The following is a 67,845-nucleotide window of genomic DNA, read 5'->3' as shown; positions in this document are numbered from 1 at the left end:
TGAGCACCTATCAGCGGCTTCCTCCGAGCCGGTCCATAGCAATGCAAACACAATACACCCACCAACCCCCCTCCTCCTCTCTCTTTCCTTCCCTTCACTCTTGACTCCTGGATTTAAATTTTTTTAAATGTTCCCTCCAAAAATCGACTATGCTGGGCTCGGCACAGTCTCTCACTCCACCCAATAGGTGGTTACATCATCGCCACCACCTGAGGCATAGAAAAATAGAGACCCCCCTCCCCCTCTCTTTAATGAAATGCGAGCAGCGTGCCAAACTAGTTTTGTAGTGGATAGGCTGGTTGTGCTTGAATTGGCTCTCTCCACGCCACTCTTGTTCTGGGTTGAACAATAAGGCAATTTCTCACTCACTCACTGTCGGCCTTCCTTTTCCCAGATTCAATTACCCCCAGCAGGGGTCTGTTCCCTTCTTTTGTCCATTCAGACTGGCTCTTTTGGGAATAACCCCCCAAGCTCACACCTGCACCCTATTAACTGTGTTCCTGTGGTGCTTATATGAGCTCTGTTGAATTTAAATAGCAACTGAAAGTGTCGCAGAGACTTTTGTGTTTTTGGCCCCTGTGATTCAGGCGAGTTTTGACCTCCGAACATTTCATCACCTGTTATAAGAGTTGTTATCTAATGTTGCTTTCTTCTCTTTGCCCTTCAGACTCGGTGAGGAATAAAGGAGGTCGTGTGTTTTGTGCACTGTCAGGCAGGCATCTCCCGCCTCCGCCCACAATTTGCTCGCGTACCTCATCGCGGACCAACCGCTTGTGAATACTGGACGATGCCTTTGAGTTTGTCAAGCAGCGTCGCAGCATCATCTCCCCAACTTCAGCTTCATGGTCAGCTCTCTCCAGTCGAGTCAGGTCCTGGGCCTCGTCTACCTGCTCCCTCGGAGGCGGGCAGTCAAGCCATCGGCAACAGCCAGCACGGTCTTCAATTTCCCAGGTCTCCATCCCCGTGCACACGTTTCGGCTGGTCAGCTCTCGTTCCTCCACAGTCCCATCACCACCTCTCCCAGCTGCTGAGGAGACGTCGGGGGGGAGCACAGACTTTGTTTGGACTTGAAATGCCAACTCACAAGTGACTCTGCAAAGAGCACAAACACGGTCCTGACTATGATTCATTTTGGGTGATGCTGGTATCACTGGACAGGATGGGAGCTAGTGTTTGGGGTCAGTTCGTTTGGCTCCGCGTTGTGCTGGCCGGATCTGTGTAGATCGGCCTCATCGTTACAAAGGGAGATTAAACTACCATCAGGCAGTATTCATGTTTAACCTCCAAAATGTGAAAGTCATCCACAGTTTTAATCCTAGATGACTTGGGGAAATGGCTGAAATGGTAGTTGAGATTATTCCTGTAGAAGAAGTTAGAAGTATTTTTTTTTCATGAAGGCAACTGCTTTTGATAATCATAATCATTTTGTAAGCAAACAACATAGAGAGGGCTAACAGTTGTCTCAGGAATGTTGACTTGGTCCTCTCAAATGTCCATTTTGCTTTCTGTACTGGTGAAAGAAAGCAGTATATTGCCCAACATGGCAAGGATGTTACTCCTTCATTTGAAGAACAATGAATGTATCCCCCCTTCCCTCTTTTCAGTGTAGATGTGGCAGAAATCTTCATGTTCAGTTTGAGAGTTGAATGGGGTTGCCAATTCAAATGCAAATACCTGCCTTTCAAGACATCATGAAACCTTGACGATCCTGACACATTGGGGAAACGGACCATTAAATACCTCATGTTTATGTACTGTGTACTGCAGCGCTGAGACGGACACAACCCAGATACTACTAAAATGGGGACACGTAGTCCTCAGTGACTGCATTCTGACATATTTATTGAACTAAAGTAATATATTTCTTTATCGTATCTATTTTTGCATATGTTTGTTTAAATGTTGTTTTTATACCGTTTAATAAATCTCATTTGACTTTTGTACTAACTTTTATCCTGATTTTCTCTTTCTCTGCTTTTATCTTATATCAGGCAATAAGATTTATTCACTAGTGGCCAATATTGCACAATGAACTTCAAGCAAATCATACATTTAGAACACACTGATTTCAAAGTCAAAGTCAGCTTTAATGTCAATTCTTCACATGCACCAGACATACAAGGAATCGAGAGGACGTTTCTCATTCACCCACAGTGAAACAGATAAAGTGCACAGGCACAACAGATAAGAACAACTATTCCTTATACTAATAAATAAAATTAATACATTCAATTTACAATCAATACAATAAAATATAAAACTATACAATAATATCAAATATACAATACTTAGGGTTAGTGCAAAAAGGCAGATGGAAATAGCAGTAGAAAATTAAAAAATTAAAAACTAAAATTTGCAGCAGTAACAGTGCAGTGCAGTGCTACAACCACATATATACTAATAATGCCTTGTAACAACAACAACAGATTTATCTTTCTCTAAAGTGACATCTTCAGCTTATAAATCGACCTACTAGTGGAAAATATAAGCTTCATAAGCTTACTGTCTCCCTAAATATAATTAAATTATGTTGTTTAAGATCAGTTCTGGGTTTTCATACATGCAAATATTCTCATTTTGAATTCAAGGTGTGAAATCTTTAGGATTTTTTTCTTTAAATTAATTAATTAATTATCACAATTGTGTTTTGTTGCTAATGGAGACTAAAAAGAGGAGAATAGAAGAAAAAAAACATTTGCAATGCACCTCAACAAAGCTGAAGTGAAACTGGCATGTCAGAAATATATCTGTGCACATCCTTCCGTGTTTTTTTTCCCATGCAACGGAATCCGATCATATATCTGCATAAGGATTTTACCGACATAAGAAGCATGATGTCATGGTGTTTGCCATTGTTTGGGCCACACTCCCTCTCTATGAACCCATCTGAGACCAGGGCAACAGCAGGAGGCCTAAAGAATCAGCTAAGGAGCCCTCCCTCTGCGGCCACAATAGGAGCAGCTGCAAGGCGTTTGGGAAAAGTGTGACAACTAAAGAGCATTCAGGGCTCAGTCAAGCACCGGCCTTGTGTCCCCCCCTGCCTCACACACGAATGGGGAGGTGGAGACGGAGACGGCCGTGAAAAGGGAAAGGAATATGTTTGGGTTGCAAATTACTCAAAACATTGGCTATGACCCGAGGTGGGGTGTGAGAAAAAAAGAGGAAAAAACTTTCTCCAGAGGTGATAATGATGATACCCACAAGGTCTTCACCAGAAAACAACTGTCTGCATATAATAAAGCTAAACTTTAATGACATATATTCTGACAAATGACGGAAATTATTGTATTCTTCAGACCACATCCACTTCTCATCTAAATGCAACGCAAATGTTTGTCTTGTGAAAGAAAACATCACCAGTGACGATGCCTCTGCGATGAAAGGCTCATTCATTACTTCACCAGCTCCTCGCACAAGCTGTGGTTTTGGTGACATATGTGCGACTCCCCCCCCTAACCAGCCCACCCGTCTTTGTGTCCTTAGATTTCCTGTTGTCAGAAGGGGAGGCTTGCCGGAGTGTGTGTTTGTCTGTATGTGTGTGAAAGTCGTTTTATGATCTGATGAGGGTGCTTTGAAAAAAAAAGCCCTCAGTCAATTGCCAGGTCAGGGACATTAAAGCATTGGGATTTTAAGTGTGTGTGTGAGACAATTTGAATGTGGTGTGAGACAATGTCAAGGTGCTATCAAAATGAGGCTGGATCCTGAAACAAGATTGTTATTTTTGACTGGTTCGTGTAAAAAAACACACAAAAAACGGAAAGGACATACTTGCTCAAGTTTACTTCTCTTATATTGAATCCTGCATTTCTCATCACATCCTCAAATTTTCAGTCGGACAGAATTGACCACAACGTAATATGCCAGTTTCACTATGTTGTCAATTGGCTGTTTCATGTAGCAACTGAGCTGTGACTCGACTTCAAAGTGATTTTAATTAACACAATCCTAAGAAAACAATGGTTTTATCATGTGTCAGACCCGGCTGCCATCACAGGAAGAGACATAATCCCACTCATCTCTTTTTTAACATCATCCAGCTTGGATCAAGTATGCTAAATTTCATGACTTTTTCAGATATGTGACACTTTGTCACTTCTTTAATTTGACATATTTGATTTGAATTCTGTCACATATACCCAAAATGTTCCATTTAAACATTTGACATTCACGTAGGATCAAATGACTCTCTGTAATGTGAAAGGTAAAAGCTTGCTCACAGTCTCGCAATGAAAGAATCATAAAAGATCATTATCATCATTATAAAACAATATCACACCCTTATCTCCAGGTCTATGCATCTGTCATATTCATTTCTACTTCCTGGTTGAGGCATTAAGATTGCATTGTGTAAACCTGTGATAAGAATTTATTTATATTTATGGTAGAATACTACATGTTAACTGCCATAGCAATGTCACTACAGTTTATAAATGAGTCCAGTGTGTGCTGGATCATGGAGTAATGTAAGTTAATTTGCAAAGAAATGATTTGTTATTTTGTCTCGTTCACTTTGTGGCCAGAAGGTTTACAGTTTGAACCACAGATGGCTGTGCTTGATCACAAAGCACACATTTGCCTAGCATTACTGAAAAGGAAAACAATCCCCCCTGCTCCATGCTGTTTTAATATCATCAAACAAAAAATGTGTCATAGAAACACAAGATAACTAAATAGTTCAGGCAGTCCAATAACAGGTTATGTGGTTTCCGTGCAGCCCAGTTATCTGGTGGTGAATGCATGCCAAATGTTACATGACACATTTTGAAGAGACGGTGACCGCACTATAATATAAAAATATATTTTTATTTTTATCACCAATGTGAGTGTGACTTTTTCAAGGCAGGTTTAACACCTAAGATCATCTTCTCCTCAAAATGTGTAGCCCCGACAGTTAGGTTGAGGAACTTAAGCATACAGATATCAGTCTGTTTTTATAACTGCATGTCCCTCTGGCTCTCACTCACCCAAAAAAATAGGCCATGTTACATATTAAGGTGTCACAGTAGGTAAAATGAATCATAGCTTAACTACATTTAGGAGTTTTACTTTCAGGCTCCTGATATCGTGCATGCTTCCACTTCTTTCACACGTCAAGATGTCTGCTGAAAAAAAGGCCTGTAGCCAGAGTACACACCAGCAGATTGTGCAGATTGTGCATCAGTGAGAGAGCTGAAGTAAACAAGTGGTTGGTGAAAGTTCAACAGCTAACAAGCAAAACAGATACAGAGTTGAATTGGTACGTTACACTGACTGGTCACAAGAAAGAGGTCTCGATTTGTTGTTTATGTTTCAACTGAATGTGTAACTATCATTGGGAAAGAGCTTGCTACTACGTTAGCCATAAAAACTGTTGATACAGCTTATCAAGACTCTTTTTATGGAGTTAACTTTCTGCCCTGTAGATACTGTAGCTTCTGCACTTAATCCGCTACGAACACGTCTGAGAAGGGAAGTTGTTTTTCTAATTGAAAGTAGAGAAATGGTTCTGATCGATTACGTAGTTCAGGAATGCACCACACCAGCTGACGGTTCAGGTCAAGTAACTCTGACGAAAAATAAAACCAATCCAAATTATAAATGTCTATGCTTACCGACTGACATGGGAACCTGACGCACAGACACTGACATAAATTGTTTCAGCACGACAGACAAAACAACAAAGACCACAACCTTGTTCACAAAATTTACCACGACTTCCTGTGTGAGAGGGGCTAAAGTGTGAATGTGATTGCCAGACTGATTACTGGAGAATGCTGGGTAATTACACATCTAACACTTCACCGTGCCTTGAAAATAGATTAAGTCTCTCTCTCACACACACACCCATTCTCACAAACACACACAATATCCTGAGTGAGAAGATTTAGTCCACACATTGATGTCATGGCAGAATGCTCACCTGCAGTAAGGCTGGTAAGAGGATTATGACTGTGACGGGGAGACCTCTGTAATGCCCCGTGGCTGAAGTGCTCTACTGGCTTAAGTGAGTGCAGACACACACAGTCTGCTGTGCCAAATATCAAACGTCATGTGGGCATTGTCATATGGTCAACATGTAAAAGAGGTCAGTGTGTTGCAGCCAAAAGCTTTCAAAGGATCAATTAACCCAGCATCATCTGTACCATGTTCAAAAAGGGATAAAGCGAGAAAGAATGGCAGAGATGGAGAATTGCGTGATAAGCTCCTAAGTATTTTAAAACTTTTTTTCCGGCTATGCTGATAAAAGAAAAAACCCACGCCTCTACCAAACCTTCTGTATTCCTGACATTCCAGAGCAAAGCTCTATCAGAAACCCTTCAAAAGAAGCCAGACAAGACGCAGTTGCGTGACAGGGGCCGAGATAAAACCAGATGACTGACATGATAGCCAAAGAGTTGTATAGTTCAAGGAATGTCAGGACATTACGTATGGCTGCAAGTGAAGTGGCTTTTCCTTGCCAGCAGGGCTCCCCTTCCTTTAACAACCCTGTCTGGAATGTCCGAAGATGGTGGGAGAGAAACTATGTCGGGCCTAAATGCAAGCAGTGTTGTATCATTCAGGCCATCTCTACAGAAGTTGTATAACATTAATCTCACATTGTGTTCTCTTTCCAGATAAGAGAGGTTCTGCTGCGCCTTGAAGGGGGAACTTAAATTCTCTAACAATATGTTGTAAAGTTAAAAAAACAACAACAAAAAAAACATGCCGATGTGCAGAAGTAACAACTTTTAATTGCTCATAATCATAAAAACGCATCAGATATTTCAATGATAGTAAGATATAAGACACATATCAATCCCCCCAGGGCCTCATTCACCACTGAAGTCTGAACAGAGCCTGTATTTTTCCACTCACTGGAGGTACGGGGTTGTGTTCACAAGCAGAAGTGAGATCCTGTGTGGAGTATTCGAGGAATGTCTGGCATCCTGTCTTCCACACTGACTGCACTCTGTATAGATGATGTCACACCCAAAAGAACATACATATGAGCGGACATAAATCACAAAATGCCGGAGCAGATGTGCAGCTAAAATGATTAAAATTTCTATTCATATTTTGGCTCTGCGTCAACATATTTTAATAGAAAAAAAAACTGGCACACGTCAAGGAAGGCCAGTTTGTCTGGGTTTTATCAGTGACCTGTGACTTGAAGACATCATCGAACTCTATCACAAAACCAAAATGCCATCATGCCTTGGTCAAAGCCGATTAGTGATGGGTGACGACAACAAAAAAAATTGAAGAAAGGATCAGTAATCTTCTCCTATTCAGTAGTAAAGTAATATAGTATACCAAATATAGTATACGCAAACCCTGCTTCAGAGATTTGATGGCCCAAGGCAAAAGCAAGCATGGGACATCCTGAATCCAAACCCTGGCCTTTTTTAGTTCACATGGATACAAAAGCTTTCTTACAAGCTGCAGCAGATCTCACATGACTGAGAAATGATCACCACTCATGTGGTGTTACTGGTAGATTACTGTGGCCATTCCTTCAATGAAAACATCTAAACCTGTTATTAATTAGATGTATTTAATTTTGATATGGGTTTGTGTGGAACATTGGAAAAAATAGGTCAAATGAAGATACTGCATTAAAAGTCAAGACTAAAGTTGTGAATGGGGATTGCATTTTTCATTTTCATCTTGACCATGGTAAGTGATCTTAATCTTGAAGCACCAATCTCCAGGGTAAGCCACATGTGACAGCTGCTTCGACAGACAACATGCATGTGATGTGTGTGCTTTTCCTTAAAATCAAAACATCTGTATTTCGCATGTTCTTTTTATATTGATGCCTTGCATTTGTATTTTTAAGATTTAAATTCCACATTCACACCTGGAAGCTGCCCAGTACAGACACAATTTGATCTGCTGGCCACTAAGCAGCTCCACTAGAGCAGTTGGGGTAACAGGCTTTGCTCAAGGGCACCTCAGTGGTGGTAATCAGGGAAGGGCTGGCACTGCTTTTCACTTTTTTTTCCAACCAAGATTTATCCTTGCCGACCTTGCCTTGAACCTTAAGCTTACTTCTCTGACATCTGACGTGTGAAAATGTAGACCTTTATGTTTATCTTTCTAATATTCAGTTTTTACCTTTGTATGCTATTATAATGCAATGTGCTATCACCACAGAATTGTTAAAGATTTAACTCCAGTTTAAGAGTATCCAGCCAATCATTCATCTGGTGAAGGTTTGCTGTAGTGAAATGCAAAATACACAAAAAAGAAGGTGTAATTTAGCAGGGATTTCAAGGCAGACAGTTGCAGACTGGAGGCACACTGTGAGAGCACTCTCGGGTGAAGGATCAAATGTGTGTTGAATACATGTTCAGTAGAGCGATGGGTCCCTAGAGAGGATACTTGATACTGAGCAATGCCTACTTTCAAGTTCATTGGGTGTCAGCGCCATCTTATGGAAGACATTGTGTGTTACCTATAGAAAATATAACCTGTAACAGGGATGAATATGTACAGCCTGGAGACAAAACAGTTTCCTTTAGCGTTTAGAAGCATTTAGGCTGTTTCATTTAGGCAGCAACACGGCAGTGAAGTTTGACACAATCAGTTCTTCGTATTGACTTTATCATTGTCCAATTGTCAAAGTCTCTGTTGACAAGGAAGAGGTTGTGAAATGATCAGCGTGGGTGTAGAAAAATCAACAGCCCGTGGTTCAAACAAGGACATGAGTGGGACCAGAGGATGTTAGATTACCCTGACCTCATGCCCCATCTGCTAATAGTGCGTTTTCAGATCAGCTATTCAAATTTAAACTAAAGTCCAGCCAACACCCGGGGTCCAACAGATGAAAACTGCTGACCTGAGCTGAATTAGTCAAGGGACAGGCTGGACTGCTATTGGTCAAATTCGAGGGATTCTGATTCAAACTATTGACTTTTGACCAGTATTGTTAATGAGTAACACTGCTGATGGAGCTGCAACCAGCATTTTAGAGGGAAATGTCACCACTTGAGTAATCTATTTTCATTGACATAATAGTTAATGATAAACTTTTACTTTTAACTGAAGTACTGATATGTTAAGTTTAAAGAGGAAGAGGAAATAATCAAGCAACAATTCAGCTTAAACTGTTGTTGGATGTTACAATCCAATTACATTAAAGGACCAGTGTGTAGGATTTAGTAGCATCTAGTGGTGAAGTTATAGATTGCAACTATTTGAATACAGCTCAGCATTCTGAGAATGTAGGAGAAACTATGGTGGTCACGAAACATGCAAAAAACACAAAAGGCCAATCAGTTTTTGGTTTGTCCATCTAGAGATATTGTAGAAATATGGTAGTCTCCACAGAAAAAAAAAACCCCACTCCCTCTGTAGATAAAAACATTTCATTCTAAGGTAACAAAAACACAACAATGTCTTAAATTCAGGTGAATATACACTATGAAACATACAGAATATACTTCATTCTACAATAATCTCCAAATGATAAACATGACCCTTTAACCTGCCTATCAAAAGTAAAAGTACTCATTGTGATAGTCACAATTATATTATATTGTATTGGAGTCCATTTTAACAACCAAATGAGGTGTTTGGTGGTTTAATCATTAATATGGTGCACAGAGAACAACCTACTGATTCAACGTCAGCATCATGAGAACCTGTCATGGGTTTGTTTATTCTTTATACTTATTGTTTGGTTCACTTATAATTTTTGTATATGTTTGTTTTGTGAGTAGCATCAAGGGAACTTATAACTTCATTTTGTTTATACATTCCTGTGATTCATAACAGAAATGTTCAAGGCAGTTTCCCAACCTAGTGGTCGGGGCCCCCACTAGGGTTCGCCAAAGCTTCACAGGGGGGTTGTGAAAGGATTTTTTAAGGATGTAAGAAAACTTAAAAAATATACATAGTAGACCTATATTTCAGCATTTCCAACACTGAAATTGTCCCCCAAAAAAGCCTATTAATAATGCATGATCATTAAAAAATAAAAAAATACACAATTAAAAAGTGTGACAGGATTGTGTAAAACATTAAAAGTAAAACTATGAGGAAAACTCATCTCTGATCACTATTCACAGGGAATAATGTATCCAAAATGCATTTTACACAAACTTCCTGCAGTTATTGTGTTGTTTGGGTTCATTATACAGTTTATCATGTTTCTCTACTGTTACTGTTATGATACAATGAAATAACCATAAAATTGTCCTTAGCCAGGGTCACAGTTTACACAATGATAGAAAAGGGGTCCCTTAAGGAAAATGTTGGGAACCACTGGTTCTAGGTAAACATGCATCATTTTTTTATATTAAGATAAGTGGCAGAAAATGGAGATACTCAACTAAGTACAGGTAATTAAGTACAATAACACACTTCCACCACTGTTGTGCACGCTGACCATCTGTCACACTGTCATGGCTTACTTTTACTTCATCATTCACTTAATGTCTTTTTTTGTAATACTGTAGGCCTATATCATGGTTGGTTGACAAAACAAACCCAAAAGGTTAGGAATAAACTATTTTAATATTTAGATTTTACTTTATTTTTTACTTTTTGTGGCTGAGCCGAATATACTCTGAGCAAATAAAAGCAACATGCCACACCAAACAGCAGTGCTGGTTCGCGCTCACCGCTCAAGGACAGGAATATTACCATGCACGCCCACTTCACCTTTTTTAGACACTGCAGTGTGTGTGTGTGTAACAAACGTCTCCACTCTTCTCTTGTGTATATTTAACGGTCCGCGGGGTATACACACACACACACACACACATTCCCCACGTGCCAACGCCCTTCCCCTCTCAGGTTGGATTTTATTGGACGGAATAAAGAGATTACAATAGCCACGTGCTCATGTTTACACGTCTTCAAATTTCAGGCGGGATTTGCTCTTGATATTAAAATGACACAATTTCAGAACAACCCGAGTCACACCAACCCGAGGACCACCAGCAGGAAGAGACTAGACCACCAGGACACCTTCTTAGAGTTTAACTTTTTATTAAGTAGACAGTGTTTTGTCTGTGGGGGAACAACATGGGGAATAACCAGTCAAACCTGTGCATTCCCTTTGGTTTGCACAATGTGTCTCTTCCCAACAAAGAAAGGAAACCTAACAGCAGCACAGAGGGTAAGACTGACTCTTCATTTGTTTCACAGCTCTTGTTTTCTTTGTGACTTGACTGTCTATTGTGTCACAGTTAAATATTATAGGCTGTTAAATGTTTAAAACAAGAAAATAAAATAAAAAATAGTTAGCAGGTCCATGAGTGCATTTACTTGGTGTACACTAGCACCTAGCTATTGGGATACTGGAAACATAACAGTGAAACCTCATTTATTCCATGAAATGAGATTTGAGAACACTTATTTACTAAGGTTACACTAAACCTCATTAAAATCATAAATGCCATTATTATAATAATTTTCTGACCTTTCCCAGACTTACTGTAGGCTATATTTAAATACTTTAATGGCTAAAATAATTATTTAACCTATTAACCTACAGTTATATCTTTATTGTGGGTTTATTGCTGAGCTCCATCTGTTAAAAAAAAGGCAAGAAAATGATATGTTTTAATTTCTGACATGTTACACATCTTATCACCGCTACTATCACGTCATACACTTGGTACCGTCGTGGAGGGCCAATTTTTATTGCTCAACTTTCTGACCCAAGACCAGTGTCTGAGCTGTCTTACCACATCTGATGTTAATTAAACTTTGTTATTTGTTGTTTTAAACAGACAGGAAATGCCTGTCGCTCATTCATTGCCGTATTGAGCCCCGTGAGAGGTTCACAGAGGCCTCTGGTGATGTCATAGCTTTCCCATACCCTTGTGGGGCGATGGGAAAAAGACGAGACGGTTGTGAGAATAGAAAATGAAGTCACTGGACAAGAACCAGGGTAATGTAGAAGAAAAGAAAGCAAATAGTTTCAGTATGTTTTCAAACCTTTGGACAATCCCTTACTATCTGCGACTTCCTTTTTACCCTATTTATGTATGCCTCTGTTTATCCACATTGTTGTTCTTGTTCATAAATAAATCCAGTAACTTAGAAATTCATATAAAAAGTTGTAGTGTGGTAAAAAAAAAAAAAAAAAAAAATCAGACAGTAGTTAGTCAATTACTTTCTGATCCATGGAGCTCAGGGGAGTTGACGTCTCTGTCCTGACTGCAATGGAGCTCTTCTTTTTCTTGAATGCTGCCTTGTTCTTACTGTAAGCCAAATATATTGTTGACAGCTGTTTATCATGTTTAACACCAAACAAAAACAACACATTTAGTGTGATACAGTGTCGCTCCTCAAGGGAAAATCACTTTTCAGACCCTGGATCTGTTAATTGTCAATGTGTTGCTTAAGGGAACTTCAGCGACACATATTGAAAATGAGTCTCACACATTCCCTATTTGTAATGATCACTCTGGTGTTACATTTTCCTTCACTCTCTAAATGTGTAAATGTGTGAAGGAAGTCGTTCTTCACACATCCCAGTATGCATCACTAGGGGGCGCCACTATATTACATTGATATCACAAAGTCGGGGCAGCCAGAGAGCTCAGGACTTCATGATCTGACTCTGAGGATGAGTTCACTGGGTTATTGTAGGCAAGCTAATCTACATCTTTCTTCATTGTCCCCCCTGTATTGGATCAACGTTTCTATTCAAACATCTATTGTCCAAATGTAAACTCACATTCTGTGAAGCTACAGTGTTATTAACACATGTTTACTCAGTGGTTCAGAGGAAGTGGTTGCTTATGTCTTGCCGCCTCAAGCAACAGGTGTGGTTGTGTAATGTCCGCCATGGTCTGCTCCTATATTTGAAGCTACAGCAGGGCCTGCCTTTGAAGAGTCGACCACAGCTCCGTATCGGTGTAGTCTGGCACTCACTCCTTCAACCGTGATGTCAGTAGAGGAAGACCTGATACCATCAGACAGGATGAGTGTTTTTTTTCGAAGGAGGATGAGAGTGTTAGTCGCAGAGAAAGCAGAGTATAGAATTTCAGGTCAGATTTGATCAGTTACACAAGGATCCATCATCATGACTGCCTCTCAGGTTGCATGCTGTGTAAGGTATCTAGCAATGCACATCTGTATGCGTGTGAAGCAAAATAAGGGTGTGTGTGCGAGTGTGAGGACGACCTAGGCTGTTTCTCTCACATGTGATAAAGCCCTCGGGTGGCATAAGGGGAGGCAGTTAAACATTCAGCACCGTCTTAATTATTTAAGACAGTGTGCGTGTGTGTAAGTGTGCCTGTGAAAGAGAGCGAGAGAGACAAAAGAGGAAGAAAATGAGACATCATTTTGTCAGCAATATTCACTGGATATATATTACCTATTACCACAATTATATTTACTCGTGGGGAGTTTATTTAAATTTTATGAACTGATAATGGAAGTCTTTCAGCCTTTCTTCTCATTGCAGCTGAGGATAATTTTGACTATTGAGCAATTTCATTCTTAGTGATCTTGTGTAATCCTATAATTATTATAATTTTTATTATGGGTAAATCTTTAAAGATCCTCTCCGTACATATATTAAGACGTGTACAAACAGTCTGCGTGGAAAAATCATGTGTGTCTTGTGTGTTTCTTTGCAAAAGCATAATTTCCACATTAAAATCTATGAATATGTAACATTTGTTAATTTCTAAAGTTTTCCTGCTGGACTCAAGATGTTTCCTACTACACTGTAAAGCCCATTCTCAGTGTCTGTGCACTGCTGGCCTCCAGTTTCTACATCACACTGGTATGAGTTGCAAACTGGTCCAGGATGAACTTCCAAACTATTTATAATTATCACAAATCATGCTCGTAGGCACGGCTCCTTAAAATCAGATTTTCAGTGAGCACAAAGAAACTTTCCACTTTCACCAGATGAATGTGAAAATATCCTTCCTGTGTCAAACTCTGCACATACATCATTCTGCACAGAGAAGCTCAAACATCCAGCTGTAGGAACAAGAAGAAAAACATATTCATGAGGGAGTGAGACTTTAAATAACTCAAGATTAAGTTAATATTTTCAAGTTACATTTATATAAAGCTGAAATCAACAAATGTTTAGCATTTTTGCATAATACATTACTAATAAAAATTCATTGATTATCCAAATAGTTGCTAATTCATTTTGCTGACTAATAGTTTCAGTACTTATTTTACTGAGGTCATTTAGTTTAGCTAAACCCAGCTCTATATTCAGTACAGCTTACAATGCAGTGCAGTTAAATCACTCTCTATCTTCCATTAACTGTGGAGAAAAGCCGTTCAGTCACTCATCTGATCCAACCTGATCTGTTTGCAGCTTAAAGGCTGGCACCCCAGATTTCCTTATCGCAATCTCAGCTTCCCCCTCTGAAGTTCCAGTTCAATAACGTTTCCTCTCTGTTGTGCTCCTTGTCTTGTCTCCCCACTTCCAAACAGGGGAGAGAGTTTGGGCGTCCCTAGAACTGTGAGCCGGATGCCCCCCCCAATAAAACTCGGCCTAATGTGTGGAAGCACCTGAAAATGCTATTATAGAGATTGAAAAACATTTGCTGACAAAGTGAGAGCCACGTTCACTGTTTCTTTAACCTTTAGATTTGGTAGCGGCCGCTATTCAGGAGCTCAGTCTTATCGTATCCCCTTGATTCAAACACAGAGAGAAAGAGCAGGAGAAGCTGTGCTAGAAGTGATAATGGACGTGCTGCATTTTTGCCTCTGTATTACTTCTTGTTGTTAATAATCCTTTGGGATATAGATACACTTTAGGAAAGGAAGTTCTCATATTTAAGTTCCCAAAATAGCCCCGTCACCCAGCACTCTCAGTATATCGGTGTCCTGTCCGAAGCTGGGGCCCCGCAGAAGTTTCCCACACGTGTCACAGGCCAATGTCATGACAAGAGAGCAAGGGAGAGAGGAAGAGGGGCCAGGGAATGGGAAGGAGGCAAGATTAGCTTTAAGGAGAGGGAAAGAAAATAATGAGTAAGATAAATAAAGGCTTACAGACTCATGTTCGAAGGGGAGACAGGGGTTAACACAAAGGGCTTGGATGGTGGTTGTTGACTTAATGGCAGCAGAGGGACATGGAGAACGGGAAAAGGGGCACAGATGGGCGGAAGCACTCAGCAGCGTAGACGTGTTAAAGGTGAACCGAGTGTCTGTGAAATTGACCCCGATGTTTCCCCCCCCCCTTCAAATCAAACGCGAGGGTTATGCAGCGGGGTGTTTATGGCGCCCACAGCTTTGTCTTTCATCTCATCGATGAATTATTTCAGAGCTGTAATCCCTACCTGTTGCTGGGCCTAGTTGTTTACCTGTTTGAACATATTCGCTGCATACTGTACATTGTAACATATCAGAGTGTCCCGAACATGAGATCAGCTTACAGAGTTCCCATTGGCTCATGCCCTTCCATGTCTCCCAGTTGTCTTTGATGTCTGGTATGCGGGCCCTCTATGGAGTGAGCCTCCAGATAGCGGATAGTGTCCAATCCAACACATTCCAAGTTTGCTAGAATCTGACAGCACAGAAATTATCAGTTACATTTGATGTCACTTACCGGCAAACTACTCATCTAAGGCCTTAGATTAAAGTGTCTCTCAGCTCAAAAAAGTGCGTTGCTCATTGTTACTTTACTTGGGTGTTTGGCCTTCAGTGTGACGAATGATGGACGTGCAGTTTGACACTAGACGGCTGGTTTAACATTCACCTGCTGAAGAAGGAAAGTTTCTGTGTTCTCACCTAAAACATTTTGTTTAAGGCGTGTACTTACATGTATGATTGTGGGACATCATAATATTTTTTGAAGCCAACCATGGTCCAGGTATGAAACTTGCATTATTCATAGACTAGATGGAGAAGGAGGAAATGTGATTGTAATAATTCTTAACATGGTAATTGACCTTTTTTCTTGGAGCAACCATATCAAAAACACATGTATTATTCCAGGCAGATCATTTTTTTAATTTAATTTAACTGTCTTTATAAAAGTATACAGCCATTGCACACAAACATTCATGCAAAAGTAGTGTTGGGCTGTATGATCAAACATTTGCATCACAGTATTTTTTAAGATTGTTTTGGTTTCACAGTATATCACTGTATTTTATTGTAGTTTGCAGTTACTTTTTCTACTGTCAGTAATACATTACAACTTAAATATATATATATATATGAAGGCACATAAAGATATGTCAGCAACTTTGTTTTCTCAGTTGATTAAACACTATAAAATATTCAAAGTATTTAAGTATTCAAAGAGATATTTCCTAAATGTCACTAGAAACAAATGAGTTAAAGCAGTTGTTTCAGCTCATACAGGAAATTAAAACTGGTATTCCGGTATTGCCTAGCACTATAACATAGAAGTGACTGAGTTACAAGTTTTGGGTGGATATGGTGTTGAATATGTTGAGTATGTTTATTCTTTGAATGATTTCACATTTACTTTTAAGGAATCAGACTAGCACTGTGGGATTTGTCATTGAAGTTCATCAACCTCATTAATCCTCTTGGTGATTCTCAAAAATTATGAATGTCCCATTCCTTCCTTTGATAAAATATACAGTTATGTTTATTCTGGTGTTGGACTCCAGTTGAACTGGGTCAGCCAAACAAGCTGATCTCAATCATAAGAAAACAGAGGGAGCCTGGTCCTTTGCTGCCGAACTGTCTCTGCTTCCAGGCCCCTTTGCAGCCACAGGGCTGAAAGTCCGTCGTGAAGAAGAGTTGTTTCTCCATGTACATCATTTATTTTTTTCAGATTCATAGTCTGGAAATCTAATAATTAGACGGGAACACAGCTCATTTTCTCCCTCTGTCAGGGACATCAATCTTTATCAATGGCAGTAATAATATCAGGAAGTAAAGAAGGGAAGCCTTTTTACTGAAGACTTATATTTGAGCTGAATCCTTAAAAAGAGAGAAGAAATGCACGCGATTTGGTTTCATTTGAAAATGAATGATGATTGGCTCTTCCTTTACGCCTCACTCTCACACTGCCAGAATTGTGACGGTGATCAGTGATCCTGAAGAGATACCTCAGGTAGCAGGAAAGAAGGAAGCTTCTATGAGCTCAGTGAAGGGCATCCGTCCAGAACAGAGTGGTAGGAGTCGGTACACACCTCAGCTTCAAGCTGCACCATGGGAACTGGGGATGGATGGCAGCTGTTTCCCTGGAGACCTAGAATAACAGGACCTGCTCTCTAATTACCTACGCCCACCTGAGCCAGCAGCGAGGCAGGGAGCATGCCTCAGCTCCAGACCATTAGTGCAGAAACAACTAATATCGCTTTGATTTCATGTTATTACTTTATTTTCTGAAATAGTTGTGGGAAAAGGATGCTTAAGGGCAAAAGGACAGAAGCTAAGGACATGGAAGTTGGAAAGGAAACAACACAGGCATTTTGGATACAATGCTGGCAAGACTGTAGACATAAGCTGACAGGTAAATTTGAAAGTTTTTTTTTAAAGTGGTGAAAACTTGTCCAAAGACAACAAAAGACAACAAAACTAGCAAACATGTGAGTGAGATCTTGTCAGCTAATTAAACCCCAGTGTGGCTTCCCTGCTCAAGTCCAAGGACATGATTGTTGGCATGCTACATGAAGTCAGCCAATGTCGCCATTAAAGCCTAAGCAAAGAGAGCTGCAGGCCTTGAAATTGCCCTTGACACCCAAAGCACAGCACATTATTACCGGACGTACTGGTACACTGCTGCTAGTGGTTTAAATGTCTTTTATGACAGTTGACATGAGTGACTCATGCATCCAGAGCTCTGGAGGGAGAGGCTTGAATTTTGTCCCACCAAGTGTCAATTATATGTCCTTCATAGTGATGCATGGTCCAGTGGAGAACAGAAACTGCTTTGTGTTACTGCCTCTGTTTTAGCTTGTGTACAAGTAAATTTGTTTTTGATCTGGGGATCTGTTTTGGGATGTGAGCCATGGTTAGAGTACAGAGACTGTAAAAAAATAAGCATCTATCGTCAGCCATAAGGGGAAACAAAAGAGAGTTACATTATTTTGATAATGATGAAGGGTGAAGATGCAATGAATTCTGGAAGAGCAACAAAGTAACTTCCATGTGCAGACCTGTACTGTTTGTGTAGTAAGATTTTTTTCCGCTTTCTATGGAGAATTTGGAGCTGGACAGCCTGTGTGTCGTTCAGAGAGGGGCAGAAAAGTGGCAACTGGTAGAAAAACATTAGACAGGATAGTCAGAGTAGCAGTAGGCTACAATACATTCAGCTCAAGTCTGTCTTAGTGGCTCTGGCTACTCTTGAATGGAAAGAGATTTGGAAGGAAATATGCTATTATGTAACATAGTACCTGCAACTCTCTGCTATCCCGACATGCCCTTTCCTTTGGGACTGTGAGACAAAACGAGCACGCACTAATGGTCAGTATATAATATGACAGCTGCTGGCTGTTGTTGTTGAACTTTCACTTCAAGGAAACATTGGAATGTATTCTCAAACCGAGATTTTGTCTAAGCTTGCTGTTGAAAGTGGGCTTAGATGTCTTTTTTAGCTTACTGAGTGACTGCACAGGGTAATAATAGCAAAAGTATTTCGTGTCACAACCCCAGGGCCTTCATTGGGTCGCTAAGCCCCTCGCGGTCAAGGTTTACATCACCATGGGCGCCGGCTGTGTGTAAACATTGTTACCTCTAGCAACATGTAGGAAATATTCAGATCTGTTAATACTTGATTTTGGAAAAGCACCAAATTAAGTTGTATATCTTGTTTATATTGTGTGTCTTTTTATTGTTAGAATAGTTAATCCATATTGTAATATGAGGTTTACAGTGGAAATACTTCACAAAAAAATGATGTGTATGTTGGTTGACTGTTTACTGCTCCTTAATTGCTTCTGTGTGTCTAGCAGTGTACATATTAAAAAAAAGAAAGCACACACTTCTCGCCCTTACACTATAATACAGTTCGCAGTACAGTAAGGACTGAAAACTCATTTCCACTTCTCAGGAACATTAACTTTAAGAAACCCCAGCCTTAGCTCAAGTGAGAAATTATATTACATGATGACACATGAAAGGGGAGCAACATAAAGAAATTGATTAAAATGTTTAAATGGTTTTAGCTGAAAATCCCCAAACTGGGCTGCTCAGCACTTCCCAAAAACCACTTGTGTTTCTCTAATGAGATCTTGGATTCTTTTCTCCCGAATATTTGAGAGTGAAGCAATTTAGAGGTTTTGGGAGCCTGAAGGCAAATTCTGACTAGCCTTAAATTGCTTGGGAAGCGATTTCCTTTTGAACTTTGTCATAAATTCTAATGATGTTAACAGGTTTAATTGGGATCTTCTTAACTATAGGTTTGTTGTTTAATATATACCACAAGAATTCACTGCTTTTCCCCCTGTACGCCTGACAGAATTAATGTGAATATGGCACAAGACTTTTTTACAACTGTGGTGCAGCAGTGAAACGCTGTGGGTCAACAACATCCATCCCTTTTTATAATATTATCCCACAAAAGCACACATTTATACTGTTATACACACACCAACATAAAACTCCTTCCATATTTACACACACCTCTCCTTATTTAGCATTATATACCCCTACCTCCTTTACAAGACTCACTTTTATTTTTATCCGTTCGTGAAGAATGATTAAAAATATATAGCTTTACCTTGTAAATTTTAATGCTCGACCAGAATGTCTATTTCTGGAGTGCGTCTGACAGGCCGTCTTGAGCAGGGCTGCTGCTGTTTGTGTGGAGTCATGTTAAAGACGACAAAGACCTTGACATCGACACCCGTAAGACCTTTCTGTTCCTGATGGGCCTTGTATAACTCTGCAAATGTTCCACCACATCGAGCACACTACCGTGTAGTCGCTGTTAAAATGAAAGATGATGAAAGAGAAAGGAACAAATGAAGATTGAATTCTTGTGTGGAACAATGTTTGTCCTTTTGGATGACAAATATGAAGATTGATTTCTCCATCTTATAAAACAATAGGAAAATGATGGACTACACGTCAGGCGATACCTTCATTTTCATTTACCATAATCTTAAGCTGCATTTGTGTCTGAAGCCACTATGTAACAGCCTAGAAGAAGTTGTTGGCTGTGTTGTTATGGGCCAAGAGTATTTCCTGCATCTCCTTTGGTGGTGCATCCGCTCCTCATCTCAGAGAACACTGAGACAATAGAACAGATGGAGGAAGAACACTGTCCGTGCATCTGGTTAAATGCATTGAAAGGCCATTTTTAGCATGTCTCCCACTGACAGAGAGGCCTAAAACAACATTTTGGTGGAGCCATGCCACTGTTTCATGTTCCACTACTACAAACTAAAAAAATTAGGCCTTCATAGCAAAGTGCAACATTGATTTACGGACTGTTAAGTATACTTTAAAATGCTCAAAAACAGCTGTAATGACGTTCGCATAAAACGTTATTTCAATGCCACCCCCTGACTGTTTCCATTGTATTAGAGTAGCAGGGGTCATTTAATGTCAGGGGCTGACATGTTACGTAATGTCATGATTTAGACTCCTTCAATGGAAAATGAACCAGGAAATTCCTCATATCACAGTCAATATGTCTGTCCATTATCATTACCATTATAACATCACTATGGACGTGTGCCACATGGACACAAAACCCCCTCTTCAATTCTTGCTGGGAATTTTGTCCCATGTTTCCTGTCACTATTTGCTTTTGACAATCTAAAAAAAAGATGAGAAATGTTGCGTAACTACGGTATGCTGCCAACATCTAACTATAGGGTTTATACTCAATAAACAAATAAAACAGGAATGAAACTAATTAGACAGCTGCGTGACCTGGAAATCAAACCATAATAAAACTTACATGGCTTGCTTTAAAGCAGCCCTATATTGTGTAACCTAACATTTTGAACAATAACTCATAAAGCATGAGGCCTAAAATCAACTCAGCAAGGAATCTAAAGTACTGCTTGCCTGTAACAGCCAGTCGTGCAACCAGTCATGGTATGGCTTTTAGATGAATACTGACAGCCTGCCTACCAACAGGAAAAAGTGATTCATCTTTGCGCTGTGGTGAATCAGTCACAGACAAGTTGTTAATGTTTTAAAAGATTAGAATGAATTCTTGAAGGATGATTAAACGCAGGCAATCTTCACTTTGCTTATGCTTTTTAGGTGTAAATGAGTTACAGAAAGAATTGATTATTGACCTTATTGACAAAATGTTGCATAAAAAATTCAAACTCATCCACTTACTAGCTTTTTCAAGACCTTTCCACCACATGTCATGTGTCGGTGGCTCAGTTACCTCAATTCTACGGAGCAACTGAGTTCCAGCTCCATCCACTGAGGATCACCATGGGATGTGGTTGAAAGTTGAAGAAAAATCTAGTAAACCTTGACCTTGAGTTTTTTGTTTTTGAAAACAGGAAGTTGGTTCTTCCTCATGTATAGTATTACAGCATTATAACATATTGTGAAATGTTCTGCGACTGAAAGAGGTACTGACTACACCGGTTGAGGAGTGGTGGGATGGTCTGAAAGGCTGTTTGCAACGAGAGCATTTCTTCATATTTTTAGCAGTTCTCTGCTTGCTGTTCTTAATGAGTAATTAAGTATTTAAATAGTTTTCTGCAAACAACCCAAAGCACTAAAAAAAAGGTAAATTAATTATAGAGTGAACATGAGTAGAAAGTTATACACCAATTGTCAATTTACTGAATTACTGTGCAGTCTTCATACCAGCTGCAGTGCTTTGTTTTCCCACTTGCCAGTGATTCACTTCGTAGTGGTGTTTCTAATTTACTCAAATCTGAAATTGCAGAAGTGAAACCAAGCATGCATGCACATTGTCTGCTCAAGACTGCCACAGCATTCAGTCTCATGATCTGAGGATTTGGGAAATTAGAACAATCTGTGAGGGTACCGAACACATGGCAAGAACTCCCTCTAAAATGGCTCCAATTAAAGACCAATGCTGCACCATTGCTTTGATTAAAAAAGAAAAAGAAAAGTTTTCTACTCAGTATGGGTCATCATCTACATGAGGGACTTTATACTGATACAATGGCTTTGGTAATACTTCTGTGTTTTTAAAAAGCAGGTGCTTGACTCCAATGGCCTGTTAAGCATTGACCTAATGAAAAGACAGAAGCACACATTGAAAACAGATGTGATGCACTGTAGTAGAAAACTGCTTGAACAGAAAGTGGTGACCAGAAAAACATTGTTGTATGAATGTGGCTCATTGTGCTGGCCCATGTGTGTTTGATGGAGATGGTTGTGTTCACATTGAAGGTGGGTATGACTCACTTCATCCATTAGATCAGTGGTTGGGGTTTGGACAGCAGCCCTCCCCTGATACTGAGACCACCACATACAAACCTTCCCAAACAGCCATCTGCTCAGCATTTCTACACTGCTTTTGAGTCTTTACAGAGAATTAAAATACTGCAAATGTAACACTTTGCTGTCCAAAGACCAGTCACTGCGCTGCTCTGCATGGCAGCAGTCACATTGCTGTGGGCCAAGTTTCCTTGAGCAAACGAGGCATGTCTGCCCTCCTTCTCTGGAAATAACTTTATTCGTAAGGGCCCTCGTGAGATTGCTGCATCACAGATGCTTGATACCCAAAAGGGGGACAGTATGCATTAAGGTTCATTTTAGAGCAGAGCATTCCCGTTTGCATCCAATTAAATTAAAATAGATGCAGCTTTCTTACAGTGGGCTGTACTGTATGTCCTTCACCTACTTTTCTTGGTGTAAATCACAACTCTGGACCAATCGTTTTCACACATCACACTAACTATTCACACCAAATTCTTGCCAGAATGTATGGCTCTGCACTGCAGTAGAAAAGTGAAGAGACATGACTTGAAATAAAGTTTCTGTTTCTACATGGGTGGTCAAACCAAAAATGTAGGCTCTTTCTCTGTTGGTTCCCACATCAACTTCCAAAAGCGTCTTTGCTTCTATCAGAGCAATCAGACTGACATATCTGTGTTAACAGTGTCCAGGGGTCAGGGCTGAGGGTGATGCCGGGTTGTAATTTAGGCTTTTGACTGAGTATGAGGGCACTGCCGACACGCTCTCTCAACTAATGCATTTTATTTAACATTCACTGTCCGCACACTTTCTGAATGTACTGAGTTCTCACTGCATGTCAGAGAAGTAGGCCTATATAAAGTCTATCAAGGGTGCATGCTCATAGTCCATCTCTGAGTGCTGTAGTACATTTTAGATTTTACTATTGTTTAAGCACTAAATTATCTATTATTCATTCACATTTATATCTATTCATTTGGGGTGATAGGCTTAGTCACTTTCTTGCAAAGAGAGGATCAATACCACTCTCATGTCTCTATGGTATGAAGCTACAGTCAGCTAGCAGTTAGTTTAGCTTAACAGAATGACTGGAAATAAGGGGAAACAGCTAGGCTGGCTCTGTCCAAAGGTAACAATATGCCCATATATCTTAGACAGTCAATTCCAAAGTCTCATTATCACCACAAGGTTGCCATTTGTCTGTGCCTTTCAAATCTGTTACAAATTAATGAAAATAAATGTCTTTTATTTTAAAAACAACTCTGCGGTTGAGGTTTGGTTAGGTGTAGGCACAAAAGTAACCTGGTTAGGTTGAGGGAAGATCGTGGTTTGGGTTAAAATGAGTTAAGCAGGCCCTCCAGGATTCTGCTGGCTTTTTGTGGGATTGTTGCAGCCTAAAATGGCTGAGTTCATGGCAGCTTTTCTAAAACAAAATAGATGCATGCTACAGTGTTTTTAGGCATTTTATCTGTAATGAAATTGTGGAAGAAAGTGAAAATTACCAAAAATAGGTACAAATTGATTGGGTGGTCTTTAATTAAAAATTGAAGGCAACTTGTTCCAATGCATAAAACTGCATTGTTTGAAACTTTCCAAGTAACGTTACCAAAAAGGCTCAGGATTCTGAGGGTAAATGTGAGACGTTCACGTGTGTAGGGTCTGCATCTTCCTGACTAGAAACAAGGGAGGGAGTTTGATGATGATGAACACTCCGCGTTTTGCATGGAAAACTACAATGATTGATCAAATTTGTAGAAGAAGCTGTTTGGACAAAAGTCCCACAGAATTCACGGGGATTGGTTTAATTTGCGTTAATTATTGTGATGGCATCTTCCTGGTGGGACTGGTTAAGGTTAGAGGAGCTTCACTGTCACGGTTACAATAGTGAACATGTTAATGTATGGAATGATCGTCATGCTTTTAAGCCCAGATAGCTCACCTGGTAGAGATGGCGCCCCATGTACCAAGGTTGAGTATTTGATGCAGTAGCCATGGGTTCAACAGTCTCCTGTTATACTGTGTAGGACTTAGTACAGATTGCAATTAACTGAAGACCACTCACATCGGTATGTGGTGACCTGGGAATGAGAACAAGCTGTGAAGTGTGTAGGAGAAACTACTGTGGCCATTAAACTCGCGAAAAACGTGACAGTCCCTACCTACTACCAGTTTTTGACTGGTCCATTCTGGGCTACTGTATAAACATGGCGGTTCAACATGGCGGCATCTATTAAAGGTGATCCACAGCGTTTATAGATAAACACGAAAACAACAATTCCTATATTCAGTTGATTATACTCTAATGAAAACATATCTATTAATATTATATTCCATTTCTGCCAATAGATCCTCCTGAATGCTACACACTGGACCTTTAAGGTCTGATGTTCTGTTGACACACCACTCCGCCCTGTACTCCTCCCTACAAGGACTTAATCACGCTACAATACCGTCACCTGACTTCCTCCTTTGCTCCTGATATAATTACTACAACCACTCGAGGGCTTTGTCACTTAAACCTAAACAGATGTCGTTTTCAGACATTTACTGAAACAATTCATGCTGTCGTTCTCCTTGGGGGACCGTCTCAAAGTAGCATATTTCCCAAAATATCAAACTATTCATTTAAGATGTCTTTGTACTGTTTTTGTCTTTGTATATTTCTGCAGGCATCCTACGGTGTCTTAAATGATTCTGCTGAAAATGATCCTGAAAGTACTGTTCCCCGCCTTTGGAATCAATTCAGCCCAGCAATCATTATGCTTTCATTAACACCCCATAGTTTGCACTCAGGCAGTAAAGCAAGCATCAGGGGGAAGCAGCACTTGTTACTGCAGCTCTGTTGTGTTTACGGGGAAAGCTTGATTGCAGACTCCATTGCAGCCTCTTATTCACTTCCTGTGTTAATCCCCTTTGCCATAGCTGATCTTTCTTTCTAAGGGTGTGGGGGGAATTTCACTTCTGCTTTGCTTCACCCCAAACACCATTCACCCACGGCAAATAAGGAGCCACCATATCCTGCTAAAACAAACAGCATTGAGGAGAAACAAATGCTTTTGTCTTTGAGTTATATTTAGTTCCAGTCTGCCTTCACCCAATCGCCATCTCTCACGAGGCTTGTTTGTCCTCATACTGAATAATATGTATATGCCCGAAAGCACTTTTCTTCTGTGAAATGGATGCGATATGGATTATGTCAGTGTGGTCAACCTGCATACACAAAGCAGTAAAAAACCTTAGTTCTGCCTTCCAATTAGTCACAATTCCAATCATGCATTGACATCAAAGAATAATAATTTGCACACATCTACATTTTCATGCATTTTTGTTTCTTAACCGGCATGCTTTGTTGAGAATATTTGACACACAGCTGCTGTGTAGTGCCTCAGGCCTCTCTTCTCCACTATGGGAGATATGCTGGCCCGGCACTCCCTTCACTCACGGTCTACAAACCCTACAGGCCATGGCTCCTCAGAGAGCGCTGTGGTCCAGAAGACAGGAAACAGCTTGAGAGAAGCCCAGCAGTCAAGGCTGTGGGAGGGCAGAGGATAGGGTGGGGAAAAAAGGGGATTTCCTCATATGGGTTTGGACTTTTATCAAAAGTGTCTGTTTGTCCAGCATATTAATACGTGATTAATTAAGTGTTAATTACCTCCTCATGATGGATCTGTGTCCTTTTAAAAAAAATCTGACACCAAGGATCAATAATCTTGTCAATGTCTTTATTCAGTTTAACTCCTACAGGATGACACAGGATGATTTTTTGAAACAACCATGATCAATGATCCTGTAATAATTTTAATTGCTATCAGAGTTTGCAGCACGCTGTCTGCCTGACCCCTCTATATGCAAATGTGCTGAATAACTGCCTTCCTTTTAGATTACACATCCACTTCAAGCATGATGTTTGTCCTATAGGCTACACACTCATTAGCCTTCATCACAGGCTTTGAGTGAATAATTAAATGAATTATTCAGATGCTCTTTGATGCTCTTGAGGGGGGGGGGGATCNNGGGGGGGGGGGGGGGGGGGATCTCTGCTTACTGTATCTTTAAAGTCGTGCAGAGGGGAGCCTATACTAAAGAAAGGAGGGGGCTGCTGTGCGCCAGTTGGAGGTGTCTGCCTGTCGCAGCGGCTTGGGGTTGACATTAAGAAGAGCGTGTTCATGCTTCAGCGGGGAGATACAGCACATTTTGAAGGCGCTGATACTCAGATTGAACTGGTTCCAAGCAGATACTCATCAGACCGAGGATACACGGATGGACAGAGAAACACTGCAATCGGAATTAACTTGTCAGCCGGTGCGAGGGATTTCTGGATATAATGGGGAATACGACACCTAAACCTTTAATAGGTGAGGCTTGATATTAAATGTGTCATTCACCGGGCTTGTAATGCACTCACGCAAAGCGGTGTCTGTGTGGAAACAGCCTGATAGCCAAAGATACACATGGCTAGTCCTGATTCTTCTATACTTGCGTTGAGACGCGCTTCCCATCACGGGGGGAGCTGAGCGTGATTCCCAGGGAGCGATTCCAAACAAGCGCTCCTGCAGCCGCCTTGCTCTGAGAATGCACTTTTTGCACATTATAATCAGTGATGTAGCCTTATTTAAGGCACAGATAGTAGGCAGATGAAGGGCGAGAATTTGACTAGTTGATGATCATCACAACGTAAGGAGGACCATCATCAACAACAGTCCTTCAGGAAAGCTCCGTTGTAACTATTGCCAGAGATCCTATCCTAATAAACGCACTAGTTAGATTTTTTAGCTTTTATATTAAGTATTGTTCTAGTTTCTCAGTTTCTGCTTTTTGAGTGGCACCATACTGTGGTAAATAACAATTACGTACTGCTTTCTTTTAGCCCATTTTGTGTCACTTGCTATATATATAATGCTTGAGTCTTTTATTTCAGACAGGAATGATTATATCATACATGATAGATAGATAGATAGATAGTTATTTAGTGGGATATTGCAGCAGCCAAGACTCACAAAACAAAACAAACAACATGAGCACACATAAGAGGTCCATAAGAAAATAGGATAGGAAAATCATAAATAACTACAGTCTTCACTTTCTAAGTAGAAACTTAACAAACACTTAAGAATGGGACCATACTTTAAACGTACAATGATGCTGCCGGGTAAAATTCTGCCATTATCCCAAATATCTAAGCTGTCTTATATAAAGTACAATCTCAAGTGATTGCCAGGGAATTATGCCTGTATGAGACTTGATTGTCAGCCCCAGTTTTTTTTGCATAAAGCTGTCATTATGAGCTCTCAGACTATCACTTTCTGAGGCCACTTTGTCATGACACCTAAAGCGCATTACTTGATAATCAGTTCCCCATATCACTTTGATTTAATGTCTGTCACAGTCCCACGCCCCCAACAGACCCACTCGGCGGCTAAATGATGTGGTTACTGCCACCAGAGCCAGCTGACGTAGGCTTTGGACTGAGAACAGTTAGTCACAGAGGAGCAGGAGCAGCTTGGGTCCTATTGCTTGCACTGTATGGTTTTGATTAACATGGAATTCATAGAATATCTGCACTTACACTTAGGGTCTATATTAGAGATGTGCAGACTATATTAGCAAGTAGGTTTAATTATGCATTATAATAAAACAGGCCATAATGCTAGCTGTGAACAGAGGATCAAGTGGCATCATTGAAAAGATGTAACAAAACAGACCCTGAAATTCTTCTAGAGGCTCATGTTTTGCTCAGTGAATGAGTTACAGTATGATGAACACTAGAGCCTAGAGTTATGAGAGAATAGAGAGCCTGATCATCTTGTGGCCAAAGATAACTCTGACGAATGCACATAATCAGTTTTACATTTCAAAAAGCTTTGGCATGGCAGTGTGTCTTGTGGAGTCTTATGATTGTATTTATTTGTGCTTTTTCTTTCATTATGAGAAAAATAGGGAGCTACCATTCCCATTACTAACTGGTCTCTAAGAGTAATTGAACCACATGTGGTAGCAGATCAAAATTCACTTTTTGGCCAATCTACCAATGACAGGTAAACTGAGAAAATGTACCTGCCAAAAATAGTTTTACCAGCCAAAAACCTGCATTGTCTGGTTTTGAGCTTTATATTTTAGCTAGGATCTCGAGGCCCCTGCATCATCCAGACGCCGACCCTGTCAAAAACGCAGACATCTGTGACCTTTCTCTTCGTCTTCATGTTTTCTCTTTGGAGGCTTAACCCCCGGATGTGTGTCACCGCATCTCTAATAACATGTAACACAGATGCATATTACGGCCAAAAGATAGTCATTGTGTTGAGAGCCTAAATGCTGGTAAGCTGGTTTGATCTGAGGACGTCACGATATGGTATGGTGGACAGCAAGGATCACAAAAGTCACAGTCGGTACACATAGAAAATACAGCAATTTAAACCTGGCAGTATGCCGTGATTCCAAATGATTTAATGGCCATCCAATTAATTAATTAATGAATTTTCCGGACAAACCCCAAATTTACTGACATGACTGACTTAGTGGATGTTCATTTTAGACCCAGAGTCCAATATCAACCTGTTTTTGAGTAGCTATCCACCACTGACAGTGACTTAGCCCCAGTTTGTGCCATTAAATATATGATGTGAAGCAACTTACATGCATTAATCACGTTGTATTGTCAATTTGTGAAAGAATTCTAATGTAAATTTAAAAAACAAGAGCCTTGCACGACTTTCTGTGGACTCATTTCTATGTAAAGGTTTTTTTCCATTTCGTAACTGTAACCCCCGCTTAGGTCTCCAGAGGTGGGCACCGACTGATGCCCGACTGTCCTCTTGCACCTCTTCTGCTTCAACACACCGTGTTTTTGTTGATGCTGGAGTCGGAGTCTTGGTCAGAGCCGCTTGGTACTGCATTCTGTTGTCAAACTGGCCTTCGTCGGAGGCTGTGTTCAGTCCTCGACCAAGCGTGTTCACTGTTTTACAAAGTGCAAGTACGCGCATGAGCAATGCTGACGTAGTTCACATAATGGCCACTGCTGTCATTAATAACAAGGATTTCCTGACAATTCCGCAGAGTACTGTTAACATTACATTGGACTCAAGATAAGCATCCAATTTAGCAAAAATTAAATACCCGGTAATCTTTAAATAACCCAATAGGTAATTTACCAACACTATTTCCAGAATCCTCTCTTTTAACTCTTTTAACCATCTGGTATTGCCTTAGTTCCACAATAAAAAAATATTTTAGACCTGTTTCTCAAGCTATGACTATTATTTCCTGTACAGGAAGCTGGAAATTACATACATGTAGTTGCTTCCTCTGTGCAACAATAGAAAAATATTGAAGCGTTATCTTGTTTGAAATTGAATACAAGGTAACATCATTATAGACAAATATTTAAGTGTATGCAAAATTCTTTAAAGGTACCCTGTGGAGTTTTCTTGTAAACAACCAAAAGTCATATTTACATGCAGTGTTATTCACCAGAACTTAATGTATGCTTGAGGTCTAACAAATGCCTTGAATGTCTTGAATTTTTGAGCATTTTAAAACTTTTTACATTATTTGCATGCATGTTTACTTGCAAGCAGTCCTCTTCATCACTGCCTTTGTTGGCACAATGCTGCATTTTTGTTTTGCGCACCTGTAGATCACAGAAACCACCACCTGTATGGACATGTGTGTCCTCATGCAAACAAAAACAAAACTCCATCTTTAAGTTTGGTTCACGTTGTAAAAGTAAGCAAAGATAAAATGCTCTATCTTTGTTTGAATTAGGAAACAGAGTTGCAACTGAGGAAATGGTTAAAGATCTTTTTTTGTCGTGCTGCCGATGGAAATGCTTTTCATCCAGATGGTTTTATGAGTTTTTAAGGGTTTTGAAAATACTTTTGGAACAGAGGTAAGTGTTGATAAATGACTCTCTGGGATTTTCAGAGATCGCCCGGGATTTATTTTTCGGTAAACTCGAATGCTTAGCTCTGTGACTTGAATGTAATGTTAATACATGAGAGGCACGAACATTGACAGTGAGCTGTCCCTTTTTGTGTGACCTGTTGTGCTATGCTTTTCATCTAATAATGGCTAGTGTCTATATCAGTCTTTGTAGGTCCTTTAACGGCAGAGTCCCAGTACATCACTCTGTCAGTGAGGAAGTTGAGCCTCAGACCTATCGGCTAACCCTCAACATGCTGTACTCCATACACTATACCAAAGTATATTTTACTCCCTCAAAAGCCAAATTCCTGGAGTAGAAAGGAAAGAGGCACATCATTTGAGATGTTACAGATGTTCTTGCTGCTGCTTCATAGTTTAGAATATAATCAGTGATAATGTCTAATTTAGGAAATGTACTGTGGAACATTTCACTGAGTTATTGTCTTTACACTAGATCACAGTGAATTTTAAACAGAAATGTAATCACTCTGTGGCCCTGGAGGAGAAAAGAAACACCACCTCCCTTTGAATACTGGATTCCAGCCAGTCTATACCATAAACACTCATCTACAGCTTTAATTTTATTTATTAAACCCAAACAATTCAAGTCTCATTTCATCCCATGTTCAGTTTGTCTTGTTCTATTTCGGATCTTGTTAATTTGTTTTTTGATGCTCATGAATAAATTCCCAAGCAGGACATTGACTCCTGTGAAGATGAGATTAAAGATTGAGCCTTTTATTTGGGTATTTCTTTACTGACGAGACACTGTGTGATTCATTCTCCACTTTTGAAGATAACCGTGAAGGAATGAAAGGGGATATTCAGGGTTTGTTTATGCTGTAGGCCAAGGGTGTGTAGCCCATAAATAAGAGGAAGACTTATCGCGTCTGTTGTCGTCTTTATATACTTTTTTTGTTATGTTTTCTCCCTCCTGTGATGGTGCTAATATTAGCAGAGTTCAAATCTATATTGATTTTACATAAGCTAAATGACCTTTTTATGTTTCCCAGTGATATATGCACATGGGTTTTGTCTAAATTGACCTTGTTTTATTTCTGTGATATAAATGTCCCATATGGATGTGGTAAGAAGACTGATTTGGGACAGTTTGCCTTTTTATACTGTAAATGTGGGTTACATGCTAAAAGAGACTATTTAATGTACTTGTTAAGGGGAGCAGAGAGGCTTCAGAGTGTCAGTGTGGGAAAGGAAATGTGTGAGACTGTGGGCTCCTTTACATAACTGGCCTCTGCCCTCTAAACCAACTGCCATGGACCACTTGCAAGCAAATTATTGTGTGCTGATACGTTCGCCTCTTTTTCCAACAGCTGGTTCCAGTTGCTTTTTTGACCTGTGCCACATAAAAGCAGAACTGCTGTTGACATGCCACGTTGTTCTCTAATTGGGTTGATCAGGTTGAATCATTGATGTCATTCTTTCTGATATTTTTGTACCCACAGATGCAACTCTGCAATCACGCCCGGTGGCCAACAGGCAGTACTACACCCTGCCCAACAATGGGGCAGCTGTGGAGAGACGAACGTCTGCTCCTCCGGTCAGCATCAGTGTCGAGTCACCCCGTTTTCACCCCCATGCCAAAGGCAAGAATATCAGGCTGGATGGGCAGCTTCGTCGCGCCACGCGCAAGAACAGCTTCTGTAATGGCATCACCTTCAGCCACAGGCCTGTCCACCTCTATGAGAAGGTTTGTTTTCAATTCACTCTATTTTTAACAGGTAGATGTTGTAGATGTAAAAAATACAAGTTAACCTTTAATTAATGTTATCATTCAGGTTCGCCTGCGCCTAAGTGGTGTGCACACTGGCTGGAGTGGAGCTCTGCGCTTTGGTTTCACCAGTTTGGACCCCAGTGAATTGGTCACTACAGATATCCCCAAGTACGCTTGCCCAGACCTGGTGACACGTCCGGGCTACTGGGCCAAAGCTCTGCCTGAGAGACTGGCTTTGAAGGACAACGTGTTGTCATTCTGGGCCGATCGCCATGGAAGAGTGTTCTACAGCATTAATGAAGGAGAGCCCATCCTCTTCCACTGTGGGCTGAGCATCGGCTGTCCACTCTGGGCCATCATAGATATCTATGGCATCACTCAGGAGGTCACACTGCTCGGTAAGCATTTTATTATGTTGTTTACTTTGTGAAAACACACCTATAAAATACTTATTTAATGATTGCAGTCAAAAGAGTCAAGCAGAAGCTGACTCATATTCAAAAGGGAAGTGAGAGGAACACATTTCACAACTGACTGGTCATGAGTCTGTACACAATCCATCATTACTATTCATATATATCCAATAAAGTATTGACTAATGGATCATTTCTAGCGCCAGCTAGAAAGCCACGTATTTTGACCATGGCTTTGACAACCCTGAAACCTCACAAACTTATTTTTATAGTGTCAACACATTCACAGCTAATTTAAGCAGCTTACTGAGAGTTCAGAGAGCAGCTGTGCAATGAAACTCTTCAGCAGCAGAGGCCAATATAGTAGGAGGAGTAGGTAGTAGGGTCTGGCAGTCACTCAATGATCCACTATCTGTGTGACAAAACTAGTTTGTCTAGAAAACCAGAACCACAACATACAGAGATAAACAGGATCTGGACCATAGCTCTCAATTTATCCTGAACCTCACACTCCTAACCGCTTTACAGGCCTTTCCTTTAACGCTCTCTTACTGTCACTTTCCCGCGCTTTGTCAATTTCTTCCTCTTCCATCACCCTCTCCCCTGTGGTTCCCTCTCGTACTCACTGGGTGTGTTTATCTTCAGTCTGACAGGAGCTATGGCCATGTTTGGTCAATGCGGCAGATCCCAGGAGCTTTGGTGAGGGGCCAGTGCACTCAACTGCTCCAGCATCACTAGAAATAGTAATAAAGGAATGTATCATAAGTCAAAGGGGGACTACAAGCGCCAGACTTGTTTATATCAGCCCCTCATACACACAGAAACCCAGCTGTATTATGAACTGCATGAAGCATGGCAGTTAAGAGAGCTTAGCTTAATGAAGAAATGGAGCAAAGAGGTAAATACACTGGTGACTGTCAAATAAACAGCCGGCCAACACAGCTTATTTGGTTTCAAAACTTTTTTTAACTCCGCAACAAACGTTACAACAAGAGCAACATGCAAAGTGCTCTCAGTGTAGAAGCTCATTCTAGCTCTCCTAGTGGTTACCAAGAGACATGTTTTATCTTGTATATCTCATCTGCTTGCTGTCAGTCGCAGTGGGAAAAAAGTATTAAATAGCAAAATAGTAGTGCTATACAGTCAATACGTTAATGACAAATGTTAAAAAATGTCTCATAAATGTCCATAGTAGTCAAGAAGTTGACAGTTTCTTTCTTTTTGTATCATCTTCATAGAAATATGTGTACCATACCACACATAGGAAGCATACAAAAACCAAATAATTTATTAGACATTCTAATATACTGGAGCTTCAACCATTAGTCAATTCATCGATTAGTCAATTGACACAAATGTAATTGAAAACTACTTTGATTATTCATTAATTGTTTATACTTTTACAAAACATTTACAGACATCACCTTAAGCTCTAGGTTATTGTAATTTTTCAAGTTGTATTAACAATCAATCAGTTATTTGAGAAAATAATCAGCAGATTACTCTATATTACTTGTTAACGGCAGCCCAAGATGTGCCTATATAAACAGCAGTGCACATACTGCAGAGCAAAAGAGGCTGCACTGACACATGCAGATAAGATCTCAGCCCTCATTGCTTTTCCTCAGACATAGTAGAAAGAAGGGAAGTGACCTGAGCTGACTTTGGACAGATCATACGACACACTATGTCCAAGTCAAGTAATTGTTTGTCCATATTCTCCACCGCAGAAAGCACGTTTGCTGAGAGTGTGGGATCCAGCTGCCTGAGTGCGGCCCGTCTGAGTGCCTATCTGCCCCAGAGTAGCCACGACTCAGCCAATTACAGCAACAATCAACTGGAGAACAACCAGGCTGCTGCTGCCAAGATGGCCAACCTCCAGCTCAATAATTACACTCAGCTCATCCCCTGCTGCTCCTCCACCTCTTCCTCCTCTACCCCATCCTCATCTGCTTCCACTGGGTTCAGTGTTCCGAGGGTCGTCCGGGGCCTTCCTTCCCCACTGGACAATGACTTGCACTTTCACCTGATCCGTGGCTCTGATGTAATACTCTCTGCAGATCGCTCTGCTGCCTGCATACACTTTCTGGACAGCAGTCGGACTCTGGTGTTCAGTGACCGGCCTCTGCATGTGGGTGAGACTTTGTATGTGGAAGTCGGCCACCTAGGCTTGCCCTACTTTGGGGCACTGTTGTTTGGGTTAACATCCTGTGACCCAGCTAGTCTTCACGCCGGGGACTTGCCTGCAGACCCCGAGGTTCTCCTGGACCGCAAAGAGTATTGGGTGGTTCACCGGGGCTTCCCAATGCCTTGCTCTGGAGACGTGCTCAGCTTCAGTCTGCTGCCCAACGGAGAGGTGCAACACGGGGTGAATGGAGTGGGACGTGGCAGGCTGCTCTGTGTGGACTCCTCTCAGGTCCTGTGGGCCTTTTTCACCCTGCATGGCGCTGTCAACAGACTCAGGATACTAGGTAATGTGAATTCTTACACTTTTTGTGGAATTATTCACTTTCTCGTCCATGATTAGATTCATACCACACTTATATTTGTCCATTATATATAAGGCTACAGTAGCGTAGCTTAGCACAAAGACTGGGGGTTGTGTGCCAGACTATTTCTTGGCTCTGTGCAGTTGCCACACAGCCAGAAGACAGAGCCATGCTAGTAGATTACTACTATTTCCAGTCTTTGTGCTAAGCTAAGCTAACTGTTTGTAGCTTCATATTTAACAGACAGAAATGAAAATGGTATCAATGGTCTCATTCAACTTGCCGGAAAAAAGCTAATTGGCATATTTCCCCAAATGTCAAACTGATAAATGCCCAAACAGGACTCTTCAGTTATCATCAGTCTATTCTTGCGTCTAGGCAGCCCCTGCAATTATTTTTTTTCCCAGACTAGAGGAATGCAGTTGAGTACTTTATGTCTGCATGTTTCTGTTCAGCTTAGAGCTGTGACCTATCTGTCCTAGTCCCACTACTCCCACACAAACTCCCATCATCTCAGACCCCAGTTTCACCAGCTTCTGATCCAACAATATTATCCTCATACAGAACTAACTAGAAGAAAATCACTCCATGAAAGTTCAAGTGATGCAAATATGTATATCTAATCTGACTGGTTAGGGCCAGTCAGCGTAACACCTTAGACTCTAGCGTTACACTCAAACAGTTCAAAGACGCTGTATTGAAATGATACCAACTAAAATATATACACTTTGTCTAAATGCATACGTTTAAAGGCTTTACATGAGTCTAATTATCTGGGGTTTGTTCATGTGTTTATCTTTGTGACACAGGAACACTGCAGTCCAGTCCTCCCTCCACATCCCCAAGCACTTCCCAGAGCAGCAGTCCAGATGACAGTGACTCAGACCTTGCGTTCAGTGTCAACAGATCCTCCTCTGCCTCTGAATCCTCTCTCGGTAGGTTGTCATCACGCATACTGCTACATTGTATATGGAAACCTTCACAAGGTCACAGCAGGGAGGCTCCTACGGTGTACAGGTTTGGCCCCTCTGTTAGACTCCACAATACTGCAGACATGGAAAACAATGTTTTGTTTTGCTTTCTTATATGACATATTCACATTGTTAAAGATATACTTCCATGATTTGGTACATCCTAGAGCTGCAATGATTACTGAATTAATCGATTAGTCAACCGACAGAAAATTAATTCGCAATTATTTTATTATTCGATCAGACCTTAAGTCTTATAAGTCGAAAATCCCTGTTTCAGCTTCTCAAATGTGAACATTTGCTGTTGTCTTTATTGTAGTACTGTGTACTGTAATGAATTGAATATATTTGGATTTTGGATTGTGGGCTAATCATCTGTCCTTTAGCTCCAGGAAATTGTGATGGACATTTTTAACATTTTTACTGATGTTATATGAAACGAGAATTAATCAAGAAAATAATCAGCAGATTGATTGTGAAAATAATAATAAGTTTCAGCCCTAGAACATACTGTGTTTGTTATGTTTAAAAGACCAGTATGTAACATTTATGATGATCTATTGGCAGAAATGGAATGTAATATTCATAGGTATGTTTATGGTAAGGTATTTTTATCTACAGAGGGAGCAGGTCTACGTAGGCTGCCTTGTTGAACCGCCATGTTACTACAATAGCCCAGAACGGATAAACCAGACACTGGCTCTAGATACTGACCTTTGCGCCACCATAATTTCTTCTATACACGTGGAAGGCTGAGCTGTGTTCAAATGGTTGCAGTCTGCAGCTTCAACACTAGATTCCACTAAATCTTACACACTGTGTCCTTTAAATAACTTATCAAAGATCAGATTCTAACATGAATATGTGTATTTTGCCACCAACACCCTCCAAAACACAGATAAACAATAAATAATATAATATAAGAGAGAATAAAGAATAGAATATAAAAACAACAGTATTCATACACTTCCCACAACAGTGACAATAACAAGAGTTATCTGTATCCGTGCATCCATGTCTGACCAAGACCTACATGTTTTTTTCTTTTTCCTCTAGTGACTGCTCCCAGCTCCCCTCTCAGTCCTCCCGTCTCTCCCACTTTCACTGCCTCAGAACTGCCCCCTGCTGGAAAAAATGGAGAATGCACCATTTGCTTCGACCAGGAGGTGGACACTGTCATCTACACCTGTGGACACATGTGTCTGTGCAACGACTGTGGGCTGAAGCTGAAGAGACAGATCAATGCATGCTGTCCAATATGCAGGAGGCCCATCAAAGATGTTATCAAAACATATCGGCCATGATGGTCCAGATGCTTAAACAGGTGCTGTGACTTCCACTGCTGGATGCCACCTGTGACCCCCTTCTCAGGCCTGGCTGGACACGGATCTTGGCCTGGAGATTAGCCACACCAGGACATACTTGTGCCTATATTTCCATTTTGTATGGGTAAATAATTTCTGCAGAAAGACTAGGCTCTTCATACACAGAACTGTGATGAAGCTCCTCTTACATAATACAAAGACTGCATACACAAGCTCCTATATTTTGGCTAACAGACAAGAAATGAATCATGTGCTCCTGTTTTGTATTTTTCATGTGATGTCTCTTATGTCACATCTAGCCTGTTTGCTGAGCAGAAAAAGCCTGCTGTGGATATTTTGTCTTTACCCTCATTGTCCTAGATCTATGTGTGCTTCAGCATAATATGTGGACCGTAGTCTATGACTTCTAGTGCCTTAGATTTTTGTCACATTGTGTGTCCAAGTAATTATGCTAATAATCCCAGCCATATTTTCAATGTACAGTACTGAAAGCTTATGGTGAAAAAGGCACACAGATATAAAGGTTTTAGTAGTAAGTGGAATGATGTAAATGTATGGTAAGTGTGTTCAGTGGCGTGCTTTGAGAAAAGTATGTTTGGTTAGTTCAAATTGAAGAATCTGGTTTTGCACATTGAGAGATTAATAAAAGTGGATAAGTGTGATAAAAAATGTGTGTAGTTTCACTAATAAAACTGATACAACCGTCAACACTGAAGGTTCACTTTAAATAATTTAAAGATAATTGAATGTGTACTATAAGTTTTTATATTTTATTGCTGATACTACTACTAAATTGACGTTGAGATGAGACTTTTAAGCATTGACATGCATTGATGATTACATACATGGAATATAAATCTACGTCATAACTGTAAAGTTATGGAAAATTAAATCTTTTTTAGAGGCTTTTTCTATATTTTTTAACTGCATATAGCCTGTATAGCTAGGCCAAAGACGTTTTTCACAGCAGACATTTTGACTTGTTAGCACGATAAACACAGGTGATACACATTTTATTAACAGTGGCTCAGTTCCATTAAGTGTCCTGGTAAGCCATACCAGTGAGCCAATGTGCACAATATGAGGACACTGGGGACTAGCTCATGGGAATATAGTTGTTTCTAATATTAAAAACATATAATTAATTACCCCTGTGCCTTGTCAAAATGTCTGCTGTGAAAAGAGCAGATGGGGTGGAGATCTTACTTCACTCCAGCCTTTTAATTTGAATAAAAATCCTGTAATAGGTAAGTGCATGTTGGACTGATGAACATTTATCATATCACATGACTTTAATGGGATGCTCTTGTTCTGTGTGTACATAGGATGCTTTTGCTAACATTAAGGTTCTGCTTCATTCAGGTCCAACAGAGTCAGGGTGTGATTGTGCAAGTTGGCTCACTGGAAAGGCTTTGCTACACTAAATGGAATGGAGCCTTAATGGCTATGCTTTGAGAAGCCTGTATTACCAAGTCACAGACTGTGCAGAGCACCAAGGCCACATGTTTGGCTACAGGATGCCCTGAAGGAAAAACATGTCACCCCTCAAAAAGTAAATTACACTCATACACTTTAGGCGTCACTGTTGTAATCATAAGCCTGTTTATGTCTACATTTCCAGAAGACCTGTAACATTTTGTTAAGTTATCCCCGGGGCTATAGTTGTGTAACTATTTCTTACAGAACCACAATGTTTGTGTTGTCGATAGCAATGTATAATTAATGAAGTGACGTGCCAACTGAAAAAGATTACACAACTTAGTTTGACTTTTGGAAATTAGTGGACACGTCTTAAAGGACCTTCAGTTTAAGCATTTTATGATCCAATAAACCACTAATACAATTAAAATTCTTCCAAGCAATAAAAGAGTCAAAACACAAAGTTTCTCCATCACAATCACATTTTATTTAGTCTGTACAGAAGCTTTTATTTTTTGCCTGTAGAGATGCAGTCTTGATCTTGCAATAAGGACACATCAGGCTTAGTACAGTGTAGCCTCTGTTACAGGATATTGAATTTCTTCCTTGTTTCCTGAGATTCACATCATTTTTCTGTAGTGTGGATGAGATGAGATTGCAATATGTACAGACATTTTAGTCACATTTCAGACCACAAGTGTTATTAGCCTTTTTATTTTAAAAGTAACATTGTTTTCTATATACAAAAATAAACCGTGCTTTAGAAATGTGACACAGCACACATTCATTAATAGGTTCTGCAATCGGACCCACACATGGTCAGTGTGGTGGTTATACCTTCTGGGCTGTTGTTAGTGGCGGACATTAATATAGATTTTGGGGGTTTATAATGCATTTATTAACTTTAATTTTGACTGTAGTGGGATTCCAATAAAACTTGAGAATTTGTTAATAAATAAATTTCGGTTGGGATGCTCCACAGTCCTTTTCTGGTTAGTGGTTTAACAGTGCTCATCAACACATATATGCAATTGGAAAATGAAATATAATTAAAGAAATAGAATATGTTTTCATATTATAATCAAATACGATTAATGGTATGTAAAATCCTTCAAGGCCCCTGGGTGTCAGGGCCCAGGGTAAGTTACTGTCCAAAAATACAGTAAAAAAAAGAAACTAACAACAAAAACATCCAGTAAAAATAATCCTTTATTGAAGCGCTATCGCCAACAATATGACTTCAAAGAGGTTTTTAATCTTACTTGACATCATCACTTTCTGAACCAGCTGGCTCAATTAAAAAGTACAATTTTTAGAAATGAAAAAATGTTTTGTTTAATTTCTTCAACATGTTTTATCCTGATTTAGTGTATGATTTCAGTGCCTTAAATAACACCAGTGATGCACAATTTATAATAAACCTTTCCTAACATACGATTGTAAAATATTAATCAGTCCTCTTTGAGTATTTTTCACTGTTTGCAAGAGTCTCTATTGGACACATGAAGGCGCCATTTCCATGCACATGGAAGGAGAGGCTCTGTCTTAATGAAGATCAGTAAGAAACCTGACAAGTTGCTAATGGCTGCTGCTGTAACCCTTGCAATTAAAATAAGCTACAGGCTAGCCTCCCTGGCACGACTCTCCTCAACTCCACATTCTGTCAGACGCTGGGGTTGTTATTTAATGAGACAGGTGCAGAGAAGAGGGTTAGGATGCAAAAATAGCTTTTTTTATTTATAGTTTGAAACAACACACAATCTTATCTGACATATTTTTAACAAGCGCTCCAATCTGCCTGCCTGGAGACAGAATAAAACACGAATATAGTCTTTATTAAGGCCATCAAAAGCCAACACGGGACTCCCAGTTGCCTCGTGTATGTGCCTCGCGTTCTCGCATTTCCATTACGCACAGGAGTGCGCTCACATGCCCTCCTGGCAGAATGGAGCAGCGCGCAGGAAGAGCCTTGGTGACTCATGAGGACCACACGGAGGACGACGGTGAAACACGAGCTCCTGGCATCTTTATCACCTCAGAGATGAACTTCTTAAATTTCCCTGCATGCGTAAAATCTATGTTATGATCATGCCATGGTTCGCGTCTTCATCCTGTTTACTCCATAGGTGAAGGAGGAGTATGGGTTTCATCCCTGAAAAAAAAAGTTCAAGACCCCCTCCAAGAAAATTCTTTTGATTTTTTTGGTGTGTGTGTTTCTTTTTTTTTTAGCTGAACATTGTAGTATTCCCATCATGCCTACTGCACCCTGATGGGAGATGGATTTAGAGGTGAAGGATGTGAACGGGTCGAACTGTTTGTCCCGGAATGAGAGCGACCGCGGGCTGAGCGCTTCCTCCGCTGGAGTGTCCACTGCGCTGGCCAGCGTGCTGATCTTCACCATTGTGGTCGACATCTTGGGCAATGTCCTCGTTATCCTGTCCGTGTACAGGAACAAAAAGCTCAGGAATGCAGGTGAGAGACAAAGACACGATAAAAGTGTGGATTTTGAAATAGACCCGGATAAATAAGCTGATGTCAATAAAGGATGGAAACAGCAGCTTTAATGATCAAGATGTGTGAAATATGCCTAAATTAGGGACAAGCAGACGCTCAAAAATAGAGGTTGGAAAGTTTTTTTATGAGATAAAATGAATATGAAAGACTTTCAGGAACAACAACAACTGACTCTTTATTTATTTACATCAGGTCAAAGCCAGAAGGGAAATCTTTTTCTAAATGTCCTACAGTATGTGGGATGCCCCGCTCTCTTCATTCATGACTAAAATTATGTAATATAACATGTAGCGTGTGACCTCTGTGTTGGACAATCAGGCTGCTATCTAAAGTGAGCCTCCAGTCTCAGCGTGGTGGAGTTTCCACAGCCTTGCCTGTCTGCCTTCATATCTCTCCATAAATAATAACAACCTCTTCCCCTCCATCTGGCTTTATCCTTGGGTCTCCATCCCAGATAAATCACATCCCTCCTTACATCAAGACCTGTAGTGTCCCATGAACAACCAAGGTGAGAGAAACTGTATGGTTTCTGTGTCCTTTTGTGAAGATTTTATGTTGAACACAACCTCATATTTTGTTGTCTTATGTTTCAAGTGTTCCGGCAGCAGTGTGAAGGTGAAGAAGATATTTATTGCACTTTCACGCCATTTTTCTTTCTTGGCAAATATGCCATCATCATTCAATTGCCCTATTTACTTTCTAGCCTGTAGTTGTCTCCAATGGCCACTAAGTCATTTCCAGTTCTTTGCACTATTTTGGAAAGTAGTCCGTAAATTGTTTCTTTAGGTCAGTTTTCATGAACTAAGGTACTGTAGGACAAGTATTAGACTTATTGGGGAGAGCAGGGGAGGGTCTTTTATTTTTTCTAACCCCAAGGGATTCATGGAAACAATCATATAAAAAACATCAGATAATAAAGCTTTAAAATATCCAAGGGGAATGTAAGTCTTCAGTTTGAGGACAGATTGCAGGTCATTTCATTAAAAGGATGCATATCTGAAACCCAGTTCTGCCAACAGTAGAGGGTATGAGTGATATCTAAGGTTAAGTAGTTACTGGATTGTGTCCTGTACATTTAGATGAGAGAAGAGATGTGGTGTAGTTTGGGAGCTTCAACTGTTGAGCTTTACAAATGAATAACATGAGAGGGCTATTTTCTAATTGACTGTGAGGAAGTCCATTCAACCATGTGATACAGAGAACAAAGTCTGAAATGTGTCATGTGTGATAAACTGTAATGCACTGTGATACACAGGGTTTAACTGATGAAATGTTGATGTTGCAGCACGACAATACAGAATATCTCATGGACAGACATGAAGGTGGACTGCACACGAGTTTCACAGTTGGGTTTTTAATTTTCGAGTCATGAATATGAATCTTGTCTGCTGTCAAGTGTTTGTAGGACTCAGCAAGAGCAGTGTCAGTGCAATTTAAAGTTTTAACAGCAGGATAGTCAGAGTCACTGCTGGAGGTGGAGAATAGCATGTACTTGGTCTTTTCTACATTAAAAACTAGTCTGTGATTAAGGAGTGATAATTGGAAAGCAGGCTGACCGAAGATGAGCAACAGCTGGGGTGAAAAATGGGGCATAAAGAATTGTATTATCAACAAAAAAATTGACATTTTAGACCCCTGTGGAAACTCATTTCGGCACTGAAGCCTTTTCTCTATGGAGAAGGTGTTTCCACACATTTGACTACGTTCTATGGTTCGTTGATCTGATTGGTTGAGATGATAGACGGTGATAGACAAACTGACTAAGATGCTTTCCAACAAAGCTGGAAACATGCTTGTTAAAAAGGTTTGGTTAGAAATATGACCTCAACGTGAACAGATTAAGGGGGCACTTAGTTATATGGATCAAGATTATCTGCACGCACTGCTTAACAAACTTAAAAGATAATTTGTAGTCAGAGGAAGCTGAGTCATTGGGGACTCTCTCTGCTGGACAGATATTATAATTGTCTGCAGATGTATTAAATATATGACCAGATGAGACGGAACGGTGATTAAAAACTACAACCGTGGATGATCTATTGATAATATGGCCAGATACTTGTTTGATCTGAGGTGGGAGGTGTGGCTGTGATGAACTGCTACAGTGTTCCAGAGAGAACTGACTGATACTAATTTGATTTGGCCTTCCTGATATTGCTGTGGCAGATGTTTCTTTGTTGGCTAAAGGTTAACCAGTCTTCAGGGGTCCCGGGCTTCGTCTCTGCTGTGGATGGCATTAGAGAGTTGGGAGTGGGGAGAACCAAGGACTGAATCTGTTTTTAAAAAGGAGCATGTCTGTCAGCAATAACACTAAAATATTCATTATTATATTCAGAGATTGAAAAATCAGCAAAAAAAAATCCCTAAACACTAAAATGCTCATAATTTCTTGTGTTGATAATATGAGATCTAAATTTTAGTCTCTCTGACAAAGGCAGACAGCGACCACTAACACCAAGGGCAAAGACTTCAGAGGCAGGGTATTTGTGTGTCCTGTTCATAGTATAATCTTAATTAATGTGGAGTTAAGAGGATTTTTGAAATTTGGTTCGGGTGGGTTTGTTAAAAAGCTGAAAAAGATTAAGTTCCAGGCACTGTTCTCTATCGTAATGACATTATTTGGGATCTTAGGGAAAAGCCGTGTGGAAAGCAGGCAGACACATCAAACTTGCTACTTAGCTGGATGGATCCCGGTGGCGGAGACCTTGTTATATGACAGTCCAGGGATCCAAAGGATGGAAAGTGTGAAACTTTCCTGAATCCTGAATCTGTGCCAGTATGACCAATAGCTTTTGATATTGTTAACAAACCTTAAATACTAATTGAGCCAATTCAGTAAATGTATAACTCTTCTCTATACTATGCTGTGTCACAGATACACATTGGTTTTACACAGGGTGTGGCACTTTCTCCAGCAGAGGGTTCAAAGAAAGTAAAGTAAAACATACAATCATACAGTTAAGAAACAAATGCAATCATCAGTCATATCTTGGGTTGCAAGTTATGTGTGTTGGGGTCCATTTCCTTGTATAAAAACTGATAATATCTTGATACTCAGAGCCTGTTTCTTGTCTGGCATGGAAAAACTTGAGACATAAAAACAAAATGCATACTTTAGATTGCAATCACATGAACTATAAAACACATTTTAATGCAATTATATAATCAAACCTTTTAGTTTCTTCTGTTTGAGGAACAAAACAGAACCCTATGAGTTCAAATACTGTATATTGGATGCTGTGCTGCTTTGAAGTTATAGGGTAATTCTGGTATTTTTAAACCTGGGCCCTATACATACTTTGGGGTCTAAATGACTAATACACAAAAAGGTTTAGAATTTGCCCAGTAGATCGTCTCAGCTGGCAGCCATGAAATAGGCCCGTCAAAATACGTCCACCTAAAGTGCTTGTTGTTCCCACTGACAGGCTCAGATTGTTATTATTTTAATTTATCTGGCAACATTATGGAAATGATCCTGGATAAACCTTTTTGTTAAAGAGCTAGATGCTTTTTGTTTAACCAGAAACAGCCATTACGTTGCTCTGTTAGAATCCACCAGTCATTTTATCTGGCAGACACTGCAACACTGGTCTACCACTGCCTCAATTGCTTTGTTTTTGTTCTTTTAAAGGGTTAGTTAACACACAAATATTCGGTACCTAGTCATTTAGACCCCAGAATATGTAAAAAAATAAATAATAATAAATATGGCCCAGGTTTAAAAATACTGGAATTACCCAGTAAAGGTCCTGGAAGACCATGCACCATTATACCCTGACATTTTAAGGTTAAAAGAAAAGTCAGGAAAGCCTTCTGCTGAGCAAAAGACTAAACTCAGTGATCACAACATGATGGTAATGAGCACATGCGAATCAGGCAGTGGGATTAGGTCAGTGTTTGCAATAATGAGCTTTTAATTACAATTTCAAATACATTATGTAACACATCCAATGTATTCCTCTGTACAACAGCCAAATGCAGTTTGGCAAGAAGTTTAGGAGCCCAAAGAATAATTAGATTATCCAGTTTGCAAAAATGTCACAGTTGACTGGTTTCAAACAAGAGGGCAAGAGTAAATGACCTGCTTAAAAGTCTTCTCCATACTGGTGGACTGTGGGCACTGCACTGATTACAAACCTCATATCACTATTCTCCTACACTAATTGGACTGACTGACAGGTCCAGTCACACGAGAGTCCTCACCAGTGTCGCAGTGTCCCGTTGGTCAGCATGTGTGAGTGGAAACCTGAAACCCCACTAGAAGCTTCCATCTATTTCTTTTAAGGGTGTCCTTAAATGACTGAAATTGTTACTGCTGTTAGACATCAATCTCCTCTCTGTTCTTAACAAGCTATTTATAGGTTTGGCTCACTTTGTATGAATGTTTAATTGTACAGAGTTTCCAAAAAGAGGAGCATGGACACAGCTGAAGAACGGTGAACAGCATAAAAATCTGTTTCTGTGATACATGGGTGTTTTCTGAAGGGGTGATAGGTGCAGTATAACACAGTAACATCCTAATGATTGATATACTGAGATATGATTTATAATTTAAAGTGGGTAAAGACTATACTCTGACATATTTTTTGGGGAAATCTGGTGTGTGAGACAGAAGACATCCTATCTCCTCTCTCCATTACACACTATTGAGACTGCTGGTTTGTTTCCTCACACGCAGCAGCAGGACCTTTGCGCTCTGCTTCACTTCAACACACTCGACTCACACTTTGTCTCCATATATCCCTCCGCTATCTACCACTCAACCTCCCCCCCCCAAAAAAACCACATGCATGTGCACACGTTTGGTAAATGCTGGTGCATCTTCTGAGTAACATATCTTCACATATTTGAGGATAATTGGTACCATGTGTTCCATTTTCACAGGTTTGCAGGTTCTCTCAAGTGTGCAAATGTAATAGGATCTATCCAGTAACTCTTCCAAAAGGGTAGAGCATGGCACTATAGGACTGCCAATGGGGTGTTAACACTGGAGTTTCCCACTGGGGTTAACCATACTAAAAATACACTCACAAAATGCACTCATGAGAGAGAGACAGGAACAGAGAAAGAGAACGATGAAGGGGAGCAGATGGAGGAAATAACGAAAGAATGAGCTTGACTGAGTGTGTGTGTGTGTGCGTGTGTATGCGCACGTATTTTTCACCTCCATGTAAGGGTCACGAGGGTGTGTAAGGTTGAGGATGGACTGGAATTTTGTTAAATCATGCACATCATTCCCTCATTCACTCTACAGTCATGAATAAATCCCCAAAACCGGAGTGTCCAGAGGGGGGTTAATTGAGTCAGTGGACTTAGTGAGTCAAACCAGAAGCCAACTTAAATTGACAGCACAGATCCACAGGGAATATCACTTAGCACACTACATTAAACATATCTTCTTTTCACGAAAACAAAAATTGTACATGACATTTCGCTTTCCTATGCGTGTAGATAGGATGTTATCAGAATGGGATTTTTGACAAAATCACACCTGGGAAGATAAATGCACTTTTGTTCGCATCACATCCAGTCTTTCTTTCTTCTGTAGGAGGCTGTTATGTTCAAATATGCATAATTCACTAACATCCTCATGTTCTGGGATTGCACCTAACGCGTGAAACACTATTGGACCAGACGCTGCTTGTGTCCTAATGGTCTGATTTCTCTCAGGGCCAGTGAGTCTTATTTTCTCAGACGTCGATGGTCTGATTGGTAGATGGCATCTCATGGTGACGATGATGTTTTTGGCTGGGCTCATAGCAGGCTACATCACCAAAAGGCAGCTTGTGTCAGTTTAATGTTGAACTCCTTAGAAAAAATTCTCTGCCGCCTTGAACACGAGTTCATGAAGTAGTCACTACTAATTCATCAGCGCTCATGCCCTTGCCAAAAGGTTATTCGTGCTTATTTATAATAACATGCTGAGTAAATTGAATGTAATCTAATTTGGGATATGCACTTGTAGTAGTAAGACTTGCACTGGTGACATTCAGTGGGACTCAAGCGATGCCAACCCTCCTACGAATTTTTATGAATGCATCTTTCCTTTAAAGGTGTATAAATATAGCGGGTGAATCAAAGCCTAGTATATCACGTTTCCTGTATGAGCGTGTGAGAGTAATGGGATACAGACAGTGGCTTTGACAGAGGAACGTAAGCCCTTGAGATTCACACATGCACATAGCCATGCAAGCCAGATTGAAAATCCGCCGGCAGGCTTTTGTTATGTCTTCTGGTTTGTTTATATCTTGCAAATTCATTATCTACCTCTTCTTGCTCCAGCATCACTCCCTTTTTATGTCCTACATTGTTCTTTCTACTATTCAGAACTATTCAGCTGGAGTGAAGCAATCTGCCATAAATATGCCCACATTGTATACAGAGCCTATTTTAATACATATGTGGGTTTGTAAGCTGGGAGGGAGGATGTGAGGCAGTTTGAGCCTGTCTAATATATTTTTGCTGCCTGGTGTGTGCTGGCGTCAAATATCTTGTTTCACTCACGCATAGCTGAATAGTTGTCTGCTGTGATTTTGATTTATTATTTCATTCCCCAAAAAATGCTGTATGTGACAGACAGAGAGAGTGATGCACTGGGGGAATTCATGGGGTGGTCGCTCAACTCTAGTGAGTCACTTCAAAGCGGGAATCAGTTGATTTGATGCAACGTTTCACTTGGTTGACAGTTTTGTGAGAGTATACAGTATGATCAGATAATTATAGAGCACAATGGTGTCAGGGAACCTAAAGGGCGCAAGTCAGCTGTCCCTGAAGGCCTGCAACCAATCCGCATTCAGGTTAAGCTCTATCCAACTCACACACGTTGATAATAATAGCTCCCATAGATGTCAGTGGCCACGACTCTATTCTGGTATCCAGGAGTGTGAATATTGTTGTTGGTTGGCTGTTATGCACTAAAACAATAATCATTTTGAGTGCTGTGAGTTTGATGAGCATCAGGTCGGCCAAATAGGTTAATCAAACAGTGAGAGGTTACGGTTTGTCCAGTGTTTTAATAATGGATGCCAACAAAATAAAGACAATCATCTGGCCACTTCACAGCAATCCTCTCAGGGGTGTCTTAGCACTTACCTCATCCTCTTGACGATAAGGGGGAAAGAGGGTTCAGCCAGAAAGAGCTATAAGGCTGTAGCATGCCCCATCCAGCCAGTACACATGATAACACTGAGCCACATGATGTCAGCGAGGAATCAAACCTCTGCACAATGACAAATGCACACAGCGAGTAATATGAGCGTCACAAATACAATCTGACAGATTTGCCCACTGAGCTGACTCGAGGATGAAGAACAAATGCTTTTATTTTTATCTCAGCAGGCTTGAGAGAGGACCCGTGCTGTTTTAGTAACTTGGAAATCAACTGTCTCTGAATACCTCTGCCATGTCTGAGGAAAAATGTCAAAAAAAGGCCTAAAAGTTCCCAAGTTATGAAGGAAGAAAAACATTTAGGCTTCATGTATTTTTTGGAATGTTTAATAATTTTGAATGTTATTTTTTTTTACCACAGTTCAGGCGAGTGAATTGAAATTAGACTGGTTGCTAAACAACATACTGTAGCTGTGTTGTCCCTGGGGGGCGGGGATTATAACAAGCTTTTAACGTAGAGGATTGATGGCCAACATGTGTTTTAAATCCACTCGCATCATATCTGCCAATCAACGCTGTTGTTTCAGCTGTTGTCTGAATGAGTGAGAGCCTCGGAACTTCACATTTCAACTTCAGGAGGTAGTTTATGTTATATATATAAATAAACCCTGGAATCGCCCTAATGTCTGATAAAAAAAAATTGTTAAAATGAGGCACATTATATATTTAATCCTTTATAGATTATTTACAGAAAACATAAATGTTTAAATTCTAACCCATTGTGTAATGGTACATGAAAAACAGGCTAAATGTTGGTAATGACAGGCAGTATATAATCATAATTTCAGTTTATTTTGTTGTAGTTTCGATCAGCGTGGTGCTACTTACTACATGTAGTGCTAATTATTTGATAAAGAGTTTTATCTCTAAAAGGCTGGGTAAACTGTAGACTTTAAATGGCAGCAAACACTGGGTTTATTTAGGCAAAATCTCTACTTCATCACAAATCTCGACTCCTAAGATGTGTAGCTCGCACACACAATAGACCATTTATTGCACGTCTTCTCAAAACTTATGACAAGCTAATGTTTCTTTTGCGAAACGCCTATTCGATTGCATTGTGACTCCACTTTATGTTCTTGTTATCTATCTTCTTATCTGACACAACATTACAGTTTGATTTATTGTTTTATTCTCCCCCACCCAGAACAGCTGCACTGTAACAATATCAGACGTCATTTTCTATGATTCATTTCTTCTGAGGAGATCCAGTGTCACACTACCATCGACTTAGACCTCAGGAGGACAGGAACTTGTTTGAATGTAATCTGATGCTAAAATTACCCATGTTCTGGTTTTTATGTACTTAAACTCAGTGTTCGACTGTCTGTTCCCAGGGGCAAAGAAGCTTTAAAACAAGTACTGCCTTATTTGAGGGTTTATTGGGATGGAGCTGCCAAATAAATCATTATTATTAGCAAGACTAGGCAGAGTCCTGCATGGGTCCAGTTTTGAAAAACCTGCACCTGTAGACCTCAGCATCAGAAACACGACCTGTTCTCCACAATAATCTCCAAGTCAAAACCGAACCAACCCGACCCATCCCGTTAATATAAATCCTGCGTCCAACCCGTGATTAAACACATGATACGCACAGTCATATGTTTACTTGCACAATTAGAAGTGTATCATAGAAACATGATTTCAAATCATAATTAACCGAGTCTATTTGGCTGAATCAATCGGCAACTATGTTGCTACACATTCTGCTGTTGCTGTGTCCACACGACCAACTGGGCACCGATGTCACCAGCACAGTTTCAACCGTTCTGAAGTCCTGGCACAGAAAACCTTACCGCTAACTGAGTTTTAGCGTCCTTGTCTTCTTGTTTTGGCAGTTTGAGAGTTGTTCTAAAAGTACATTGTCAACTGGCGCAGCACCTTTGCTCTTGCTGCAGCTGTATTTCCTCAGAGAGGATTTGCGAGATTGCGGTTTTCACAATAATAATAAACAAAATTGATTAGGCCTGATTATATGTACCTGATTTAGATGTTAAAAATATTTCTTGCAGGTTACCTGGCAACCGGGTGCAAGACATTAGCGTTGTAATATTTGCTAATTAGCACTAAACACATTCCAGCTGGGACAGATGATTGTTAGTTTTACAGGTATTAAGGGTCCAGTGTGTAACATTTAGGAAGATATGCTGGCAGAAATTAAATATAATCTTCATATGCATGTTTTCATTAGTGTTTTGTGTTTTCGTTACCTTAGAATCAGTCGTTTTTATCTAGGCAGCGGGTTCTCTTCTACTGAGTCTTCCATATTGAATGTTGGTGGCAGATGAAAACTCAAACCAATTATTGCAATTCATCCTGAGGGGGAAATTAATGTATATTGAATCATGTTAATCCATCCAAAATTTATTTCACTTAAAACCATGAATGTGAGCTTCACGGTGTCTCTAAAGTCAGTGAATCATCAAAATCAGTGGGATTCATCCTCTGGGAATCATGGATATTTATACCAGATTCAATCAACAACCATCCAATGCTTGTTGAGATATTTCAGTTTTGGACCAAAGTAGTGAGCCACGCTACTAGCATGGCTAAAAATGTTGTTAATTTTAACAGTTACAGTGAGAAAAAGGGGGTTGCAGCACTGAGAGAGCTGTAACACAAAAGCAATTGCCTGGATCCACATCAGTGCAGTGGAGAGTCCATGGTAAAAGCCTTATCAAAATGAGCCACAAAGGGCACAGTGAAGCTGCTCTTTTATGACGTTAAGTCACAGTTGTACCTCCGGTGACCCAGTTTATTTTAAGGAATTTAACCCGGAGCCAGAAAGTGAATAAAAAGTGCTGTATGCTTTAATTATAAACCAGTTTGGGTCATGTTTTTTCTGTTATCTAAACCTCTTATGTGTCTCCAGGCAACATCTTCGTGGTGAGTTTGTCTGTAGCAGACCTGGTGGTGGCTTTGTACCCCTACCCTCTGGTCCTGACAGCCATCTTCCACAATGACTGGACCATGGGTGACCTGCACTGCCAAGCAAGCGGCTTCATCATGGGCCTAAGCGTCATCGGCTCCATCTTCAATATCACAGCCATTGCCATCAACCGCTACTGCTACATCTGCCACAGCCTCCACTACGACCGCCTGTACAGCCTGAGGAACACCTGCTGCTACCTGGGCCTCACCTGGCTGCTCACCGCCATCGCCACAGTGCCCAACTTCTTTGTTGGCTCGCTGCAGTACGATCCCCGCATCTACTCCTGCACCTTCGCCCAGACGGTCAGCTCATACTACACTATCTCAGTGGTGGTTATTCACTTTCTTATCCCGCTGCTGGTGGTGTCCTACTGTTACATGAGGATATGGGTGCTGGTGATTCAAGTGAAACATCGGGTTAAACCGGAGCAAAGGACCAAACTGAAACCTAGTGATGTGAGGAACTTCCTGACTATGTTTATGGTGTTTGTGTTGTTTGCAGTATGCTGGGCTCCATTGAACCTTATAGGGCTGGCTGTAGCTATAAACCCTGTGAAAGTTGCGCCCAACATACCTGAGTGGCTATTTGTCACAAGCTACTTTATGGCGTACTTCAACAGCTGCCTCAACGCTATCATATATGGACTATTAAACCAAAACTTCCGCAAAGAATACAAGACAATTCTTCTTGCTCTTTGCATCCCACGTTTGCTCCTCATGGAGACCTCCAGGTGTGCCACAGAGGGACTGAAGAGTAAGCCTTCACCAGCTGTAACGAACAATAACGTAGCAGAGATAAATGTATAAACAAATGTTTTTAAGGGGAAACTTAGATTAAGTTTCTCTTGAGCCTCTATTGTGGATGTGTGACATGATTCACAACGTGCCTTTTTACAAGTTGTGGTTTCCAGTTGTAAAGATGTAATCGTGTAATCTGCTGCTGTCCTATTCCTTTTAGCCATGTCAGACACTGTTCCTTCATGTTGGAAGGAAAACAATCAGTTGTATCATCGGAACATTGTATCATCGGAACAGTTTCCTGGCACTCTACTTAAAGACAGACAAACTGGTTAAAAAGTTAGGGGGGAAAAATCCATATAACTCGTCAGCCTTCACCAAAAAGCATTTTGACCATGGAGGGTAGTCAGCAGCATTGACAATTACTTACAGTGAGTCACTACGTACTGTATAGCCTATTATCTTGACGGGATACTTCACTTTCCAAGCCACATCCCGGGCATGTGTACATATGCACAAAAATGACTCACTGTCTTTTGGCACAGATCAATTATAAATATGTGAACAATATAGCGAAAATAAAATAAATGTATTTTCTATTCCCATCATGTCTCTACGCTCTTCAATTCAAAAATAATGATGTAAAAGTCTAAAGATTTGTTTGTTTTCCCTCTGTGCAATTAACTGAAGGCTTTTTATTCAATGCTTGGTTCAATTATCAAGGATTTAACACTATTATTTGGATTTTAGTGACTGAGAATATTAAAACTTGGGCAGCTGCCAATCTGGAAAGACTTTAGCTTTTTTTTTTTAAAGCTATGCTGCATCCCATATTTCATCCTCAGTGTGACGAGTAGCTCATTCTCCTTCTCACTGGGAATGTAGGCTGTATTAATTCACCATGATGCCGACTCACCCTCAGGCTTGTCTTCTGAGCAACGATGCCCTCACAAAACACACTGGGCAGATTGTGGAAGCTTTTGCTCCAATTTTAATTCAAGAGAAAAAAACGCAAATATCAGAGCGGAACATTAACGTGTCAGTGTAAAAGGGCGTGCTTTGTTGTTTGTAAAATTTAATTCTTTCACTTTTTTTAGTCAATTCTTCCGGTAAACAAACTTGTGTTTACTATTCAACTATCACATGCAGATAATCAGATAAAAAAAAATGGAAAGCTCCACCACACGTCCCCTTTCAGACCTTGAATGATTTAGGAAATGCAGAAATCTTAAAAATGGGGAAGACCGGATTATAAACAAAGCCAGCTTTCTTGTTTATTAAATGCCCGAGGGACATGACACACATCAGGAGCCAGAGATGTAATTCCGTGATAGTGCAAGTGTGCCTGAGCACATGTCACCCGAGCCGAGATGAGCTCTGACAGGCTCCCAGCAAAACTTCCACAGCAAACAAACTATGAGCGGGTCACCTCACAGGGAGGCTCCAAGATGCCAATGTGACACATTGCTGATATGATGCACTGTTACTGGAATATTAAAGGGATTACAAATGTTTAATTTAAAGTATTTATAAATATTCTCAGCATATTTTACACCTACTTATAGATCCATTTTCTGATTTTTGTATTGTTGTTGTGCTGTGTTGGAGCTAGGCTTGGATAGGCTGTCTGATGTCTGAGTGGATGAATAAAGATGCCAAAACAGTAATCTGAATCCATCATGGATCTTGGATGATTACAGGGAGACTCAAGCTGTTTTATGGCTCCAGGTGCCATCAAGTTGCAGAGTAGCAAAATGGCAGCAAACTATTCAATTCTGCTAGCAATCATACAAGACTGTGTATCTGATGTGGAAGAAAGAAGCAGCCCACATGCCAGTGCAAGGTCAGCTACAGATGAGTGGCTAAAGGGGCTCGAGGGAAGATGACAGTGTCGGCTCTACTACCACACCAAAGAGTCACAGACTAATGGTCATCATTCTTCATCTTCCATTCACCTTCCACTCTTCGTTCTGTCCTTTCCCTGCACTTTTCAACCTGTATTTATTTACCCTGTTATCTCCCAAGATATCTCATATATAGTTGGGCATCTTGAGAAATATGTTGTTTTTTGCTTTCTTCCAAAGAGTAAAATGAAACGCTCAATACCGCTCCTATATCGTCAGGTTAAGTATGAAGCTACAGTCAGAAGATGGCTTGTTTAGTTTAGTGTAAAGACTGGAAACAGGGGAAAACAGCCAGCCTGGTTCTGTCAATAGGTTTTTAAAACAATCTGCCTAGTTAACATGTCATATCATGTTTGTGTAATCTGTACAAGAACCGACAAGTTGTGAGAAAATAAAGTCCGAGAAATAACCTGATAGGGACAGCAGGGTAAGATGAACCAGTGAGTAAGTTGATCCACCCCACATTTCCAGGCAACTGTGCACAATTGTTGTCATGTGACCATAAATTCAGGAAGCACCCATCATTTATATATGGCTGTAATAGAGAGAAGCACATTGGAGGAAGTGATTTATTCACACAAAATAACTGAATTTCCTGGACTCATTTTTTTGCATGTCAGGTATAATGACTGTTATGTCAAAGTGAATGTATCCAGGTCTAGAAATGTGTATTATACATATCAGTGATTTGCAAACCATGTAAATCCTTTAGTTAAGGATTAGGCTGAGCTGCAGTTTTTTTTCCAAAAATGGTGGCTATGGGGCAAATTGAGCCAGTGGTTTAACAAATCCAAACATAAGGCCCTGAAGTTAAGTCTCTGAAGCATTAACGTCCAGGTGAAATGGAAATCAGAGAGCTGTTTGCTTCCTCACATTTACGTATTTCCTGTAAAAACAAGCAGCTAGGAAGGGACTTGTCACGGTAGCTAATAGCACTGTGTGTTACGTTCCCCCCGGTCCAGCAGCTATAGCAGTCCTGTTACCTGAGCTGAAGATTGATTGACAGGTAATGTCATTATACTATTGGCTGAATTTGGTCCCATGCTTACGTAAGCATGTGCACATTTTGTTTTACAGGAAGACAAAATGATTTTCATATAAACATACAAAGAATTGAATTTTTGTCAATTGTTTGGCCTATGCTGATAAATAGGGGTACAACATAACTGAAAAGGCAATCTTAAAAGGTTTTCATTTCACCTTTTTTTTTAATGTTCTGTAACGCAACTGGTGAGGAAACTAGCCTGGTTCTGTCAGTAGGACAGAAAAGGAAACACTGTACCAGCTTTTTGTGTGCTGTTTCATGCATTTTATGACTTTTGGACCTGTGGGAAAGGAGGATGTGAGGCGACCTTCAGGGCGTTCGTGGTAACAATAATAAACACGTAGTTAATGTGAAACAGGCGCAGTTTGGTTTGTTTAGGCAACAAAACTACATCATCATTGTTTGTGTTAAAAATAACTATATTAGTTACGTCAGTTTACGTACGTAACTTAAATTATGTTACTGATAAAAGCACAAATTTAATTTTTTGTATATAGTGTTGATTACCTGTAAATTTTCATGCAACTGAAGATATCCACTCTGATATAAACAAATTAACTATATATATAATGCAGGCTTGGTGTAGCATAGAAATTTGATTTAGTAAAATTCTTGATCCTGGATTTGCGAAGTATAGTCTATAGTAGGCAATCTTTGTAAAATAACTGTTGCTATTTTTACACTAAACATATTGATACTGACACAACTCATATTGCTCAGTAGATAAATGTAAAATACAATCCAGAGCCCAGGATGGATAGTTGAAATGACTAGTCCATCCACCCACACAGTTTGTCATTTTGCCTGTGATTTAATATGAAGGGCAACCGCTCGTGGTATGTTCAAGGACAGCATGATCCATCCATCCCGCCCTCTGCTATAAGATCCATCATAACTCATGACTGTATTTAGCTAATTTCGCATATGTGTCTCTGTCTGTCTATGACCTACACTTTCCCTGGTTTCTCTGTAACATCCGCTCTGTTTTATTTTGCTTTGGCTGCTTCTCTGCATCTCAGATAAGCTTTCTACGGCTATAAATTGCTATATACTGCCATAAGAACATGTCAGAATTTGATATCACTAAGTTATATCATATCTATTGTCATATATCAGATACAAGGCAGGCGTCCTTGTCTTATTCATTTTGTAGTTCTGCATTGCTCTTTGTAGCATCCACTTGATTGCACTGAGAATTTATTGTCCAAACTGGATCAAGCACAAAGGGAGCAAGGCGTAAACTTGAATTTGTCAGAGCACACGATACTCTACTCCCTCCACTTGCTTATTTTCTTCTCCTCCTCAGTGGTCAGGCCTCAAAGAAACAAATTCTCATTTGTGGGAGATAAAGATTATTTCCACAATATCAGAACACTGCTAATGTGGTTAACACCAAATGGATGAGGAATAAAGCATTATATTGCCTGATGCTAGCATGACATGATGGTTTTTTCACCCGCTGGATGAAGCTAGACATAACTCTCCTCTTTGCACAGAGGAATTTCTACAGCTTTTTCACATCATTGCATTTTACAGCGGTGGGGTCTCACAGTGGGCCTGCTGCCCCAATAGCAAGTCTCCTAATGGATTTGCGCATTGGGTTCAGCACTGCCTGTGTTCTCATGCATATGATGTGTTCCTACATGTCCCAATGGGCTGTGGGTCACAATACTACCAGGAGGTTTTAGGTGTCGTGGGTCCACAACAAGCCAATGAGAGCAGGAAATGGGGATGATGGTGATTATTTGTGCCACATTTGTTGACTATTTTTAGATACAGCATTCATAGCAGAGGGGGATTATAGATGAATTTGTAAAAGTATAAATAAATCTGCATGACAATATGTTCCCATGATCCTTGTTTGTGGACAGTAACCTCTACTTTGCCATGTCACCAATGTGCAAAATAAATTCAGATCTTATAAGTAAAAATACATCAATACAAATTACTTAATTACAAGTACATTTAAAAATAAGTAAAATCAGTTATAGAGACTTAATGTACCAAAAACTACAGTTGTACTTGATCACCAGAAAGATGGAAGCTGTAAATAATATATTCATTGCATGTATATTGTACTATTTCAATTGTTATTACTGACAACAATGTGTGCAGTAAGTAAAGGCTTTTTTGCTATATAACTGGTTGAGGTGGAGCTAGTTTTAACTACTTTATATACGGTTCATCTGTTTAGTTCAGTGCCTCCCCGCTAAAGGGTTATAAGATTAATCTGGGGGAATGTGAGATTATTAACAGGGCAGGAAAGAAGAAAAAAATCTGAATGTTCTGCTGCACAAATTCTGACTTTTCTCTAATATTTGCTTTAAATATGATTTACCTTTTTGTGCTTCAAATACTTGTTTGAGTGTATTCATCTGAGAGGTGTAGGGGGGGATTTTTTTAATGGTGGAACTGCTCAATTCCTTCGAAAACAGCTGAACACTGCTGGGTCAACTGCTGGGAAAATCACTGGTTTAACATTTACAGGCACAGGTTGACATTTTAGAAACAGAGAGGTACATGAGAAACAGCTATATCCTGGTTCTGCCAAAAGGTAACAAAGTCAACCTACCAGCACATATAAAGCTTGTTTAAACACACTGTATTTTGTTTGTTTAATCTCCACAAAAACCAAAGTGTAAAAATGACTATTGACATTTTATGGAAGGTTGTCTTGGTCGGGACCATTAACTTCCTGGGTCCTGGCACATAACACTCTATAAATGGGAGATTCAATGAACTATTGAGCTTTAGAGGTGTTGGTAGGCAGTGTTTCTTACTTCTGGAGGAGGCCATGCTAGCTGTTTTCCCCCTTTTCCAGGCTTTGTGCTAAGCTAAATTAGCATTTTTGGCATACAGACAAGAGGGTAGTATCTTCTCATAACTCTCAGCAAGAGAGTGAATAAGCGTATTTGTCAAAATGTTAAACTTTTCCTTTAACAGTGCATTGTATTTTATAAGCTTATTATACTTTTTTTAATGTAAAATCTAAATCTGAAAAGCAAATAGTGACTCTAGTTGTTAAATAAATTCAGTGGAATAAATAGTGCAGCATTTGGTGGAGTTAAAGTAGCATTAAATGGAAATAAGTACATTATAGTTGTATATTGTATATTGTGCACTACTTGGATAAATATACTTGGTTACTTTCCACCACACATGGTACAAGCAGAAAATACACACACATAGAACTTGCTGACATGAATGAATGCTAAAAAACAATCCTCTTACCATTAGCGACAACGCTATGAAAAGCAGCTATTTTTAAAGTGTTTTTCATGCACTTTTTCAAGTGGAAACTTCACTGACAGCAATAGTTCTCCGTACACCGCTTTGAATATTTCCTGAAGGGCACAGTGTCGCTTGGTCAAAACAACAGGTGTGGAGTGTGGGGTGCCTCATGTTTGACATGGAGTACTGGTGACACGCGGAATGCAAAAGGCATAGCTAGGGGAGTCCAGACAGAGAGAGCCATGGGAAATACTTCTAGAAGGTCAGAGGTCAATATCCATGAGGACAGAGAATTTAATATTGAACTTGCAGTAGAAGACCTCTTGACCAGATCTACATACTGTTATTCCAGTGAGAACATGACTTCTGTCAAGCTTCAATTTTAGAGGCAGTTGTTTTATTAAAATTCGTAATCCTACCATAACGGGACGAACATGTGCGACCAGTGACTGCACTGGCTCCATCCTCTGTGGTTTATGGTGTATTCCCAGAGCTCACTGCAATACACAGTTTAATTAATTTTTAGTTTTTGCATCTAGTTCCAGAGAAAATAAAATCCCAGTATCGGGAGGATTTAATTTTGATCCGGAATAATTACAGATGACCTGTTTATGCAAAGAGGTCACTGTTTATTTTATAATTATTCCTAGCTCTAATGATTACCATGAGATATTTTTTCTGTATAGTTAGAAAAAAGGGTTGTAGTTACTTGTAGGGTGGTTAGATTTCAAACATACAGCATAACACGCCTCGGCTCCTATACAAAACAGTGATTTTAATCAATATCTTGTTTTAAATACAGTTAAGCGAGGTGCATATATATTGATTATTCATAAAACATTGTAAAATGCACTTGCAATCCCTTAAAATAAACATCTAATTATCATAACAGTATAATAAATTGCCTTCCCTGATCTGATTATATTTTTTTGAGGGTTTAGTATAGTAATACTGAATATATAAACTGAAAAAGGTATCATCTGTACTCAAGATGTCTGCATATGAACAAAAAGACATGTATTTAAGTGTTACAAGTAAGCACACACACGATCTGTGTATAAGTGAAGGAGGATTTGAGGGACACTTTGCTGAAACCTCTCCCCCGTGTTTCCTATCTGTCTCCAAAGTGCAGCATCCCAACAAAACAAAAAAGGCAGAAAATAATTTTAAAAATTGCTCTTGGTGGTTCATCCAGCAACAGATTTGAGAATAATATGATTCACCACGACAATCCTCTGCCTCTACAGAGCCTGTGACGTCTTTTTTTTGGGGGGTAACTGCTCGGGAGTGAAATTGCCACAAAAAGCAAAATGATTATTTTGAACACACATCACTGGATTGTTCTTAGTGGTTCTGGCTGGTCCCTTTTGAGAGTCTTTTCAAATGAAATGTGTTTTGGGGGAACCTGCTGAGCGTGGAACCGGTGAGAACAAAGCCAACTGGAGCAGAAAGTGCCACTCCTTGACACTCAGCGAGGGAGACTTCAACCAGAAACACAGTCAGTGCACGACACTAAATGTATAGTCAGCACGAAACGGAGTCAGTGGCTCTCTGTTACATCTGCAATTAAACAAGAAATAGTCTACAATGTTACATTATTCAGGAATGCAGAGTGCTCAAGCGTATACTGTACAATTGATTTTATGCATGTATAGCCACTTGGGACACTGAGGTTATGTCATGTCATGTTTTTTCCCCAAAGATGGCATTTATTTAACACTGCAAAGAATGATCCTTGAATAATAAGCTTACACGTTTAAATCAATTATATCTTTGCCTCTATTTTTAGAGCCTCGTTATGGGAGTGGAAAGAAAATGTGAAGAGACATTATAAATGGCCAATGTGTTAATAAACAGTTAATAAAAATCAATTTATGATCAGTTTAACTTCAAGGAAAATACCCATACATTATTATTTATTATTTTCTTAAGAGGATTCATAAACTCTCTTTGAAAAGAAAGGGAAATACTTGCATTTCTGAAAACTTCTTCATCAAAGTTTAATTCAATTATTTTGATGCTGATTTGATTATTTTCTGGTATATTCGAGTGCTTCTGCAGTTTGAGAATGAATACCACCTACTGTGAATCATCCGAAGTGGTACTTTCCCAAACAGGACAGGCTTGTGTTTGTGGCTCTTTTAGCTAACAATAGATCATTTACAGGAAAAACAAATGCAGTGATCAATACATAAGCCGTGAAGAGTCTAAAGACCCTGAAGTCCTCCTGAAAACATATATTCTAAATAAATAGTCCAAACAAGAGTATTCAAATTGTGTTTCTCTTATCTCCCATGGCCAAAAGACACACTTTATCATGCTGAGCTCAATTCATTTGTACTGTAGATCACTGTAGGACAAAATACTTGCATTAAATGAATATGTCAAGTGAATGTAGGGTTTATGTGGTGTAAAATAGATAAATAAATAGGTTTCTAAGTTTATACTAAATATTGAAAATCTAAATAAATCTACATAAAGAATATGCAGGACAACAGGTATGGTTAAAACTAGTTATTTAAAGCCACTACACACCGTTGGTTTACCCACAACAGGCTTTATTAGATCTTTTCTCAGATCTGTGTGGGTGTACAAACCCATTTTTTTTAATTTAAAGGTGACATTTGACTTCATTTTCTGTGACAAGAGTTTATTTTGGTATTTGACAACCTCATGTCATTGGCAAAATATTATTAAATGTTGGTTCTTACAAATGTTAAATTAAGTTATATTGAATTAGAACCTTTAAATAAAGTCTGATATGTATTTACTTGAACCTTCACTCATCAAAATGTTCTCTTTTTCTTTGTTTTTTTAATTAATGCAAAAACGATGACTTTACAAAACTCCAGGCATGATAAAGAAAGTGAAAAAGAAAAAAATCAGGTAATATAAAAATATGTTGTTGTATAATTTTTTATAAAATTTATATACAATTTTGAGGCGTCAGTATTTCCATTTTCTGGCACATCCACTAACATTTTCTGAGGCAAATAATTGATTTTTCATGTTACTTTGAGATTTATACTACACAAAACATATGATCGAGCAGCTAAATAAAGAAATAAACTAGCCTACAGGTATAATGCAGTAACAAATGATCAAATCTTGACCAGTCTACAATTTAAAATGATGCTTCATACATTTTGGATAATCAAAATTAATCTAACATTAAAGGTTGCCACAGAATAATATCTTTGAGAAGGAACAATTCTGACCGCACAAATGTGTATGTCTGTACTTTAAATAGGCCTGTATGTAAAAATAATAATAATAATACAATCTCTATTTTACATAAGATTTTAAATACAGGCACTTTTACTTTTAATGGAGTGATTTTAACAATTGTTGTATGGCTCCTTTAATGAAGGAAAACTCTTCATTTTATCACTTGATTATTAAAATAAGGGCAAACCTACATGGCTACACCGTGCAGTGAACTCTAAAAACAAAGAGACACACATCGCTTGTTGAATGCTAATTTGTCCAACCAGTTTCATGGATCCTTTTTTTTTATTTCATTCATAATGCATCCCCAAAGATATTTCGCAGGACATTGAACTATTTGGCCCAAAAAGCAAGCCCTCGCGAGACACAAAGCGGCGTCAAACGCTCCCGTCATGTGAAACGGCTCCCGTGAACCCTGTGCGGAAGTAGTTGAATTTCAGCAGAGAGCAAACACAACACCAACGCTAAGCGCTTATATTCCTCCCCTTCTTAACCCGGCCGTCTTCCTCGCTATCAAGCCCAGCAATGACATCGGATCTGTCAGTAAGCATCTTTAGATCACGCCGCAGCCGGACCGCGCCTCCCTTTAGAGGGTGAACACCCCAACCAGGCCACTAAATGAAGCTGCTAAGCTTTAGATTTTAACTTAGCCTTTATATGTGTTGTGTGTGTGTGGTGTGTGTGTTGTGTGGTGTGTGTGTGTGTGTGTGTGGCCTCAAAACCACCGTCCCCCGTTTGTGTTGTTTTGTAGCTGAACATGTGCCAAAGTAGATAAAAAGCCCACTAAAGACTTGTTGTTTAAAGTAACCCTGTAACACGTTGATAAGCACCGTAGAGTCCCGCTGCTCCTCAACAGGAAGCTCGCTGTCTTGCTGATATGTGGGCTGACTCATGAACTCTTGTACTTTAGCAATGAAAGCTCCCTGGTTTCAGCCCTCAAGACACTGCTGTTCTTCACCATCCTGATGGTCACGCTGCCCATTGGACTGTACTTCGCAACGAAGGCGTACGTCTTTGAGGGTAAGGCTTGTGTTTGGAGCGATGGCAGCCCCTTGAAATGATTGTTGTGGATGGAAGAAAAGCCTGAAGGGGATGCTGGATGCAGTCAGTGATTTACTGTAAATGATCATAAACAATTCCCCATCTCTCTCTTCCCTCAGTTGTTGATAAAGCACCCTTAAAATACTTAATTAATCATAGTATTAAAATGTATTGGCCACCATAGGAGTGAAACTGATATAGGCCAGTAGTAACAGTGAGGAAAAGAGTTTGCATTATTCTTGTTAAGATAGATATAATGTATGGATATGTTAAGGTTGTGTCAGATTTGTATAAGAAGTGACGTATAGCAAGTTTTGAATAGCACTGAATGAAGGTCGTAGGCCTCCTGGTTAAGTTTCACATGAGGAAGGATCTATACGATGGGTCTTGTCATCACCGTGAACTGTTCTCCACCTCCTTTCCCCAGGTTCGATGAAGATGTCGAGCTCTGACAGCTACTTCTACGCAGCCATCGTTGCGGTGCTCGCTGTGCACGTGGTGTTGGCTTTGTTTGTTTATGTGGCGTGGAACGAGGGCACACCTAAAGGGAAGGGCAAAGACGATTAAGGGCGTGTCCTTAACGGCTCGTAGGATGGCAGACACGGGCATGGATCTGCAGCCCCCCCCCACCACCACCACCACCACCACCACCACCTTGGGGCTCCAGCACTAAACACGGCACCATCTACCAACCAGACTGTTAGGGGATCTGGTTTGCGCTTAGGCTTTGACCTGAGGTTGAAGCAAGAAACTACGTTATTATTCCCTGGCACGGGGTAGTGGAGGCTGTTGGGTGTGTGTTTTCGGCAGCCTCAGCAGGCCGCTTTTTGACTTTATGTTCTCTCAAAATTTTACTTTTGTCGACAGAGGACGGCCCCTATTTTTAAGAGGCTTTGTTATAAGCTGCCATTTGGCTAAATGCTAGAAGCCCCTCACAGTAAAGAGGTTGTCATGTGGGAAAATATCTTGGGTTTTGGATGCTGCGAGCGTGTACAAACACGCGCGCACACACACTGTATGTACTTAGGTAATTTGTATGTATGAAGGACTTGATTTCACGTCCATTCTGTGAGTTTGCGCTACTGAATTGATCATTCTGTCCTCAAATTTCAGTTCTCATCTGCATTCATTTAAAAGTGACTCTTAATCTTCTTCAATATAAACCCATAATGTGCTTAACTCTCATGCTGTGTTTTGGATCAAACTCTTTATGATGTCTTGTCCTTAAAATAATCCGAATCATCTGTTTGTCCCCGTAAACAAATGTTTTTTTCTTTTTGTTTTAAAGTGTTTGTGAACTGTAGTTTGTGATATTTTGGAACTTTACATTAAGAAACTTGCAAGATTAAATTGTATTTAAAGGAATGTTTTGTATTGAAGATGTTTGGTGATTTGAGGATGTAGATGTATGTGAAGTTGGTGTGTTGCAGATGAGAATGGTGACTATCTAAAATAAAGTTGACAATTTCTAACTTATTAGTTGTTTCACATATTTTTAAAGGCTTTTCGGTGTTCTTCTTTCACTAAAACACAATGCAGATTTACATTTTTTTTTTAAGATTGTGGATGCAATTTCTTACTATTGATATTCTCTATACACTGACAGTACTCTAATGATAGACAATTAGATGTCAAAAAGATATTTTTATGTAATGGTTATCAGGGTCTTCATTTTTTATTTATCATACGTAAGCAGTAATAATAATAAATAAAAGTATAATAAGCAGTATACAGTGAAAAGGTGGCTTGAGCCTGTCAAATATAAAAACATCAGTGGTTAAATAAAATGAGTTTTTAAGTCTGAGATGATGCTGTGATGAAATCTAGGATGAACTTTTTTTTTAAATGAGGTCTGTGCGCGTGATACACAAGCTGTATCACACAAGAGGACAGGACTTCCCCTACCATCTGTTGTGTGAGTCACACCAAACCAAAACCTGTGCATTGATATGTCTGCGTGTGTGCAGTACGTGCATGTATTTACTTAGGGATGGGTTTTCTTTTTGAGGAATTTCAGTTTATTTATGCTCAGTAAAAATCTGAGCTTCTATATGTATATGTGAGAACAGCATTTGTGTGTTTCATAAATAGATAGATTCGCTATAGTGATTTGTTTTAGTTTATCCCAGAGGCAAATTCAGTTGTCACAACAGAAAAAATGTAATTGATAACCTATAGCATTTTATTGTGATAAATATTTGATATCATGTGCTCAGAAAAAAAATAAATTGATTACCCCATGTTTTCCCCCAGGCCTGATAGAGATTATAGTGAAAAGAATCAATCGAGTTGCCATAACAACTCAAGCTTTCTCTCAAGTCCGCTGAGGCAACAGTTCATGAGATACCTTGCTGACGTCTGCAGAGTGTTTCAGCTGTCACATGGTGGCAGCAAACAGCCAGCCTGTTCTCACAGACAGCACAATATGGAAGCCAAGGCAAGAACTGACAGATGCCAAGCCATAATGACGTTTTCCGCTTCAGAAACCATGTCAGAAGCTGATTTCTGATTCTCCTCTGCGCTGTGTGTGAGTCTTTTCAGCAGCACTCCAGACCGAACTGCAGTTTGGTGTTAGAGCTGTGCAGTCTGCATCGAGTTTAACAAGGCTGGTGTTGGTGATGAGGTGACAGGCCTGCAAGCAATCAGACTGATTCAGTCAGCAAACATCAGAAGCCTCGTTTTCCTTTTGGCTGATATTTCATAAGCGTACCCTTGCAGCAACACAAAGTTGGTGCAAGGGCAGGCTTTGCTTCTGGCTCTTTGTCATTTATCACACATTAGCAGGTTGGGTGCATAGTGTCAGTGTGATGAAAAACAGGCCAGAGAGCGCAGAACACTTCATTGAGTCAGGGATTAAATAAACACTCCCTGATGATTTTATGCTGTGTGTCCTGCATGTCCTAAAATGCAGTCCACATTCAGGCTCCTTGTTTACATATGTCCTAATGTAATAGATTGGACAGATATATAGGGCTGCATCTGCTTACTATTTTATGTACTCAGTTATTTGCCAGTAAATTCTAACAGAAATGGCATCACAAAATATATTGTGTCTGTGAATTTTCTTTGCCCAGCAGATGGCATGCCGAGCAGATACAACCCTCAGATGAGCAGCATGTCAGTGTTAAAGTGAAAGTAAAGGGAGAGGGCAGTAGAGTACTGTGCTAAAGCTGGTGGAAAAAATAATATAAAGCCACCACAGGGAATAAGCGGAATAAAGTGATGGAATAACTCATCTGGACACATAAAATTATATCCGCCATTAAAAATAACCAAGGCGAGGCTTTATTGTCTTAGTCTGTGCCGCTTTTCCCATGAAACTCTGGTGCTTTTAAGCAGATAATCCAGCACTGAAGGAACAACAGCACTGTGGTATTATTATTTTATCTTATTTATTACTTATTTATCCCAAACATGTAAAGTATATATATTTTTTACAGTAAATAATGGTGTAAGCATACGATACATAATTAATATGCAGGTTTCATGTATGGAAATCTGCAAAAAAAGTTTCTTGACTTTCTTGATTAGGCTTCATATTATACTACATACTATATCTGTAGTAAAGCCACATACAGTATAAAAGTATTGCTGACATTTCCTTGCTTTCATTATGTTTTATTGTGTAGGTGTTTTGCTGCATGTGTACCGTGTATCATGCTTTCTTTTTTTGTTGTTTTCTTTAGATGAAGAATTATACATGTATACGTTTTTAATTTAAAGGGGCCAATAGCCTTCCAGGTAATTGGGAGACCATCGATAACTTCAGAGCACATCTTTGCATTTGTTCAGAGCTTCCCTTTGTGTCCCCCACATTTCTAATGAAAGTCTAACCTGTAAGCTACAGAAGTAGCCAGATATAGAATAACCAAAGGACATTAAAATCCTTGTAGCAATTTAATTTTACATTTCCTACTTTTTATGGACTGTGGGGACTGTAAAACAGGATCCCACCTTCACTTTACATTAAAATGTGTTTAAAAAATGCAAATGTTTCATATAAAGTGACAGCTCTTGGTCCAATAATAAATAATGACTGCAATATTCAGTAAAGAGTATGCATCATATTGTTATGTTTGCTATGTTTTTACCTAATTCCACTGCTAATGGGTGATTTGCTGGCTATGTAAAACAATATTACTTCATTAAGGTTGAAGTTGGGGTACACCATCTTAAAATCTTTGTTCACTTTTAGTTATTAATGTCATAGGTGATTATGCTGCTATTAATTTCCCTTTGCAGAGTTTCAAAATACACCCGATATTGATCTAAGTCATGGCAGTTAAACTACTCTGTGTCATCTAATGTTAACAAATCATAGACTTTTATTGTGTGATTCAGTCAAACCAGAAACCTTGAGATTACAATGTTCTTTCTGATATGTATGCTCGTATTATAACGTTTGAAGCTATATAATTTATTGAAATACACTCTTATCTCCAAAAATGTGCTACACTGTATGTCTTCTATCATGCTCCGACCTTCTGATGCAGCTACAGGTTGAAATGTTGGCCTAAAAGGATTTCATTTCAAAGTGCTGGATATCCATTTATACCCATAAGTCATATCTATTCAGCTGTCAACATTTCAAAAACACATATAACCCCTTTTCTCAAAGATGATCACTTTATTGTATTTTTAAGATGATGTATGTTTTAAATATCTTTTAGTAACCTTCATGTTTTATTTTTATTTGTAAAAGTATATGGGACATTTTTTTAGAATCAGAGACTATTCTAGTTTACTTACTGATTGATGGAGCCATATATTACAATAACACTCCTGGCTGTTTTGTCTGTGTCTGAAACATATTGTTTCTGGCACCACCACACACTAAAGGAGAGGATAGTAGCCCAGACTACACTCAATCATATCCCGACACATCAAGAAAGTACAGTTTTTTCAGGAATTGTATTTTTTTGTTTTTAATATATATATGTGAGTAAAAAGCCTGGCTAGATGTTCTTCCATCGACACATCAAGCATTGACAGAAAATCATGAGCGTACTAGTCCAAAGGTATGAGAGAGCGCTTCTTTGTCATGAACATGCTATGTCATTAATTTCAAGGTTTCCATACCAGGGGTGTCTGTGTGCTGTGCTTTCCTGGCACAGATGAGTGTAAGCTGTGCCTGTGTGGGATATGCAGACGGCAAAGACTTTACAAGGCATGTTTATTCCCGGTTGAGCATGTCAGTTTTTAACAGGTTGGAATATTTGCGTGTAGATACTAATGAGTCAAACTAAACCTGAATCTAATTTAAGAGATTCAGTGTTTCAAATGTGTTTCTGTTGGCTATATGTTGGAGCTACTGTTTAGAGAAACTAAATATCACCAATGTTATCATTTCTCCTCGGTTGATGTTGATTTATTTGTTTCAGGAATATGAAATAACCGTTGCAACATGTGTTGAACCAGTCAAATGTTTCCCCCTTTTTCCTGATAAAGACTTAAGATTATAAAACTTTGCAAATTTAAGACAGATTTATTTCAAGCAGTTGTACAAATATGGTTGTCACCAAGTGCTTTACA

The 67,845-nt window shown here is 39.7% G+C and overlaps 4 protein-coding genes across 7 annotated transcripts in view; 3 read left to right on the top strand and 1 right to left on the bottom strand.

Annotated features, from left to right (window-relative positions):
• The first annotated feature begins 10,886 nt into the window (after nucleotides 1-10,886).
• neurl1b (neuralized E3 ubiquitin protein ligase 1B) lies at nucleotides 10,887-37,904 on the top strand. Of its 2 annotated transcripts, none has more exons than XM_035669765.1 (6): nucleotides 10,887-11,086; nucleotides 31,629-31,873; nucleotides 31,962-32,295; nucleotides 34,041-34,781; nucleotides 35,609-35,734; nucleotides 36,827-37,904. In XM_035669765.1, exons 1-6 carry the CDS (start codon nucleotides 10,993-10,995, stop codon nucleotides 37,072-37,074), a joined length of 1,788 nt encoding a protein of 595 aa, XP_035525658.1. In that variant the 5' UTR covers nucleotides 10,887-10,992; the 3' UTR covers nucleotides 37,075-37,904. The 2 variants fall into 2 exon arrangements, with proteins under 2 accessions (XP_035525658.1, XP_035525659.1); XM_035669766.1 differs by lacking the exon at nucleotides 10,887-11,086 and adding an exon at nucleotides 26,329-26,600.
• Nucleotides 37,905-40,271: 2,367 nt separating this feature from the next.
• mtnr1c (melatonin receptor 1C) lies at nucleotides 40,272-52,469 on the top strand. Of its 2 annotated transcripts, XM_035669445.1 has the most exons (3): nucleotides 40,272-40,640; nucleotides 40,744-40,986; nucleotides 51,068-52,469. In XM_035669445.1, exons 2-3 carry the CDS (start codon nucleotides 40,791-40,793, stop codon nucleotides 51,931-51,933), a joined length of 1,062 nt encoding a protein of 353 aa, XP_035525338.1. In that variant the 5' UTR covers nucleotides 40,272-40,640; nucleotides 40,744-40,790; the 3' UTR covers nucleotides 51,934-52,469. The 2 variants fall into 2 exon arrangements, with proteins under 2 accessions (XP_035525338.1, XP_035525337.1); XM_035669444.1 differs by having other exon boundaries at nucleotides 40,273-40,986.
• A 9,618-nt stretch (nucleotides 52,470-62,087) lies between these two features.
• Nucleotides 62,088-63,789, top strand: vma21 (vacuolar ATPase assembly factor VMA21; the record flags this gene model as incomplete). Its single annotated transcript, XM_035669842.1, has 2 exons — nucleotides 62,088-62,292; nucleotides 62,741-63,789. Coding segments are annotated over 2 exons (345 nt in total), but the record flags the coding sequence as incomplete, so codon positions are not given.
• Nucleotides 63,790-67,775: 3,986 nt separating this feature from the next.
• Nucleotides 67,776-67,845, bottom strand: part of LOC118333452 (gap junction alpha-3 protein-like) — a 3,217-nt gene continuing 3,147 nt past the window's right edge. For both annotated transcript variants that reach the window (XM_035669102.1, XM_035669101.1), the window contains one exon: nucleotides 67,776-67,845. This exon is cut by the window's right edge and continues 2,008 nt beyond it. The gene's annotated coding sequence lies outside the window, so the exon portion shown is untranslated.

This window comes from Morone saxatilis, unplaced genomic scaffold (assembly GCF_004916995.1).
Source record: "Morone saxatilis isolate NCDOM2014 unplaced genomic scaffold, NCSU_SB_2.0 Contig22, whole genome shotgun sequence".
Lineage (NCBI taxonomy): Eukaryota > Metazoa > Chordata > Actinopteri > Moronidae > Morone > Morone saxatilis.
The sequence above is the reverse complement of the archived record's forward strand: the minus strand, read 5'-3'. Positions and strand labels throughout refer to the sequence as shown.

Coding starts and splice junctions, on each gene's coding strand:
- neurl1b (XM_035669765.1), top strand. CDS start 10,993: ATGGGGAATAACCAGTCAAACCTGTGCATTCCCTTTGGTTTGCACAAT. Junction 31,874..31,961: donor CTGTCCACCTCTATGAGAAG/GTTTGTTTTCAA, acceptor GTTATCATTCAG/GTTCGCCTGCGCCTAAGTGG. Junction 35,735..36,826: donor TGCCTCTGAATCCTCTCTCG/GTAGGTTGTCAT, acceptor TTTTTCCTCTAG/TGACTGCTCCCAGCTCCCCT.
- mtnr1c (XM_035669445.1), top strand. CDS start 40,791: ATGGATTTAGAGGTGAAGGATGTGAACGGGTCGAACTGTTTGTCCCGG. Junction 40,987..51,067: donor CAAAAAGCTCAGGAATGCAG/GTGAGAGACAAA, acceptor ATGTGTCTCCAG/GCAACATCTTCGTGGTGAGT.